General features: G+C 44.8%; 2 long non-coding RNA genes across 2 annotated transcripts; both read left to right on the top strand.

Moving 5' to 3' along the window:
- Positions 1-35,209: 35,209 nt before the first annotated feature.
- On the top strand, positions 35,210-35,841 carry LOC119124959. Its single transcript, XR_005098379.1, has 2 exons — positions 35,210-35,620; positions 35,690-35,841. It is a non-coding gene; the product is annotated as an uncharacterized LOC119124959 (long non-coding RNA).
- An 8,020-nt stretch (positions 35,842-43,861) lies between these two features.
- LOC119124986 lies at positions 43,862-57,711 on the top strand. Its single transcript, XR_005098388.1, has 3 exons — positions 43,862-44,052; positions 44,904-44,908; positions 57,701-57,711. It is a non-coding gene; the product is annotated as an uncharacterized LOC119124986 (long non-coding RNA).
- The last annotated feature ends 14,378 nt before the right edge of the window (positions 57,712-72,089 follow it).

The raw sequence follows: 72,089 nt of genomic DNA, 5'->3' as shown, positions 1-72,089 counted from the left end.
TCCTCCGCCTCCCGTTCCAATCCAGACACAAACAAGCATGGCCACGGCGGCGGCCCAGTCCGAACGTAAGAGAAGTCTGGTTTGGAGGTATTATATTTTAGTTAATAACAACGAGGCAAGATGTGAAATATGTCACAAAACGATTAAATATTGTGGCAACACCACAAACTTAACAAAACATTTAAGTAAAATTCACCCCACGGTTCATGAAGAGCTGCAGTTGAAACGTGCCGCAGACACTAAGGCAGCGACGGAAAACCCTGCAGCCACACCGAGGCTAAGGTACCAAAGTACCTTAGAAGCAGCGTTTCAGAAAGGCAAGACATATCCAGGTATCAGGTGCTAACCAAAAATCGTAAGCATTTGTGGTTGATGTGCTATTTGAAGCAATAATTACTGCGCTTTAGTCAGTCATTTATAAATAAAGTTTTCCCCTTTTCAATTTGTGGTCGAACGCCATACGTTTTATTTGTAACTCCACTTCCTCTAAACAACACTAAAGTATTACAATATTAAATGTAAGTATCCAGTGGCTTTACAAATTGATAGTTTTGCTGCTCATGACGATTAAGCCCTGCATCTCTGTTGGTACCATGTCTCTTTTTACAATATACTAAAAGACAAAACTTTTTCCCAACAACAGAGAGAGAGAGAAAAAAGTAAAGAATAGCTCCTTTTAATTAAAGTTATACTATTAATATGCATCTTCCATTAATGTTTTTCTAAAAAGGTTAATAATTCATGTACATGACGTAATACTTTTTTCTACAAAATTCAATAGATGACTCTCCAAGAGCAAGAAACATCACAGACCTGATTGCCAAGATGATTTGCCTGGACCTCCAGCCCATATCAATAGTGGGCTAAATCAAGCGAGGCTGGGGAACGTGCAGAGCTTCCCCGGGAAGGCGGTAGTCGCATGATTGGCCGGGTTTTAGGGACGAGGGTTAGTGTTCCTTATGAAGTACGTTGACCCAAGTTTTAAAATGCCTAGCCGCAAAAAGATTAAAGAAGAAACTATAACGCACATGTACACAGCCTGCTGCAATGAGGTGAAGAGAACTTTAGAAAATGCTGAGAGTGTGGTTTTAACAACAGATATGTGGACATCAAGAAGCACTCAGTCCTACTTGACAGTGACCTGTCACTTTGTGCACGACTGGCAGATGGTAGAATATGTCCTAGAAGCTAATTGCTTTACTGAACAGCACACTGCCGCTAACATTAGTTTAGCGCTGAAAAGAATTACAGATCATTGGGGCATTACTCAGAAAGTGGCAGCAGTCATCACAGACAATGGTGCCAATGTTGTGGCTGCAGTTCACCAGGCTGGTTGGACCCACTACCCGTGCTTTGCCCACACGTTGAACTTGGTGGTGAAAGATGCCATTAAAGCTGTCCCGGAAATTGTTAATCTCTTGCACAAATGTAGCGCTATTGTTACATTTTTCCACCACAGCTCCAAAGCCACAGAGAAGCTTTCAAACTTGCAGAAGCAACTGGACATGCCTGAGCATAAACTCATACAGTCTGTTGAAACGAGATGGAATTCTGCATTTTACATGTTGGACAGGTTTTTTGAACAGAGGGAAGCAGTCACCACTACTCTTTGCATTCTTGGAAGGAATGACCTGTGCCTGAGCAGTGAAGAAATGAACTTGATCCAACCTACCATTGAAGCGTTGAGACCGTATGAACAGGCAACGCAAGAGATCTCTTCCTCAAAGCACGTGTCCATGTCAAAGGTGATTCCTCTTGTTTCAGTCCTTCTAAAAGCTACGGCTGCTACAGAGAATCAAGAGAACATACTTTCCGGGCAGCTGATACGCCAGTGCCAACGCAGATTTCATGCTATTGAAACGTTTTACTCTATGGCTGCATGCACATTCCTGGACATTCGCTTTCGAAACATTGCTTTTCGCAGCAAAGACAATGTAGAAAATGTTAAAAGGCAAATGCTTGCAGAAATGAAGAAAAATCAAAATTTGCCTAAAACAGCATCACCTCTTTCTCAAGCAGCTTCACCTGTACCTCAAGCAGCTTCACCTGTACCTCAAGCAGCGTCACTGGTACTTCTAGCGGTGTCACCTGTACTTCAAGCAGTATCATCTGTACCTCAAGCAGCGTCACCTGTGCCTCCAACCCCTGCATCAAGCCCTACCATATCAACAGCAAGAGGGTTATGGTCTGATTTTGACACACATGCACAGCTGTGACAACAGCACCGCACTGCAGCCACTGATACACTCATTGAGATGCGCCGTTACTTGGAAGAGAGACTAATCCCCAGAGACCATGACCCATTACAATGGTGGAAAGATCACGAACAAGCGTACCCATACCTCAGCCATCTTGCATCAAAATATCTGGGCATTGTAGCGTCCTCAGTTCCCTCAGAAAGGGTGTTCTCGAAAACAGGAGAGCTCATAAACCAAAGAAGAAGCCGCCTAAAAGGAAAGAATGTTAACATGCTCCTCTTCCTCAACAAAAATCTTAGTCTCTAAAATGATTAACTTTGACCAGCTGTATGTTCTTGTCATTTCTGTTCTTGTTAAAACTCTTCAAACAGGTTACTTAAACAAAAGTGTTAACTGAATGAGTATTTTGAGTGTTAAAATGTTCTACAGTGAATTTCAACTGTCTCAACTTGAAATAGGACCTATTCGATTATGTATTGCAGTGTTACTTTTGTCAACTTAAGGCGAGACGCTGCTTGCGAATAGGGAAAAAAATAGATATAAATTTGGAACTTTTGCTGTAGATCAGTGTCATAAATGTAAGAAAAATCTATTACAAGTTTTGTTTAATACTTTCATGTAAAAATTAGGCCTTTTATGTGTAAAAATTGCCAAAATTGTTTATATTTCGGGAATCTAATTTGAGAATTGGATTGAGATGTGTAAATTTAGGGTTTTATTTTATTCACATATTGGTAACAAAGGTTTGTTCAGGGGGGATTTTGGATATACACTTATTTGGCTAAACTGACATGAATTAGACTAAATTAAAAACAATAATTTGACTAAATCTCATCTAAACTAACATAAAATAGTCAAACTAAGACGAAAGCTGAATCAAAATATTTTGTCAAAAGTAACACTGATGTATTCTTAATTTTATTTATTTTACTTATTTTATTTTGATGTGAAATATATATTTTCCTATTTTATTACGAATACTTGATGTGTTATTATATATATATATATATTTCTACTTATTTTTTTGTTTTGTTGTAAAAGATTTGTTAGGTACCTATGTGTTTATTTTAAAAAATCTGTTAACAAATGACATTTACTAAAATTAATACCAAAATGCCAACTGGTGTTCATTTAATTTATCACTAGAGGGCGGTGACATGCTACAGTTTTTAAAATCATATTTTAATCATAAAAAACTCGTCATTTTCGCAGTTCTGCCATGACGTAGACGCATCTGATTGGCTGGAGCCACTTTATGTGCTGTCAGTCACAGAGGAACAGCGGGAGCGGCAATGGCCAAGCTAGCGATAAAGTTTTTGTTTTTGGTGAGAAACAGTGGCACATAGGCGTAAGCAGGACACTTATTTGTAAGCAGACAGGTTTGCCATCTCCTTCATGGAAACTTTTTTAGCCTGGAGCTTGTTTGGAGTAACCGCTGACTTCAGTTCTGGAGGTGCTCCAGGTGAAGGGGACTTATGCGGCACTCTGCCCAGCAATGTGAGACCGGAGCCGGCCGGACACACAGAAGAACACGGCGTCTTTAGCCACGCGGCTTTTGGAAGTGAACACTTTGGTTTAGAAGACAGCGCTCGAACACAGGGGCAGAATCAAAGTTCAGTGGTGTTGATTGCGATGATACGTCTCTGAAGATATCACCTAAGTAAGTAACACTTGGGAGATGGGGGCTGCTACTACCTTTTAATCTTGTGTGTCCGTATCATTTGCAGTGAAACACCTGCTGTAGGATACAAATGTGCAGGTCAATAGTCACATGTAAGGCACAAAATATTGATGCAGCATGCCACTGCATTTAAATTGTTTTTTTTGGCGGGAAATTACACTTCCGGTATCGATATCGGATCGATATCGGGTATTTTTGGGCAGGAAATACTTGGTATCGGATCGAATCCAAAATCATTGGTATCGCCCATCCCTACAACCCGCGGCTCGCGAGCCGCATGCGGCTCTTTGGCTGGTTTCATGCGGCTCTTTTACGTTCATATCAACATTTGTGTTTATTTTTTGTGCGTATTTGCTTCGCTTGAGTTCAATATGGTATTGTGGTCAAACGCGCATGCGCGTAAGATGAAATCCCGCAAAGGAGGAGGGACAAACCCATTTGAGGAGTGTCAATTTCTCTCTCAAAATGGCAAGGAAAAAATGCACAGCTAAACGAATATATGACGATGAACACAGGACGTTTTTAACAGAGTTAAAGTTGTTTTTTGTTGAACGCAATGGCAAGCCATTCTGCCTGATATGTCGGACGTCATTAGCGCATTTAAAAGCTTCAAATGTTCAGCGCCACTTCAGCTCACTTCAAGCCAATATCGATAAGAACTTTCCAAAAGGGACTGAATTTCGCAAGCACAAGTTTGGACACTTTGAAAAGTCAGGCAGAAAAATAGGTACAGTTTTTCAAAAAAATTACGAAGCACTCAGAGACTGTCACGCTTGCATTGTTTCAACTGGCTTGGAACATTGCACGGGCTAAAAAGCCATACAATGAAGTGGAGTTCGTCAAAAAATGCCTCAGTGACGTTATTGAAATCTTGTCTCCTGAAAACGACAAACTAAAACGAATGGTCTGTCCCGCCACACATAGTAAGTGAAAAAACGTATGTTTTTGTTTGTGGAATTTGTTGAACTGAGAGTTTGTCTGTGTGAGACAATGCACACAATGTTCATTGTTGAAAATATGGTCTTTGGTCTGTGGTTTTAGTACTGTAGGAGTCAATTTGTCATTATCATGGTGCGTGACATGATGTCACACAATAAATTTGGCTGAGCAGAGGTGTGTGTGGGTGTGTGTGAGTGTGTGTGTGTGTGTGGGGGGGGATGTTTACGTGTGCTCATGTGTATGATGTGGCTCTTTGCGATGACACAGTAAAAAATGTGGCTCTTAGTCTCTGACTTGTTGGCCACCCCTGGTGTAGAATAACGTATGTGTGAAGGCCATCGCCTTCACACAATAATAATAATAGTGAATGGTGTAGATTGTATATGTGAAGGCCATTGCCTTCACACAATGAGGCAAAATCACATCAAACGGCAAACATTCTGACCAAATACATCATCTTGAAAAATCAGTGAAGGAATTCATCTAAATAAAGTAATAAAGAAATCATTAATATTGTTGGTCTCCCTTTTTTGCTAGTGCATCATGGTCTAGAGCAAAATTTGTTGTGGTAATTCTTAGGGTAGAGCCGAGGTGTCGGTCCATTAACCTAGATCTGTGACGGACTTTGTTGACGTTCATGGGGCTGAACGTCTGCTCACACACGTAGGTCGAGCCAAATTGTCCACTCTTTTTTTTTTAAACACTCGGCACTCAGTTCTTTTCCTCGGGCCACTCATTTTAATGGAAGGATTCCAGGGGAAGGTTTGTGGGTGGCATTACCGTAAAACTGTATCTGAAAGCTCAGCGCGCGAATTACGAGAATGCTGACATCACAGCCCACACTCGAAATTCGGTCAGTACTACTTAATACGTACACGCACTTGTGAGTGTGCACCGAGCTTTCTGACACGGCTTCCGGGAGTAAATGCGCGGGCGAGCGCTTCCCCGTCTATTGGGGAAACATAGTGATTGCAGCGAAAATGACCAAAAAAAAAGTGTAATAATACAATTTATTCAGGTTTGGCGGGCCGGATTAAACGGCCCCGTGGGCCAGATGTGGCCCGCGGGCCGTAGTTTGCCCTAATATAATATTGGCACCTCTGCAATTCTGTCAGAAAATGCTCAATTTCTTCCAAAAAATGATTGTAATTACAAATGATTTGGTATAATAATCTTCATTTATTTTGCTTGCAATGAAAAAACACAAAAGAGAATGGAAAAAGAGTCAAATGAATTGCCGTTTTACACAAAACTCCAAAAATGGGCCGGACAAAACTATTGACACCCTTAGCCTGATTCTTGGTAGCTCAACTTTTAGACAAAATAACTGCGAACAACCGTGTTGTTGAGTTTCTTACAATTCTCTGCTGGAATTATTGACTATCGTAATTTTCGGACTATAAATCGCGTTTTTTTTCATAGTTTGGGTGGGGGGGCGACTTATAATAAGCAGCGACTTGTTTTTTTTCAAATATTTTCCCCCCCAAAAAAAAGTGAAACCGCGATAAACGAACCGCGATGTAGCAAGGGATTACTGTAATTCCGACCTCCTTGTCCCCTACTGCCCCAACCGTCCCCTCCGATCCTCCAATACTTCACGTCTGACAGTCCCAAAATCTAAACTCAAATCCTTCGGTGACAGAGCCTTCTCCTGCACATCACCGACTCTGGAACTCTCTCCCTCAGTCTGTCTGTGACTCACCCACACTCCCCATATTTAAGTCCTGTCTAAAAACTTACCTCTTCTCCCAAGCTCATGACCTCCCCTACCCATAACTGGTTTCCTCTTCTTAATTTTATCCGATTGTTTCTTCCCCGTCCCCCTCCCCTCATGTACGTATGTCTTTGCCTTGTTCCCTGTAAGCGTCTTTGGGTTTTTGAAAAGCGCTATACAAATTTAATGAATTATTATTATTATTATTATATTAATTTGAATTTCAAGTGACGTCAGCAGCGCGGCGTGGCGCGGCGGTTGTTTACATAAAGGACAAAGATTGATCACGGGATGACGAAGTTGACGAAGGGCCCCACGTACTACCGGAATCATTAGCGGCTTTGTTTCTAAGTGACACGGCGGACGAAGAGTTGGAAGGATTTAAGGATTTGGAGTGACACAGAAGATTTGAAAAACTATTATGGCTTTTACCCACGCCCGGTCCTACTCTAAGGAGCTCTCTTTCACCACCGTGGATTGAAGTCGGGGGCCGGCGCTCGGCCGGGTGGCTGTCCAGGGACGGTGGATGGGGCTCGGACATGGCTTTTACGCACGCCCGGTCCTACTCTAGGGAGCTCTCTTTCACCTCCGTGCATGGAAGTCGAGGGCCGGCGCTCGGCCAGGTGGCTGTCCGGGGACTGTGGATGGGGCTCGGTCATGGCTTTTACGCACGCCCGGTCCTATTCTATGGATCTCTCTTCCACTTCCGTGGCTGGAAGTCCACGCCGCCACACGCCTGGAAGTTTGTTTTGTTAAATAAAGAGCCGTTTACCAAACTCACGTCTTTCCTTGTACTTTGTTGAGGCTACAATATAGTTACCGTTTTTTTCCATGTATAATGCGCAAAATTTAACTAATTTATTGTCCTAAAATCCGGGGTGCGCATTATACATGGGTACAATTTTTTTTAAATTTTTTTTTTTTTTAATTTCTTTTTTTTTTTTTTTTTTTAAGAAAATCATGGTACAACAATTTTTGAAGAAAATCTTGTCACGGATGGAGTGTGGAAAGGAAGAGGGCGACCAAGTGCAGCTTGTACCAGGGTTCATTGGAGGAACTCAAAACACAGACTTGGTAAACTAACATAACTCTCTAACAAAACCAACAACAGGACTGACCGACAAAGACGTGGAACAAAAAGACAGGGTGACATTACCAAAGACAGGAACAGAAACCTGTGTTATTGTCAAATGTTTGTTTTTTAATCTCCATCGCGGACTGGACGTCATACGGAGGCAGTATCACTGCGCATGCGCACTATGGATCCGATGCGAATAGTCCTCTTCTCTTCTTGACTGACAATGAATGTGATAGTTTAATACATACAATCAGCAAATAACAAAATTTGTATTACAGGTAATATTTTATTTCACAACACTTTGCCTTGTTCCTTTCGTCTCTGCTGTTCACTTCAAACACGCTCCATACGAACGCAATGCTCTCGTATCAGACGCTTGCTCGATCACCTGCTCGTTTGCTGTCACAATGCACCCTACACAAATCCGAAACATTTGTTGCGGCTCCGAGTCACGACGAGGGGCAAGTTTTGGTTTCCAAGGGTGTTTTTATTCCTCTTCAACTTCTCTCCCATACAGAGCCGCCTTTTTCACATGTCCGCACGTCACTTTCCTCTCTTTTCATTTTAACCTAACTGATCGCGGTAGTGCCTTTATGGGCAGTCGGAGAAATCAACGCAAACAAAAAAAATACATCCAGCCTAGTTAAGACCATACCAAAGACTATAAAAATGGGACCCATTGCCTCCCTGCTTGGCACTCAGCATTAAGGGTTGGAATTGGGGGGTTAGATCACCAAATGATTCCCGAGCGCGGCGCCGCTGCTGCTCACTGCTCCCCTCTCCCCCAGGGGATGGATCAAAATCACACGGGGATGGGTCAAATGCAGAGGACAAATTTCACCACACCCAGATGCGTGTGTGACGATCATTGGGACTTAAAAAATAAATAAATAATAAAAATTTGGGTGCGTATTATACATGGGTACAGGCTTTTTTCCAGCATTGACATGCCATTTTTAGGGTGCGTATTATACATGGGGGCGCATTATACATGGAAAAAAACGGTATATATACTAGATCTGTGGAATAACGACGAGGCTGACGTCAGGGCTCACGCGCGGCGTTGTTGACAAAGGACGAGAAATTTGATCGATGGATTTAATGATTTAGAGTGCACAGATGGTTTGATAATATTATTGCTTATACAATAGTTATTTGATTTCTAATTTATATATCGTTGGCCTGTGGAATTTTTGAAGTGCAAGCGCCGTCAGATGCGCGCACCCATTGTTGACAAAGGACGATCAATGGATTTATTGATTTGGAGTGACACAGATGGTTTGATAACATTATTGCTTATATAATAGTTATTGATATATAATTTATATATCGTTAAATGGGCCTGTGGAATATTTTGAAGTGCAAGCGCCGTCAGCGGCGCGCACGCATTGTTGACAAAGGACGATCGATGGATTTAATGAATTGGAGTGACACAGATGGTTTTATTACGTGTTATTTATGTAATAGTTTTTTGAATAACTCAGAATTTTACGTCAGGGCCGTTCTCAGCTCTTCGTTTGTGTTTATGTCACGTTAGCATACCTATCGTTTAGCCTGTTGTTGCTCGTTCATGACTGTTCTTGGTGTTGGATTTTGTCGAATAAATTGCCCCCCAAAATGCGACTTATACTCCGGAGCGACTTATATATGTTTTTTTTTCACTTTTTTGGGCATTTTATGGCTGATGCGACTTGTACTCCGGAGCGACTTATAGTCTGAAAATTACGGTATTCTTCTTTGGCAAACTGCTCCAGGTCCCTGAGATTTGAAGGGTGTCTTCGCCAAACTGCAATTTTGAGCTCTCTCCACAGGTGTTCTATGGGATTCAGGTCTGGACTCATTGCTGGCCACTTTAGAAGTCTCCAGTGCTTTCTCTCAAACCATGTTCTAGAGCTTTTTGAAGTGTGTTTTGGGTCATTGTCTTGCTGAAAGACCCATAACCTCTTAGGGAGACCCAGTTTCTCACACTGGGCCCTACATTACGCTGCAAAATTTGTTGGTAGTCTTCAGACTTCATAATGCCATGCACACATTCAAGCAGTCCATTGCCAGAGGAAGCAAAGCAACCCCAAAACATCAGGGAATCTTCGACATGTTTGACTGCAGGGACCGTGTTCTTTTCTTTGAAGGCCTCTTTTTTTCCCCCTGTAAACTCTGTGTTGATGCCTTTTCCCAAAAGCTCTATTTTTGTCTCATCTGACCAGAGAACTTTCTCCTAAAACGTTTTTGCCTTTCTCAGGTAAGTTTTGGCAAACTCCAGCCTGGCTTTTTTATGTCTCTGGGTCAGAAGTGGGGTCTTCCTGGGTTTCCTACCTTCAAGTCTGTTTCCATTCAGTAGCCGGCGGACAGAATGGGTTGAAACTGTTGTACCCTCGGACTACCGGACAGCTTGAACTTGTTTGGATGTCAGTCGAGGTTCTTTATCAACCATCCGCACAGTCTTTCGTTGAAATCGCTCGTCAATTTTTCTTTTCTGTCCACATCTAGGGAGGTTAGCCACAGTGCCATGGGCTTCAACATTCTTGATGACACTGCTCATGGTATACGCAGAAACATCCAGGTCTTTGGAAATGGACTTGTAGCCTTGAGATTGTCCCTGCTTACTCACAATTTTGCTTTCAAGTCCTCAGACAGTTCCTTGGTCTTCTTTCTTTTCTCCATGCTCAATATGGTACACACAAGGACACAGGACAGAGGATGAGTCAACTTTAATCCATTTTAACTGGCTGCAAGTCTGATTTAGTCATTGCCACCGCCTCTTATATGCCACAGGTAAGTAACAGGTACTGTTAAGCACACAAATTAGAGAAGCATCACATGATTTTTCAAAGGGTGCCAATACTTTTGTTTACCTCCTTTTTTATGTTTGTTCTGGAATTATATCCAATTGGGCTTTTTTGACTTCCTTTTGTAATTTTACATTAAAGACAAGTTAGGAGGGTGCGGGTTCGATTCCACCTCCGACCCTCCCTGTGTGGAGTTTGCATGTTCTCGTGCCTGCGTGGGTTTTCTCCCAGTACTCCAGTTTCCTCCCACATCCCAAAAAACATGCTTGGTCGGCCGATTGAGCACTCCAAATTGCCCCGAGGTGCGAGTGCGAATGGTTGTTCGTCTCTGTGTGCCCTGCGATTGGATGGCAACCGGCTCAGGGTGTCAGGCCTACTGCCTGATGACCGCTGGGATAGGCTCCAGCACGCCCGCGACCCCCGTGGGGACAAAACGGTACAGAAAATGGATGGACAAACAAAATGAACATTTTAATATCAAAGCATTTGTAATTGCAATTATTTTCTGAGGGAAATTGACTCTTATTTGACAGAATTGCTGGGGTGCCAATACTTTTGGCCTGCACTCTCTCTCTCTCTCTCTCTCTCTCTATATATATATATATATATATATATATATATTAATATATATATATATATATATATATATTATTGTATTATTAATTATTTATGCCATAATTGTCAAGCAAAGATTGAATTGTTCTTGACAATGCAGCTAGATTATCATAGACTGAGAAAAAACGTATGACAAACAAAGCAGAAAGTAAATATTTGGAAGATTATTCGTTCCATTCATTAACTGCACACGTACATTTTGGCGACAAACTCACCATGCTATTTTTTAGCCTCCGATGCATATGAAAGTTTTAATATTGTATTGTGAAACAATACACACGCATACTAGTATGGTGGTACGGTTGGCGGCAGCCAAGTAAACTTCACTGCATACCCGCAAATGTTTTAGTTGTGAAATCTCCTGTGATATAACATTGTATTATTGACTGACTTTTGCACCTGCAATTAAAATTCTATATCATGTCAAAACTAGTGTCAGAATGTCGCACATGGTGCAACAATTCAGTGGGGTTTGGCTGCTTCAATTTGTGTTTAGCAGGCCCATGGTGGAAGATCATTGTCTTTTAGTGACTACTGCTTATTTGGTTATTGCCTCGTAACAGTCATATTCACACACAACTTTGGGACGACAAGGTATAACTAATCGTAGTTTGATAGAGAAGAGAAAAATTACGTGGATGCCTTTTCTCTGCAAATTTTCACTGACAACCTTAGATAGCCCCCAAGATCTGTCAAGACCGAATATGTAACCAGACGTGAAATCATAATCACTGGGGACGTCGCTGCTTCCCTGTCCCTGTCATTCTATCTGTCACATTCTCACACACATTTTTTCTCTGTCATTCCCTTTTATGCACACAGATTCTGTCACTCTGTCCCCAGGTCATGGCAGGGACACTTTCCCCCCCCTTTTGCTGTAATCTCAGTGGAGCTGAGCTTGAGAGGTGTCCATTCCTTTGAAAACACGAAAGGCTTTTTTTTCTCAATTTTTCATTAACTTGCATTGTCACTGCTTCTTTGTCACACTTGGGCTTCATTCACACTACAGGTCTTTTTTTTTTTTTTCTGCCCATATGCAACCTGTATCTTGATTTCTTTAAGACAGTCTGCATGGCTCAATTGTTTTGTTTTTTTCAAATTCAACCTGGGCCACATTCACGTGGTCCTAGATCAGATATGTAATATCTAATATGTTTGCAAAGTGATCGCAGTCTGAATGGCCAGATTGCCCATATCCGATCTACAGGTCATCATGTGCCCCGTGCAGGCAAGGAAATAAATATCTTGGCACCGCATTTACTTCCGCAAACACTACGTTGCGAGTGATGTCTCTTTCTGCTGCGCATGCGGGTCACTTTGAAGACGGATATGTTCAAGATTCAAGAGTTTTTATTCGCCATGTTTGAGCGTGCCAAACAAGGAATTTGACTTCGGTAAATCACACCCTCTGTTCAACATTTAGGTGACTAACAACACTCAGGACATGTGAAAAATGGCAAATATTCTCAAACATCCCCTGATCTTAAACTCCCAAGAGGGCAAGGAAAAACTCAAAACTCCAGCTGGGGGAAATGAGAAACCTTGAGAAGAGATCACAGATGGGAAGGTCCCTTATCCAGGATGACCAGGCTGCAATGGATGCAGAGGACACAGTACAAACAGTGTAGACAAATTCAAAAAAGGTGTGGAGATCAGGATGTTATTGCACAGTAATGACTCTGAGACTCTAAGAGTGATGTGAGTTCATCAGAGCAACAGCCTGGGGGAAGAAGCTGTCTCTGTGTCTGCTGGTTTTGGCGTACCGAGCTCTATAACGCCGTCCGGAGGGGAGTAGTTCAAACAGACTGCAACCTGGGTGAGAAGGGTCTGTAAAGAAAGTTAAAGTTAAAGTCCCAATGATCGTCACACACACATCTGGGTGTGGTGAAATTTGTCCTCTGCATTTAACCCATCCCCGTGTGATTTTAATCCATCCCCTGGGGGAGAGGGGAGCAGTGAGCAGCAGCGGTGCCGCGCTCGGGAATCAGTTGGTGATCTAACCCCCCAATTCCAACCCTTAATGATGAGTGCCAAGCAGGGAGGCAATGGGTCCCATTTTTATAGTCTTTGGTATGACCCGGCCGGGGTTTGAACCCACAACCTTCCAGTCTCAGGGCGGACACTCTACCACTAGGTCACTGAGCTGTAGAGATGTTCCTTGCACGTTTCCTGGTCCTGGACAGGTACAAGTCTTGGATAGATGGGAGGTTGATTCCAATTATCTCTTCTGCAGTCCTGATTGTCCGTTGCAGTCTGTGCTTGTCTTGTTTGGAGGCCGATCCAAACCAGATAGTGATGGAGGTGCAGAGGACAGACTGGATGATGGCAGTGTAGAAGGTCTTCAGAAGCTCTCGCGGCAGGTTGAACTTCTTGAGCTGTCTCAGGAAGTACAGCCTCTGCTGGGCCTTCTTCCGGACAGAGTCTTCACACACCAGACTGACTGAAGTCGTATTTCATATAGAATGTGAACACACACACGCACGCTCTCACGCACGCGCGAGGAGGAGCTGTCGAGGAGACCGGGCTCGGGGCTGCAGCATTCAAGGAGACCGGGCTCGAGACTGCAGCAAGTAGGTGACTGGACTCAGGGCTGCAGCAGTCAAGTAGACCGAACTCGGGGCTGCAGTAGTCGAGGGGACCAGACTCGGAGTTTAGATAAAGGGATGTTGAGAATAATTCTCAACTGTGGCCATGTGAAGCCCTTTGAGACATGTTTGTGAATAAGGGCTATATAAGTACCTTAACTTGACTCAGTGAGTCAGACGACAATTTCAGTCGACAGCTCATCTTCAATCCCACAAATGCAGTTTTCAAGGACAACATTCACGTCGGTATGTTTGTCGCTGTACACTGATCTTGTTGCAATATACTACACAAAGTCATGTCATTATTGCTTTTAGGTAGTGTTGGGACGTGGAGTGTTGAGTAATCCAGGAAGTGTTTAGTGGAGCACATATCGAGGCATGTCCCATTTTGGAGCGGTGACGTCACAGATGACAGACGAGGCCTCGTTGGCTCAACGGCTGATGCGATTGGCTGATACAAAAGTGTCAATGCGTTCCCTGTCCCTCCTGCGTGATTTGAGTTTCTGTGATTAAGAGAGATTCTTTGCAATCGTTTTCATGGAGCCAATTAATTTTTTCTTGAATAAGCAACAATAGAAATACCGTATCAGTTGTACAAGCACATATACCACCCTCTTCACTGTTCACAAGCACAATCCTATTCAAGTCATCTTTATCCATAAGCATATCCACTACCACTCTTAGAGTCTCAGAGTCATCGCTGTGCAATAACATCCTGCTCTCCACACCTTTTTTGAATTGTCTACACTATTTGTACTATGTGTCCTCTCTGCATCCATTTCAGCCTGGTCATCCTGGAAGAGGGATCTGTGGTCTCTTCTCAAGGTTTCTCATTTCCCCAAGTTGGAGTTTTGAGTTTTTCCTTGCCCTCCTGGGAGTTTAAGATCAGGGGATGTTTGAGAATAATTGTCATTTTTCACACGTCCTGAGTGTTGTTAGTCACCTAAATGTTGAACAGAGGCTGTGATGTACCGAAGTCAAATTCCTTGTTTGGCATGCTCAAACATGTCGAATGAAAATTCTTGAATCTTGAATCTTGAACAGTCTTTCTTGCAGCGCACACAGCAGCACTTAAAAACAAAAAACAAAAATCTGTCAGTCTTCTTTGTGACTGTCTTATCAGAAATTACATATTGAAACACAATATTCCACTTCTATGTTACATATGAATGCACATGCAGATAGAAATTTTATACATTTGAATCAGGCGACATGAACCAAGATATAAAAGTTATTCTCATTCATGGAATGAATTACTCCAGGAGCACTTTTTGACCAGAAAGAGTGTTTTGTGTGCACATGAAGCCTCAAGAAATTAACCTATTTGCAAACCGCCTGGCTGGAGGGCCTGGAAGCCTAATGAAGCCTCATGTGCCCATGCAGTTGCTCAAGTCAAAGCTGGGGAAGCCAAAACAAGGCGAGGCAAGGCGAGACACACAGCACATATGACAGAGGACAAATGACAATGATCCAACAATAACTAAGCAGAAAGGAGGGAACTAAATACAAACAAACTGACGAGACAACAAGAACCGGTGGAAACAATCACCTGACGACACTGACATTGAAGATGAGAAACACAAAGAAAACATGACAATGAACAAAAGTCCAAATTAAAACCAAATAAACTAAGACCATGACAGTGATTCGTCCAGGAAGATCATCCAGGCTCTTCCACTTAACCTTCAGAGCAGTCCTGGCTGGTCACATGGAGTTAAACCCTGGCCCACAAAAGCATCTCTCACAACTTTCCAGAGATTCCCAAAGCCACAGGGCATATGAGCCAAAACAACATGCTCCTCCCAGCTAACCTGGACAACATTGAAACAATACCTGCCCGCCGCTAAAAGCGGTGTGCTACACTGTGGTACCATCACCGCACCATCTGGTTTACCAGCAGCAGTGAATTGAGGGCTAACAATCCAGATGGCCGGATGCTATCGACATTTCGCCATGCTCAGGCACCATTAGTACTGAAAAGGTATTTCCAAAGTTGAGGGCTAACAACCCAGCAGCTGCTACACCCTTCTATCAGGAGAGCTGTAGTCCCTTCAGAGGGGCCACGTTGAGGCCTAACAACTCAACAACTAGTCCAACCACAACTAGCTGGGCCCGAGTTACTGCCAGTTGAGCTTCAAACACAGGCTCAACCACAGCTAACAGAGATGGCTGCGCACATCGGTCGAGACCGGCGTAACTCTACGACGGCTTCCTGCTTATCCGGCCGGTGCTGACTGGGTCCCTCGCCTTGGCCTCGCAGCCGCGACACCTGTGGGGAGTCCGCTCCCTCGCGCTCGACGGAACCAACGACCTTCGCCGTGCTAGCCCCGTGGTGACCATCTGCACGTGCCCCGACTGGGTGCCCAGGACGCTGCTCACACGTTTCCCTGCTTTGTGATGTTTTCACCGATTCACGACCACGGTCCATTGGGCGCCGTTGAACTGGACTGCCCTTACACCTGTCTATGAACCCCGTGGAGGCTATTTTGTGTGTTTTGGGGTGTTCTCTGATATTGAGGGATGCTGGTTGGCCGCTGTTACTTTTTTTCCTTTGTCTTTTTGCTTTGCTTTGATGGCTTTTATCTTTCGCACTTTCTGGCTTTCTTTGTGGCGCCTTTGTGTGGCAGCCTTATGAGAGCCTATTGAGTTGTGCTTATGCCATCTGTGTGTCTTTTGTATACCCGCTCTGTGGTATGGATACTGCTGGGGCCTGAATTTCCCCACCCCCGGGATCAATAAATGTTCAATCAATCAATCGATAAATCAATAAATCAATCAGCAACCAAAGCCAAGTTGCAGATCTTTTCCAGCAGCAGAATACACTGAGGTTCCAGGGCGAAATAGCAGTTCCAAGGAGACTAGCGGTTACAGGATCCAAGTCTGTTGTCTGACAAACATTTCAAATGTGCTTTTGTTATATAACTGTTGGAGAGGTCCAGTCGAAAGCTGCCTCACTCAGAAAACAACATGGAAAACTACACCAATCTAAAGCGATTTGAATTGGTGACAAGAAAGCTGCATCCAGACAGAAATGGAAACTGCAGTTTCAGTTTCTGCATTCATTTCTGGTCCACAGATCTTCTCACAGCATTAATATTGGTTCACCTGCAACCCGTTTTTATTCCGTTTTCATTTATTTATTTATTTATTTATTTTTAAATTTATTTAATTTTTATTTTTTTTAATTTTTTTTATTTTTATTTTTTTTATTTATTCTAGTGGTCCACAGTGTGCACAGGGAGCTTGTGTGTTTGCACAGACACTTGAAAAGTTAGAGGGAACATTGGTCATTGAACCCTGGAGCTGGCTGATGCATTACCTCAGTGTTTTTCGTGCTTTTCGTGAGGCTAAAGTTGTTGCAGGCGTCAGAGAACAGTTCAACACTGTTGCATGTCAGCTTCAGTGGCAGCGTTGAGGGCGCAGTCATCGGCAAACAGGAATTCATTGAGGACATCAGTCGAAACCTTGGTATTTGCTTCAAGCCTCCTGAGGTTGAATATTGAACCATCCATCCGGTACTTGATGCGGATGCCCACGTCAGCATCTCTGAAGACATCTGTCAGCATGGCTGAAAACATGAGGCTGAACAAGGTGGGGGCAAGGACACAGTCTAGTTTCACTCCATTGGAGACAGGGAATGGAGCAGTCGTCTCACCGTTATCCTGGATTCTTGCCAACATGCTGTCGTGTGGTTGACGTACGATGGCGATGAACTTTCTGGGGCATCCGTACTTCGCCATGATTCCCCATAGACCCTCTCTACTAACAATGTCGAAGGCTTTGGTAAAATCGACCGCGGTGGAGTCTATAGGTCGACATTCTTTTCCTGACATCTCTCTTGTAGTTGTCTAGTAGCAAATACCATGTCTATAGTCCTGCGTTCTTTCCGCAAGCCACACTGGCTCTTGGGTAGGAGGCCTTGCTCGAGGTGCGTGATGAGGCGGTTGAGCAGAGCTCTGGCCAGGATCTTGCCTGTGATGGACAGCAAGTAGATTCCGTGATGATTGTCAGGGATCCTTGACCTGGGAGGGTTAGAGTTGTCTTCCTGGTTAGAGCAACGTTGGCGTCTGGTCTCTTGACTGCCGCTTCTATCCTGGACCGTGTCCGCTACTTGTTTCGCTTTGTTAGAGTGGTGCTCACTCTAACTTATTTTTGCAAGAACCACACGGGAGACAGTATGCCCTGTCGAGTTACATGGTGGATAGGATGGTAAAAGAGTGTATTGGATTTGGCCCAGACAAATTGGCTAAGATGAAATTTCAAATCTTAACATGGAGGACCTGAAGAAGGGGGCCTGAGTAGGAGTTACTTAAAAGTTAGTTCTTCAAAATTAACTATTGTTAAATTGGTAAAGGGGAAATTGTTGGTTGAACCAGTAAACCTCCATTCCCGTTCCAAATTTCACCAGAAGATGGTGCCAAAGTCAGATTGACCTAACATAGTAAATTAATAGTTTAAAAAGTCATCGATTAGATGAAGACTTGTTCTGAAGCACAGCAACACACAATTTTGGATTATGTTATATCATTTTGTTTTGCGAGAATATACCGTTTTTTTCCGTGTATAATACGCCCCCATGTATAATACGCACCCTAACAATGGCATGTTGATGCTGGAAAAAAGCCTGTACCCATGTATAATACGCACCCAATTTTCTTTTTTTTTTTTTTTTTTTTTTTTTTTAAATTCTTTTTTTTTTTTTTTTTTAAAGTCCCAATGATCGTCACACACGCAGGGAGGCAATGGGTCCCATTTTTATAGTCTTTGGTATGGTCTTAACTAGGCTGGATGTATTTTTTTTGTTGGCGTTGATTTCTCCGACTGCCCCTAAAGGCACCACCGCGATCAGATGAAAAGAGAGGAAAGTGACGTGCGGACATGTGAAAAAGGGCTCTGTATGGGAGAGACGTTGAAGAGGAATAAAAACACCCTTGGAAACCAAAACTTGCCCCTCGTCGTGACTCGGAGCCGCAACAAATGTTTCGGATTTGTGTAGGGTACATTGTGACAGCAAACGAGCAGGTGATCGAGCAAGCGTCTGATACGAGAGCATTGCGTTCGTATGGAGCGTGTTTGAAGTGAACAGCAGAGACGAAAGGAACAAGGCAAAGTGTTGTGAAATAAAATATTACCTGTAATACGCATTTTGTTATTTGCTGATTGTATTAAACTATCACATTCATTGTCAGTCAAGAAGAGAAGAGGACTATTATCCCTTCTTTGACGAAATGACCAGAGCACAGTACAAACACACTATTGTTCTTTCGGTATTTATTCAACCCACATTCTTTCACAACATGACAAGAAGAGAACAATACATAAATCAATACTCGTACCAGTACCATGATTTTCTTAAAAAAAAAAAAAAAAAAAAAAAATTAAATTAAAAAAAGAAAATTAAAAAAAAATTGTACCCATGTATAATGCGCACCCCAGATTTTAGGACAATAAATTAGTTAAATTTTGCGTATTATACACGGAAAAAAACGGTACTTTGAAACTGCTTGAATATTTTAATTTGCTAACTAGGGAAGCCCATGCTCATCGTTAGGTAATGAGAATGAGACATGTTAATCACAGTTAGAGTAAGCTGCAATATCCTTTATTTTATTTTATTTTGTTTTGCAATATTGTATAGTTAGTAGCAACTTGAGCAGCATCATAGCACTGATGTTTCATTTACACATGAATGTATTAAGAGTTGAGTAAGGACAAGGGGCTGACAGTGATACCGTGGGTGGAAGACTGCAATCCCACGCTTGAGCTTGACCTAGAGGTCACCAGCTTGTCAAAATACGTTTTGAAAATGCTTGAGTGTTTTAACTTGCTAACTAAGAGAATCCACGATCATAGTTATGATTATGTGTTAAATTGACTATTGTGAAAGTATGTGTTATTATTGTCACAATGTTTGATCAGTATCAAACATGTATATGTAATATTGATGTACCATTTACATATGAATGTATGAATGTGAGCGAAGACAAGGAGGCGGGAAAGGGTTAATGGTGATACTAAGTGGTGGAAGACTGAGGTTCCACATATGAGCGTGACCTCGGTCACGTGCATCCAGTTGAAACCTAAACAAAATGCTGTTTGACGGAACACAAGTCAGAGAAAAAACATTTGCAAATGTCACGTTGATGGACAGTTGACAAGATTTGGGAGTGGGAAACAGGATGGAGCATCCCTGAGAAAATTGTGACTTCCGTGAGAACATGGTCACCTCATCTGGTTTAATCCGGTTGAGACCGGCTGAGATGCAGGTGCAGTCTATTCTGGAAGCATTTGGGTCACCTGAGGCCAATGTATGACATCATGGAAAAAAACTGGTACGTGACCAAGCAGGCATAGTACCCACGGACTGGACTGGTATAAAAGGTTCGTTCGGACAAAGAGCATCGCTCTCTATCGCCCGGTGGGCTCTGCCCGTCAGTATGCCCCTGCGGCTACTGCCGTGGGTCGAGAACGCCGATTAGACAAAGATAGATTTCATTCTTTCTGAGATTAACCCTAGGTTCTTTAAGATGAATTTATACTATCTTCAAATTGGATTTAGTCAAATTTTAAGCTCAAAGACAGGCTAGGAGATGCAGACCTCGGTGCAGGAGAGAGGAACCATTTTTAGGGCGTCGTCATCTCCATTCTTTAAGCCAGCCTGTTCTTTTAAACAGAATTCGGATTTTGGAACAAGGAGAACTGATCACTCGACTTTTCCACCAAACAGCATTTTAGACCTCTTACCCTTTTTTACTATATTTTTGAGTCTTCAATCGAGAGAACTTCGAGACTGAACAATTTTTGCTCTATTGAGAATGGTGAGTGGAAATTATTGTAAGTTGTTCGAACAATTGAAACTTGTAATTCGCTTTCTTGCTTATTCATTAAATTTCTACTTTATAATCATTTAATTTCGATTAATGATTATTTTGATCTTTTATGCTTTAAATCTCTTGTTTCTCTATCATAGTCATACTTTAAACCCTTTAGTTCTTTTTTAAATGAAGACATCTTTAATCCTTGACATCAGGGAGTGTCAGAATCTGGTTCGAAACCGTTAACTTAAACTCAGCTAGTGTGAGTGTACGCTAGTGAAAACGAGTTCCCGCGGTCTTAAAGACAGCTAAACTATTCCGAGCGGATAACAAAAGCAACAATCTTAATAGGAAAGGCGAGCCGCTGAAACGGCCGCGATCGAGGAGATCCTGGGTCTCGACAAAGTAGTTACTCAACCCTCGGGTTTCTTTGATTTCAGCGGGACTGGCGTCCGGAAATGACGGAATTAATCTAACAATAGATTAGTTACCTGAACAGCGGTTAGACTCGGAACGAATCTTCTTTCCGTACCGGCTTAAATCAATTCTCGTCTCCCCTACAGACTGCGTTACTGCAGAGGGGCTAAAGTACAGAATTTTACCCTTTAAACGGAGAGCCGGTCACTTACATCAGATAAGTGCACGATTGACAGCCCTTTTTAAGCACTTGCAAGTGGAGAGTCATTCGTCGCTGCGCGTACAGCGAGGATCGAATGAGGTCTGACTTTGGATTCTTGCAAGAGAGTATTTATTGAGAGAAAGCAGGGTGGGCGTGACATTGGACATGTTTGGTGGTCACCTCAGCAACTGGTTAATCAGTGCGGAGGGTCCCAGCTCATTGCTTTACAACAGGGGTCACCAACTCCGGTCCTCAAGGGCGCCAATCCAGCCTGTTTTAGATGTATCCCCCCTGCAACACACCTGATTCAAATAATCAGGATCGCTATCAGCCTTAATAGAGCTTGCTGATGAGCTGATCATTTGAATCAGGTGTGTTGTTGCAGGGCTGCACCTAAAACAGGCTGGATTGGCGCCCTTGAGGACCGGAGTTGGTGACCCCTGCTTTACAAGGTCGTGGAAACAGAAACTAGTGGAGCATTTTAGATGACTAACTAAGTAAGAATGTTTCCACACCATTTGGAAAGTTTCAACAACTGAATGGTTGAACTTTTCAGAGTCTAGGAAAGGTAAAAGGTTTAAACAAAGTTAATAATTCTAGTCTACATTCCAACATAATCATACGATCAAAATAATCTGTAAACCCTAACACGCGTTGTCCCATTTTCAGTGCGCCCGTCTTTTGTTTTGTTCTAGTCGTGTTGTCTTGTTTTCTGTTTTCCGTGTCTCTCCCGTCCACCGCACAACTCCGCTCGCACTCATCTGTTCCCTCTCCCTCGGACTACGTCCTACGTTAGCCAGCTAGCTAACAGTCAGCTGGCCAAACCACCACCGGACCCTCCTGCCTCTCAATTCTGAGCCTGGGGCCGCTTGCTCTGGACTCAGGTGAGTGCACTAGTGTGTGATGGTAGTTGTGCCGGCCTTAACTGGCCCGCTGCGTCCCTCCACACCAACAGCAACAGCTTTGACCCAGCTCTCTGGCCATGCGGCCGGCATTCTCGGGCGGAGCCTCTACTCCCTGCGAGCTCGCCAGCTGTGGCTCAGCTGTGTGCCACCACTTCCCCGTCTGTGATTGTTACGGTTGACAAATTATTTTGATTGTATGATTATGTTGGAATGTAGACTATAATGATTAACCAGTTGCTGAGGACACACCCAAACTTGTTCTGTTCCCACAACATCGTAAAACAAAGTGCTAAGACCCCCTGCACTGATTGACCAGCTGCCGAGGAGAACACCAAACTTGTTCACTCTCACCCCCACCCTGTTTTCTCTCAATAAATACTCACTTGCAAGAGGTGAAAGGCAGACTGTTTTCAAGCATCTCTTTACCACACAGGGTGCTGATGGCTTTCTCCGCTTGCAGGCGTAAAATGGCCAAACTGTCTCACGCGTGGTTCTTGCAAAGAAGTTAGAGTGAGGAACACTCTAACAGTGATAATGGTTGACCATCAGCACTGAAGACAGGAGCCAGTGGTTCTGAGGTAGAAGGGCCATAGACTTTCTTCAAGCTGTCGTAAAAGCGCTTCATGTCGTTCCTATCTGCAAAGCCCCGGAACTCGTCTGATTTGCTGCTCAGCCAGGAATCCTGCATCTGGGGCAATTTCACTTGAGTGGTGCTCCGTACTCACCTCAGAGTCAGCAGCGGCGTTGTTTATAAGTGACACAAAGGACGAAGATTTCGATGGATTTAATGATTTGGAGTGACACGGATGGTTTGATAAACTTTTTATTTATGTTATAGTTATTTGAATAACTCATAATATGTTACGTCAGGCACGTTCTCAGTTCCTCATTTGTGTTTATGTAACATTAGCATACTGTATCGTTTAGCCTGTTGTTGTCTATTTATGTCTGTTCTTGGTGTTGTATTTAGTCAAATAAAGTTCCCCCAAAAATGCGACTTGTACTCCGATGCGACTTATTTATGTTTTTTTTTCTTCTTTATTATGCATTTTTTGGCTGGTGCGACGTGTACTCCAGAGCGACTTATAGTCCGGAAAATACGGTAAATGAATATCCTATCAATCTTGATAGAAGACACAATGTTTATGACAAGGCACACCCAACAAAGCCACCATACCCAATAATCCACTGGCTGCTCATTCAAAACAAGTTGACGTTCCTATCTGGGGTTACACCTCTTTCTAGAGCCCCCCCTTTCTAACACCACACCCCTGTCAGACTCCATTGCAACTCACAGTGCATCAGGCAGTGCAAGAACTACAAGTGCACTTCATTTTCCATTAACCAATCCTATGTAGTGAAATTAATAAATAAATAAAACATGATAACACCAAAAAAAATCTGCAAAACACTGAGGGACAAAAGGTGAACCGCAATATATCGAAGGGAAACTGTACTGCATAATTAGTTTTAGATAGATGTTCACTTTTATTTTTAACGCTTTGAAATGATCAGTAAATTGCAAATTGCCATTCCCTTGTCAGAATAATGTGGGGATGTGTACAGACCCTTTTGCGTCAGTTATTTAACTGTGATTATTTTCCCCTTGGTACACAACAGCCCTAATATTCAAAATTTGTGTTCCATTCACTCTTTTTTGTGTGTAAGAACCTTTGCACTCAGATGTTTTCAAATAAAACACAAGTAAGGCTTTCTACTCTTTCTGTCAACTCATACTTCAGTTTCCAGATGGAGTCACTTAGAAACATCACTTTGAGTGCCCTCACTTGGTTGTGAGGAAATGTTGAGTTCAAAAGTTCAGAGCGAGAGAGAGAGAGAGAGAGGCTGCTGACACCATCCTGCTCCACAAAAAGGCTGAGGGGATTATTTCTCCCTCGTGCCGTGAGACAAGATCAAGTGGATGATCACGGATTTGATCATGGGTTATTGTTTGACATGTTTAACATGATTAATGTTTATTTTTTGTTTATTTAATTTTATGTTACTGGTGCATGCCAATTTCATAATAATCTGTTATCCTCTCTTCTATGTGCACACTCTTGGGTATGAATACTGCTGGACACTGAACTTCCACCTGGGATCAATAAAATATCTGTCCGTTTGTCCGTCTGTCCGCCCGGTGCACAAAGCAGGCTGGCAAGCCAGTTGATGAGCGAGCGTCGTTCATCGTCGAGGCAGACAAGAACAAGGCAAGTTCGTTGTCTGGGACAGACGAGGTCAGATCTAACAGAGAAAGCAAAAAAGGCAGGAAGCAAGCAAGCAGGCATACTGCTACACAGCAGATCAGGCAAACAGGAGTCAGGAAACAGAGCAGGAACAGGTGGCAGGTGTACATGTGTCAAAGCAGATGAACCAGCCAGGAGTGATGGGAGTGCAGGGTTTCAATAGGAGAGCCAGGAGCAGGTGTGGTATTGAACAGGTGTCAGGCAATGAGTGCTGATTATTTGCAGGCGGAAGAAAGGGGCTGACCGGGGAGCAGAAATAACAGTGAGAGGAGATTGTGGAAAAATGGAGCTGACCATGATGCTGATCATATGGACAGGCTGTTTGTTGAGGACCTCTAATGCTGGACTTTAAGGTGACTGACCACTACAGGGCTTCTGTCAGAAAGCACGTTGGACATCAGGGAAGATTTTCTTGCTTTAATTTGAAATGATGCGCTCCAGTACAATGCCGTGCAGTTATGCAGTGGAGTTGAACATGTATTTAGGCAAGAAAACAAGCCATCTATTTAGCAAGTGAGCAGCCGGCAGCAAGCACAAGAATAAGCATAAGCAGTTTCTGAAATATAAAGAAATAAGGACACATTCAAAACCATGTAAATATAACTCAGACACCGTAAATAAACACTTCTCGGTAATAAATTGCCTCTATTGACCGCAGATGATGTTATATTCACAATGCTGTCTTAAACTGTCGGTGAATAACACACACGTTAACTGTGCAGACTAACGAGCAAGCGAAACGATGCTAATTCGCGAAACGGACCTCTAAAGAATGAAAACAAACATTTGGAGAAACAGAACATTGTCCTAAAGCAGGGGTCTCCAAACTACGGCCCGCGGGCCAACTGCGGCCCGCGGTCCAGTTTTTATTGGCCCGCAGCAAATTCTGAAAACATAATTGAATATGGCCCGCACAAGAAGCTTGAGCTCAACTCTGTTGCACTTCTCAGTTTCCACACTAGATGGAGCCCGCCACACAAAGCGTTTGACGTCCCATTAGCACCCCCCCCCCCCGGAAGAGAAGCGAACGCGCAGCGTTTGACGTCCCCTTAGCACCCCCCCCCGGAAGAGAAGCGAACGCGCAGCGTTTGACGTCCCACTAGCAACCCCCCCCCCCGGAAGAGAAGCGAACACGCAGCGTTTGACGTCCCATTAGCACCCCCCACGCCCCCCCCCCGAGAAGGGAAGCGAATGCGCAGCGTTTGACGTCCCATTAGCAGCACCACCCCCCCCCCCCCGGAAGAGAAGCGAAAAAAAATATTGGCCCCCGGGCCCCTTCACGTTAATAAATCTGGCCCTCCTTGCAAAAAGTTTGGAGACCCCTGTCCTAAAGGGTAGATACATATGATCCTTATTTCCTTTTGTTAGGAGACTTTTCCACTGAAACTGTCCGGGGTGGTGTACCTGCTTTTTTCCACAGGGAGCAACCGTGAGCAGAGTGGCAGAGTGGCAGAGGTCCCAGGTGCGGCTCATCAGGGTCGTTAGAGGAGGGCTCTTAAGGAGCACGCTGTCAACCGCTCGTCGCCTGAGTGTCCTACCTGTTGTGATTACCTCCACAGTTGTGCCTCTAAGCTCCTCAAAACCCTCTTGCTCATCGACGCCACGTTCTCCTGATCCTCCGGTCTGCAGTAAGATCCCCGCCACAGCCACGTCGAATCCTCTGACCAAGACTTGTGTGTTTTGCTCGCAGATTCCCTCCACGGCTCACCGCCAAGATCCAACCCGTCTGGCTGAACTCCACACGCTCCGCCGTTGCCGCTCCCGCTCCTTGCTCCTGGCTCAGATCCTCCCGCTCAGCCTCCACCGCATCTCCTCTAATAAACACTCATCACATATTCTGAACTTCTGAGTTGGTTTCCTGCATGTGGGTCAAATCAATCGCCAAAACGATGACAGAACACTCAGGCCAATCAGACCCAGCAGAGCCACTCAGACGAACCCTTGCCGAACAGCTGGAGCAAATCCAGTCCCACGAGTCCACTCTCCAAGCCCTGCCGGAGCAGCAGCAGCGAACCAACATCCACCTAGAACAGGGGTGGGCAAACCTTTTGACTCGCGGGCCGAACTGGGTTCTAAATTTGGACCGGAGGGCCGAACCAGGAGCAGATGGACGTAGTGTTTGTGTGAAGTAATATAAGCGACCTGTAAAGGTCATTGCATAAAAGATTTTGGCCTTTAGTAGGTAGTAAAGCATGGATATTCAAAACAAGTTTTTTTTAAAACAAATGCATTTATTAACAGCATTAAAAAAAAAAGAAAATAATTCACTAAAAAACTGCTATCAGTGATTCTCATAAAATACGACACTGTTATTATGAATAACAGTCTCCATCACTTCAGTGCCTGCAGGTCAGATTAATGAAAGATGTTTATCTTATGAGATCACATCAAACGGTAAACATTCTGACCAAATATATCATCTTGAAGAATCGGTGAAAGCATACATCCAAATAAAGTAATCAAAACGGCAACACGGTGAGGGGTATCTGAACATCAGAGCAGAGTTTTAACTCACAAACACCTGGTAACAGAGGTGAGGAAACGGGAAACATTTCCTTAAAGTAAGCCTTAAGAACTTTACAGGTTAAGATTAGTCGCAAACAGGTGGTGCCTCAATGTCCTTGAGCATCCTGCATTGTTTGAAAATGAGAATGGTCGCTAGTGTTCAATCCCTGCTATGTGTACAAATCATATTCAAAATGCATTTTTTTACAACAAACTTGAGAGCCTCCCCTTCATTTTCAGTGGGAACAGTGTTGTTGGTCTCCCTTTTTTGCTAGTGCGTCATAGTCTGGAGTAAAATTTGTTGTGGCAATTCTTAGGAGAGATCCGAGGTGTTGGTCCGTTTACCTCGATCTGTGACGGGTTGATGTTGATGTGGCTGAACGTCACGTCGCGTACGTCGAGCCAAATTGGCCACTCTTTTTTAAACACTCGGCACTGTGTCCACCTTGCTTTTCCTTGGGCGACTCATTTTAATAGAAGGATTCCAGGGGAAGGTTTGTGGGTGGCTTTAGCGTAAAACTGTATCTGAAAGCTCAGCGCGCGAATTACAAGAATGCTGTCGTCACAGCCCACGCTCTAAATTCGGGACTGATACAAATAGAGCGTGAGTGCGCCATGTCCGTACTACTGAGTACGTACACGCACTTGTGAGTGTGCATCGAGCTTTCTGACACGGCTTCCGGTAGTAAATGCGCAGGCGAGCGGTTCCCCATCTACTGGGGAAACGCCGTCATTGCATGCAAAATGACCAAAAAAAAGGTTTACTAATATAATTTATTCAGGGTTGGCGGGCCGGATTAAACGGTCCCGTGGGCCGGATGTGGCCCGCGGGCTGTAGTTTGCCCACCCCTGACCTAGAACAAGGGACCAGATTACTTCAAGACACCCAGGTCAGAGAAACCCCCTTGCGGCCAGCTGGCACCACGAGCACCTCAGTCCTGCCGCAGAGTCTGCACTTCGGCGAGGTTCGTTCCCCTCATCCGGAGAAGTTCTACGGAGAGGGTGGTAGCTGCGCAGGTTTCCTCCTGCAATGTGTACTAGTTTTTAATCGGTCTCCCCAGTCTTTTTCCCACGACGGAGCTAAGATCTCGTTTATTTTGAGACTCCTCACGGGCAAGGCGCTATAGTGGGCAGAAGCCCGATTTTATGACTGCAGGCATTTTGGCTATTCTTACGAAGAGTTTTTAAAGGAATTTAAGCAGACCTTTTCGACCGAGACCGATCAGACCGGTGCGTCTCGCCGGTTGTGGGGGCTTAGGCAAGGGAACCACTCCGTGTCAGATTTCTCTATTGAGTTCCGTACGTTAGCAGCTGCGTCCGGGTGGGAACCTGTAGCCTTGAAGACGGCTTTCTTTCAAGCTTTGGATGAGTCCTTGAAGGACGAATTGGCAGTCCTGGAAGAGCCAGACGCTTTGGACGACCTAATTTCCCTGGCCATTCGTTTGGACAATCGGATTAGGGAGAAGCGGAGAAGCTCCCGATGGGAGCGAACAGAAGGTAGATCACAGCCCTTTTTACCCAGGCCCAGTCCGCCTGGGCAGTCACCTTACCCGTCCTCTCCAGAGCCCGAGGCCATGCAGATTGGCCGGGCTCGACTATCTCCGGAGGAACTGCAGCAGCGCCGAGAGTCCCGACAGTGTCTGTACTGCGGCTCCCCGGATCATTTTGTCGCCAGCTGTCCAATTCGGCCAAAAGAGAGGGTCCGACGGTCATGAGGGGAGGACCGCCGGACCATCCTCCAAGGATTAAGTCTCCTCGCTTCTCCCTACCCGCCATGATTTCTGTCCACAACCATTGCTACAAGTTAACCGCGCTGGTCGACTCTGGGTGTGAGAGAAACCTGATCGACCAGGAATTCGTCTCCCGAGCCGAGATCGAGACGGAACCTCTCTCAGTTCATCTCTCTGTCTCTGCCCTGGATGGGAGGGAACTCTCCAGAATAACCCAACGCACCAAACCCGTGGAGCTGCTCATTTCTGGCAACCATCGAGAACTGATGTCTTTCCAATCAGACAGTCGACCCTTGTTCTTGGGTTCCCCTGGCTCCAGAGACACAACCCCCAGATCAACTGGTCAGAGTGCCGTATCGAGTCCTGGTCCACGATGTGCTTGTCCTCTTGTCTTCAGTCTGCAGTGCCATCTCGCACGCCCCTAGTAGCACCCGAGGAGTCAGGTCCGATTGATCTTTCACAAGTACCCAGAGAATACCACGACCTAAGACAGGTTTTCAAAAAGAGCAAGGCGTCAGCCTTACCGCCACATCGCCCCTATGATTGCGCCATAGAGCTTCTTCCCGGAGCCCCACTACCATCCAGTAGACTCTACAATATCTCACGCACCGAGAGACAAGCTATGGAGACGTACATCAATGAGTCACTGGCCGCTGGCATCATTCGCCCTTCCTCCTCACCCCTGGGGACAGGTTTCTTCTTTGTGGGCAAAAAAGATAAGACTATCCGCCCTTATAATAATAATAATAATCATTCATTAAATTTATATAGCGCTTTTCAAACACCCAAAGACGCTTACAGGTAACAAGGCAAAGACATACATGAGGGGAGGGGGACGGGGAGGAAACAATCAGGTAAACTTAAGTAGAGGAAACCAGTTATGGGTAGGGGAGGTCATGCGCTTGGGAGAAGAGGTAAGTTTTTAGACGGGACTTAAATATGGGGAGTGTGGGTGAGTCACAGACAGACTGGGGGAGAGAGTTCCAGAGTCGGGGTGATGTGCAGGAAAAGGCTCTGTCACCGAAGGATTTGAGTTTGGATTTTGGGACTGTCAGACGTGAAGTATTGGAGGATCGGAGGGGACGGTTGGGGCAGTAGGGGACAAGGAGGTCGGATAGGTAAGTGGGAGCCAGGTGGTGAAGGGCTTTGAAGGTGAGGAGGAGTATCTTGAAGATGGTACGCTCCTTCATGGGGAGCCAGTGAAGAGAGTGGAGAACAGGAGTGATGTGTTCACGGGACCGGGTGTGTGTAAGGAGGCGGGCAGCAGAGTTTTGGACTAGTTGAAGTCGATGGAGTGAGTGAGCAGTGATTCCAGTGAGAAGGGAGTTGCAGTAATCAAGCCGGGATGAGATGAAGGCGTGGATGAGAGATTCAGCGGCAGGGAGAGAGAGGCAGTGCCGGATTTTAGCGATGCGTTGGAGGTGGAAGTAGGAGGTCTTGACAACTGAGCTAACATGAGGTTGAAAGGACAGTGTGGGGTCAAAAATAACGCCAAGATTGCGTGCCAGAGGGGAGGGAGTGATGTTTGAGGAGTCGATGGTGAGTGTGATGGATCCAGTTTTGTTAAGGGAGGATTTAGTGCCTATGAGGAGGAGCTCTGTTTTGTCACTGTTGAGTTTGAGAAAGTTGTGAGTCAGCCATGCTTTTATTGTAGAGATGCAGGTTTCAAAATGAGTAAGGGAAGGGTTACGGGTTGGTGTCGTACGTATGTAGATCTGGGTGTCATCAGCGTAGCAGTGGAAGTCCAGATTGAGTTTGCGGATGACAGTACCAAGGGGGAAGAGGTAACAGATGAATAGGAGGGGGCCAAGAACTGAGCCTTGTGTAACTGGGGAGAGGATGGATGTGTGACCGGAGAGAGAGATGAACTGGTTTCTGTTGGTGAGGTAGGAGGTGAGCCAGTCGAGTGCAGTGCCCTCAACACCTAGTTGGCGCAGCCTTTGGAGGAGGATGGAATGGTTCACAGTGTCAAAGGCTGCGCTAAGGTCAAGTAGTAGTAGGATGTTGAGGGCACCAGAGTCTGCAGAAATGAGGAGATCATTGGTGACTTTGACTAGAGCTGTTTCAGTGCTGTGAAGTGGGCGGAATCCGGACTGGAAGGGTTCATAGAGGTTGTTGGACTGGAGATGGGTGTGGAGTTGGGCGGAGACAATGCGTTCTAGGGTTTTGGAAATGAATGAAAGGTTGGAGATGGGACGGTAGTTGGAGAGGTTGAGTGGGTCCAAGGTGGGCTTTTTGAGGATGGGGTGATGGCTGCAAGTTTATAGACAGTGGGAAAGTGGCCAAGGGATAAAGACTGATTAAAAAGGGTGGTGAGGTGGGGGAGGAGGACAGGGAGGCAGGCCTTAGTTAAGGTCGTTGGAAGAGGGTCGAGAGAGCAGGTGGTTGTCTTGGATGAGGTAATGATGTCTAGGATAGTGGAGGAGTCGACAAGGGAGAAGGCAGTGAGAGAGGGGAAGGGAGGGAGGTCAGGGAAGGGGGGCAGGAGGGCAGGGGAGGTGGGGGAGGAGGAGTTATTGATGGTGTCGGTCAGAGAACTGTTGATTTGGGTGATTTTGTTGTTAAAGTTGACAAGGAAGGAGTTACAGAGGGCGGGTGAGGAGGGTGGCTTGGTGACCGGTGGCTGGAGCAATTTGTTGACAGTGGAGAACAGTATGCGGGGGTTTCGGTTGGTGTTATTAATGAGAGATGAGAAGTAAGCAGATTTGGCAGCAAGAAGAGCATCACGATAGGAGGAGATGTGTTGTTTAAAGGTTTCAGCATGGACGGTGAGGTGGGTTCTTTTGTAGAGGCGTTCGAGTTGACGGCCAGTTTGTTTCATGGTGCGGAGTTCCGGTGTGTACCAAGGGGCAGAGTTAGTGAATGTAACAGAGGAAGTTTTCCAGGGGGCTAGGGAATCAAGGGAGTCAGAAAGGATGTTGTTGAGCGTGGTGGCAAGGTCGTCAGGGGAGGAAGAAGTGGGGTCGGAAGGAAGAGCAGAGGATAAGAGCTGGCAAAGCGTGACTGGGTTTACAGTTTTGATGTTGCGGTAGGAGATGGTGCGTTTTGTGGATTTATGAGGTGAGGGTAGAGGGGCAGAGAAGAGGATGCAGAGATGATCTGACAGTGGAAAGGTGAGAGGACGGGGGTTGGATGTGAGTGGAAAGGAGGAGCATACTATATCCAGGGTGTGGCCTTTGGTGTGGGTGGGGAAGTTGATGTGCTGGGTGAGATGAAAGCAGTCCAGAAGGGAGATGAAGTCAGACGTCAGTGAACCAGTTGGCTGGTCGATGTGGATGTTGAAGTCACCGATTAGTAGGAGGCGATAGGAGACTGAGGATACGATGGTGAGAAGTTCAGAGAGTTCAGAGAGAAAAGACGGATGAGACTTGGGGGGGCGGTAGATAAGAACAGCAGTAGTAGAGTTGGGGAGGGAAAAAGCGAGATACTCAAAGGATGAAATAGATGGGAGGTTGAGGTCCAATTCAGTGATGGATAGGGACCGCTTATGGAGGACAGCAATACCACCTCCTCGCCCAGAGAGGCGGGGTTTGGCGATGTAGCTGTAATTAGACGGAGTGGCTTGGTTGAGAGAAAAATAGTCCAGGGGCTGTTGCCATGTTTCACAGAGAAGGAGCAGATCCAAATTATTGTCCAATATTAGTTCGAAAATAACTAGTGATTTGTTGGAGAGGGAGCGACAGTTCAGCAGTGCGACGGAGATGGATGAAGGAGCGGGGGTGGGGGAGTGGAGATTGTTGAAGTTGACAGTACGGAAGGTGGGGGTGACGGGGGGGCGAGAGTTAGTCCAGAAAGAGGGGATGGGTGAGCCATCAGGGAAATGTCGTTTAAAAGATAGTCCGGAGCTACGGTGGATGTAGCGGCGACGGCGGAGGATCCCAGCCTTGCTGGCAGCTGAGGCAGCAGCAGCAGGGAGACGGTGATTATTGTTGAAATGATGAAGATCAGCAGCAGTGTAGACAAATGGACGAGAAGTTAGTGGAATGGAAGCCCGGAGTAGCAGAAGTGATAGTTCATGCAGGAGATGCGACGTCACAGCAGCAGGGAATAATCCAGAAAAAATGGAAAAAACGGCTAGTAGCTGGTTAACTAAAAGTTGGTAGGCAGTGAAATGCATGGAAGCAGCAGTGGACCGAGTCGTGATGTTGGTGGAGTGGGTGGTGGTGTTGGTCAATCCCGACTGTACCCGTGCAAACGGCACGCCCCAGTGTGTCATGGCGGCACACAGCCGAGCCACGACCGGCGAGCTCGCAGCGAGCGGGTGCTCCCCCCGAGGACGCCGGCCAAGTGGCCAGCAAGTTGGGTTGGAGCCGTTTGCCGAGCCAAGAGCAAGCAGCTACAGGCTCAGAGCCGGGAGGTAGGAGGGTCCGGTTGTGGGTTGGCTAGCTGGCTAGCGTAGCTCGTAGCCCTTGTATCGACTACCGTGGCCTCAACCTCATCACTGTCAAGAACAGGTATCCTCTTCCCCTCATTTCATCAGCATTCGAACCCGTCCAGGAGTCCACCGTCTTTACCAAGCTAGATCTCAGAAATGCATATCACCTAGTCAGGATACACCAGGATGATGAGTGGAAGACCGCTTTCAAGACCTCGCTGGGCCACTTTGAGTACCTTGTCATGCCCTTTGGACTTTGCAACGCCCCTGCAGTGTTTCAAGCCTTAGTCAACGACGTACTCCGGGACTTTCTCAACATATTCGTCTTTTTTTACCACGATGACATCCTCATCTATTCACGGAACCTCTCCGAACATCGCCGTCATGTCCGCCTGGTGCTGCAGCATCTCCTGGAGAATTGCCTGTTAAAGCTGAGAAGTGCGAGTTCCACAAACAGTCCGTCACGTTCTTAGGATTCATCCTCGAGAGAGGCCAAGTTCGGCCTCACCCCGATAAGATCAAGGCCGTCCTGGACTGGCCTGTTCCAGAGAACCGCAACCAGGTCCAACGCTTCCTCGGGTTTGCCAACTTCTACCGCCGATTCATCCGCAATTACAGTCAGACAGCCGCTCCCCTAGCAGCCTTGACCTCAACCAAGATAACATTCAGCTGGACTCAAGAAGCCAACGCCTCGTTCATCGCTCTAAAGGAGAAGTTCTCACAGGCACCAATCCTCATCCATCCGTATCCCTGCAAGCAGTTTACCCTGGAGGTCGACGCTTCTGACACAGGAGTGGGAGCCATCTTGTCGCAACGCTCGGACACTGACGGAAAGTTCACCCCTGTGCATTCTTCTCCCGACGTTTAACTCCAGCAGAGAGAAACTACGACGTAGGGGACCGAGAGCTTCTGGCCATCAAGCTTGCGCTGGAGGAGTGGCGCCATTGGTTAGAGGGCACCGAACAACCCGTATTAGTTTGGACAGACCATAGAAATCTGTCGTATCTGCAGTCCATCAAACGCCTGAATTCTCGACAGTCTCGTTGGTCCTTGTTTTTCTCTCGTTTTAATTTGTCCATCTCTTATCGCCCAGGCTCCCAGAACACCAAACCAGACGCCTTGTCCCGACAATTCGCTCCCGGCGTGTCAGTGGAGAAACCAGCTCCCATCCTTCCCCCCAGTTTCACCGTAAGCTCCCTCTCCTGGGACATCGAAGGACTCGTGGCTCAGGCTCAGCTTCAGGAACCCGATCCAGGCACAGGCCCGCACGGGGAGACCTATGTTCCTTCCACAGTCCGCTCCCGCCTCATTCATTGGTTTCACTCTGCTAAATTCACAGCCCATCCCGGTACCAGTCGCACCATTGCGCTGATCACAAGACGCTTCTGGTGGCCATCCATCCATAAGGACGTCAGGGAATACGTTCTCGCCTGTCCCGTCTGTGCTCGCAATAAGTCCTCCCATAGACCCCCCACCGGACTTCTACAGCCTCTCGCCATACCCAAACGTCCCTGGTCACATATTGCGTTGGATTTTGTGACGGGCCTGCCCGCATCACAGGGAATGACCACCATCCTCACCATCGTTGACCGCTTCTCCAAGTCTTGTTATCTTGTACCGCTCAAGAAGCTCCCCTCTGCATTCCAGACTGCTCAACTTCTCGTCAAGCACGTATTCCGTCTCCATGGCATTCCACAGGAGATCCTGTCCGATCGTGGTCCACAGTTCATTTCCCAGGTGTGGAAACAGTTCTGCCCTGGATGCGAAGGTCTCCCTGACGTCGGGCTACCATTCCCAGACCAACGGGCAAACCGAGCGCATGAACCAGGAGCTCGATGCCGTGCTCCGATGCCTAACCTCCGATAACCTGGCAGAGTGGAACAAGTATCTTCCATGGGTGGAGTATGCACACAATTCCCTGGTCTCCGGTACCACAGGTCTCTCTCCATTTGAAGACTCGTTAGGTTATCAACCGTCGCTGTTCCCAGCCGACGAGAAGGAGATTGCGGTCACATCGGTTCGTCACCGTATACGGCGCTGCAAGAACGTTTGGTCCAACGCCGTCAAGGCCCTTCGCTGCTCCATCGAGCAGAACCGCAGGTATGCCGAACGGCGACGCACGCCTGCCCCACTTTATTCCCCAGGTCAGAAGGTCTGGCTTTCCTCTCAGGATGTCCCCCTCAAGTCCGTGTCACGGAAACTGGCCCCCCGCTTCATCGGGCCGTATGAGATCCTGGCGGTGATTAGTCCCACAGCGGTCCGTCTCCGTCTTCCTCCGAGCCTCCGGGTCCATCCCACCTTCCACGTCTCACAGATTAAGCCAGTCGAGTCCAGCGCGCTCCTCCCTCCGGCCGAGCCCCCGCCTCCTGCCCGGGATCTTGGTGGAGACCCAGTCTACCCGGTCCGACGGATCGTGGACGCCCGTCGGCGGGGCCGTGGGTGGCAGTACCTCGTCGACTGGGATGGCTACGGACCCGAGGACCGGTCGTGGGTGCCCCGTTCCTACATCTGCGATCCAACCCTCATCTCGGACTACTGGTCATCGCTACCGTCTTCCTCTTCTGGGCCGATGGGGAGCGGCCGTTGAGGGGGGGGGGGTGTCAGGGTCCGGGGTGGTGTAGCTCCTTTTTTCCACAGGGAGCAACCATGAGCAGAGTGGCAGAGGTCCCAGGTGCGGCTCATCAGGCTCGTTAGAGGAGGGCTCTTAAGGAGCACGCTGTCAACCGCTCGTCGCCGGAGTGTCCTACCTGTTGTGATCACCTCCACAGTTGTGCCTCTAGCTCCTCGAAACCCTCTTGCTCATCGACGCCACCTTCTCCTGATCCTCCGGTCTGCAGTAAGATCCCCGCCACAGCCACGTCAAATCCTCTGACCAAGACTTGTGTGTTTTGCTCGCAGATTCCCTCCACGGCTCACCGCCAAGATCCACCCCGTCTGGCTGAACTCCACACGCTCCGCCGTTGCCGCTCCCGCTCCTTGCTCCTGGCTCAGATCCTCCCGCTCAGCCTCCACCGCATCTCCTCTAATAAACACTCATCACTCATTCTGAACTTCTGAGTTGGTTTCCTGCATGTGGGCCATATCAATAGCCAAAACGATGACAGAAACGAACAAGGTCTCGCGTGAACACAGCCTTCAAAATAAAAGCACAGCTGAATAACATAACGAAGAATTCTTAATACTGTTCCTTAGGTTTTGCTACTTTTCTTCACATTTCGCTGCATCTCCTTGTACTCAATTTACATCTTTGACTATCCCACTTCTTTTTTGACAACTTTTTCTCCATATGATTTCCTGGTCATCTTCGTTCCACCACCAAATCTCCTCCTCTTCTGCTGTCCAGGTGTCACACCCAGTACCTTTAGTTTAGTTTATTGTTTAGCACATATTATTATAGCAAATCACAGTGCAAGGAGGGAGACGAAGCCTATATTGTTATAATCATTTGTTCAGATGTAATTATTTTCTGTATAAATAATTTTTTTTTTGTATTGCGGAGGAAAGATGGCGGACTACGGAAAGATGGCGGCGCACGCAGTTGCAGCGGCTCAGTGCTCTCCCGATCTACGCATTGTTTGTTTTTTGTTAGTGTTTGTACCCACTGTATGTCAATCATACACCACCTACAACCGGCAGGAGCTCCTCAGGATAGGTGTTTGCTGCGAGTTGAGTGTCGCAGCGGAGTTTCACCGCTCGAAAAACATACCGGAGGATATCATCAGGCGCCCCGGCTCCCCTTGGATCACCATCCCCGCTGGGAGGAAGCGAAGGCAGCGCAGAGAGAGGAGGCAAAAACGAGGCTGCAGGGCCGGCGCGCTAACCAGGCTACGGAAGCAGCCGTTCAAACCACCGCTCCCTAGCCTGTTTCTTACCAACGCCAGGTCTCTTGCTAACAAAATGGATGAACTAAGGCTACAGATGTCTGCGAACCAGACCGTGAAGGACTGCTGCATGGTACTGATCACCGAAACCTGGCTTCATCCACTCATACCGGACTCTGCTATCGAGCTAGCAGGATACACCACACAGCGTCATGACAGGACTGAGAACTCCGGTAAGAGCAAGGGGGGGGGGGGGGCTCTGTATGTACGTCAATAACAACTGGTGTACTAATATGGTGACTGTAGACAGTCACTGCTGCCCGGACCTGGAGTACGTGACTATTAAATGCAGGCCCTTTTACCTCCCTCGTGAATTTACCGTAGTCATGACGACTGTTGTTTACATACCTCCGGAGGCTAATGCTAAGCTAGCTATCGGACTATTACATGGCAGTATTAGCAGCCAGCTGAGCAGATATCCTGACGCAGTCCACATCATGGCAGGGGACTTTAATCATGTAGATTTGAAAGCAGCACTCCCTAGTTTCCATCAGCATGTTAAATGTGCCACTAGAGGAGTAAACACTCTGGACAAGGTCTACTCCAACATCAAGCTAGGCTACAGGGCAAAAGAGCTACCTCACCTGGGCCAGTCTGACCATATGTCACTGCTATTAATCCCGGCATATACCACCATCAGGAAATCAGCTCCTATCATCACTAAAACTGTTAAAACCTGGCCTGATGACGCCTCTCAGCAGTTGCAGGACTGCTTCGACAGGACTAACTGGGACATCTTCGAACACCGGGACTTGAACGTGTTCACAGACAGTGTTCTGTGTTATATCAAGCACTGCACAGACACTGTCACAGTGGGCAAACCTATACGGATATACCCCAACCAGAAGCCCTGGATGACCCGGGAGGTCCTTCGGCTGCTGGAGGAGAGGGACACCGCCCTGTCCCTCAGGTCTGAGGACGGGGCTCTCTACAGCACAGCCAGAGCCAACCTGAGGAGAGGCATCAGAGAGGCCCAGCTTGCCTACAAGAAGATGATTGAGGATCACCTGGACAGCAACAACAGCAAGCAGGTGTGGCAGGGAGTCCAGCATCTCACCAACTACAGAACCACCATCGGAGCTGCTGAAGGGGACGCCTCACTGGCAGAGGTCCTCAATACCTTCTTCGCCCGGTTCGAGTCCGAGCCACCTGAAGGGGCCACATCACATCCCACAGACCGCAGCAGCTTCACCCTCACAGTGAAGGAGCACGAGGTGAGGCGCACGCTGCGGACCATCAACCCGAGGAAGGCTGCGGGTCCTGACGCCGTCACTGGGCGTGTCCTGAAGGACTGCGCAGATCAGCTGGCTGGAGTCTTCACAAAGATTTTCAACCAGTCCCTTACCGAGTCCACCGTCCCATCCTGTTTAAAATCCTCCACTATAGTCCCCCTGCCCAAGAAACGCCACATCACCAGCCTCAATGACTACCGGCCAGTCGCACTCACCCCGGTGGTCATGAAGTGCTTTGAAAAGCTGGTACGGGGTCACATCACAGCACTCCTGTTCAGAGGTTTTGACCCCCACCAGTTTGCCTACAGGGCAAATAGATCCACAGAGGACGCAGTAGCTACAGCCCTCCACGCTGCACTGTCCCACCTGGAGCAGCCAGGGAGCTATGTGCGGATGCTCTTCGTGGACTTTAGCTCTGCTTTTAACACCATCCTCCCCCACAGACATAATACTTGCAGGTGGATTAAGAGCTTCCTGACGGGTCGCAGCCAGAGGGTGAAAGTGGGCCGTCATACATCCACACCTCTCAGTCTTGGTACCGGCTCCCCACAGGGCTGCGTACTGAGCCCACTGCTTTACACGCTCTACACACATGCATGCACCCCCGCCCACCGCAGCAACACCATCGTGAAATTTGCGGATGACACAACCATGGTGGGGCTCATCTCAAAGGGGGATGAGTCTGCCTACAGGGACGAAGTGGTCCAGCTATCGGAGTGGTGCGGAGAGAACAATCTGCTCCTAAACACGGCTAAAACCCAAGAACTGGTCATTGATTTTAGGAGGAAAAATAAAACGGACATTCCACCACTCATCATCGACGGGGTCTGTGTGAAGAGGGTGTCCTCCTTCCGCTACCTGGGAGTCCACATCGAGGAGGACTTCACCTGGGGCGTGAACACCTCTGAGCTGCTTAAAAAGGCCCAACAGAGACTCTACTTTTTAAGGGTGCTGAGGAGGCACAGCATTACACGGAGACTGCTGGTGTCCTTCTATCGCTGCTCCATAGAAAGCACTTTAACGTACTGTATATGTGTTTGGTACTCCAGCTGCACTGCTGCTCAGAGGAAAAAGCTCCAAGGGGTCATCAACACAGCACAGAAGATCATTGGCTGCCCTCTCCCCACACTGGAAGACCTACACAGAACCCGCTGTCTCAAAAAAACACAGAACATTCTGAAGGACACTTCCCACCCTGGCCACTCCCTTTTCGAACTGTTGCCATCAGGCAGACGCTACAGATTAATTAGGTCGAGGACTAGCAGATTCGCCAACAGTTTTTACCCTACAGCGGTAGTCACATTGAATGCAGCTAAACGTAAATGATTATGTCCGTGTATGTTCTTCTGTGGGTTTTTAGCTTGTTTTTTTTAATCTTTTTATTCTATTTATTCTATATATTTTGTATTGCATGCGCGGATCGGTTGGCACTTTTTAAATTTTGTTGTACATGTGACAATGACAATAAAGATCTATTCTTCTATTCTATTTCTGTATAAAAATCAAATTTGGTGTTTAAAAAGTCTTTTTTCAAACTTGAGTCTTGAAAAAGAGGGGGTCGTCTTATAATCGGGGCCGTCTTATATTCGGGCCAATACGGTACATGCAATGCACACATTATTTTTTAACCCAAAATGAAAACTAGAAAACAAAATCAGCCTGTAAAGAGCTCAAAGAGAGCCCATTAGTCTAGCACAGGGGTCACGACACACCTGATTCAAATGATCAGCTCTATTAAGGCTGATAATGATCCTGATGATTTGAATCAGGTGTATTGCAGTGGGGACGTATGTAAAACAGGCTGGATTGGCCCCCTTGAGAACCAAACTTGGTGACCCCTGGTCTATCGAGTCCAAAAGTGATCGCTGAAAACCAGCACCTTTCCATCTTCTCAGCTCCAATGTGCTTGATAAAATGAGGTGCACCAAACAGTTTTTATACCTGATCCATGCACCTAAGTCATTAGTCTAGATTGCGCTCAGCTGGTGAGCACACAACTGTTTCAGTGCATGTATCTTCACTGGGTGTGGTGGAAAGAAAGTGACGGGGCACGGCGACAGCCACACTTCTGCCGGGTCAGTGTGACACCTCCTTTTTCTTAAAGTAGATATTAACCAGGGCTGTGGTCTCGGACTCGGACTCGGCCGGACTCGGTAATTTTTGCCGGACTCGGACTCGGTGCTGATTTTGACCGAGTCCACCGAGTCCGACAATAAAAAAAATACGTTCAATTTTATTTTCATCATGCTGCTGAGAATGCGCGTAGGAATACTGTCCATAGCCTTGCTACGGTTATTTAATGTTTTGGTTGCCCTGGTTACAGAGGCGTTGCTACACTAAAGGGAGGGGAGATTGTGTCTGTAGCAACGCTGATTAGCTAAAGAATGTAGTGTGGTGTAAATTAGCACTCAACCAGGTGTTCGTCTCCTATTGTTGGCTGACTCGTCCGCGAGTGAGATCAGATAACTTGAATTGCCGCTTTCCTGTGGAACAATGCAACTAAACCTTTGCTAGACTTTATCTACTTAGTAAATTAACACACAATAACAATAAGTAACTTGTCCTAAACACTTAAACAAACATTGAGTAAATATGGGATAACTTGTACGCAACTACTTCAAACTGTATATAACGCTTGACAAAGAAAAACAGTTCTGACCAACAACAATCTATGAACCAAATCAGAACACTTCGCCTATGCAAATATGCTCTGCTCATTGTTGGTGAAGGCATCTTACAGGAACAAAAACACACACACATAACAAAAGGACAGTAAGGACTCGGAGACAGATGGCTGACAGGGAACAAAAGACATCTCTGTCACTAAAGAGGAAGAATTTAAATAACAACCCGCGACGGTGAGATTAAAATCAAGACTCTTGCCATCAAGGACACCGACGGGGGGCATGACAGTGAGGCGGTCAAGAATGTCATCAACGCCGTCATCAAGGATTTTGACCTGCATGTCCTCTCCATCGTCGTCGATAACGCAGCGACCATGAGCAAAGCCGTGCGGCTCATCAATGAGGACGACGAAGATGCTGATGATACTGAAAACGAAATGGATGAGGACGAGGGGGGCGTCAATCTGGACGACGAGGTCCAGCTTGAGAAATTCGCTGGGATTCAGGATGCCGATTTTCGAATGATTCATCACATGCGCTGTGCTATTCACACGCTGCAACTGGCAATTCGTGACGGATTGAAGGCGGAGCATGTCATGAAACTACTGGATAAAGTCCGACGGGTGGTGAAGAGACTGCGGACCCCCAATCTGCTTGCTGTCCTCCGTCGTCGAGGAGGTCTTCTCCCTGTCGTCGATGTGCCCACCCGTTGGGGAAGCACCTACCTCATGACAAAACGGCTCCTTCATCTACGAGAGCATGTCCAGGACTTGGCGGCTGCTTCTCCGGAACTTCTCCTTAACGAGTCAGAATGGAAGAAGCTTGAGACCTTGGCCACGATCCTCAAGATGCCATACGATGTCACGGTCAAGCTCCAGTCGGCCTCAATCACCCCCGGCAGCTTTCTCAAGGAGTGGTCGGCCTTGAAGGCAGCGTTGCGCAAGCAGCCCCTTCTGGCTTCACCAATCGCCAATTCAATGGAGCAACGAGAGGACAAGCTCTTCGACAATGATTTTTTTCTGGCAGCCGTCTTCGTCGATGCGCGTTACCGCATTCTCCTCAGCGAAGAGCAGATGGAGCGCGCCAAGAATGGCCTCCGTGCCGTTGTGAGGCGAATCCGGTCTCGTACCCACCAGCACCTGGAGGGGCCGTCGATGGAGGCCGAGGTTGATGGCTCCACATCGACGGAGGAGGATGAGTTTGAAAAAGAACTTGACAGCATTGAGCGCCGCCAGCGTTTGTCGGCCGCCACCTCGCCAACCGACATAGATGAAGAAATTGGGGCAATGTTGGCACTTGGTCGAATGAAAGAGAGCCCATTTGTTACAGCTGATCGTTATCCGTCCGGCCTCAAGGCAGCGACTCGGACACTAACAGCAATGCCAATCAGCCAAGTCAGCGTAGAGCGCCTGTTTTCCGGGCTCAAGTTTATCATGTCTGATCAGCGCGGCGCGATGAAGGCTGACTTGGTTGAGGCGATTTTGTTCCTAAGAACAAACTAAAGTCCTTGAATCGAAACTTGAAAGTATCTGTTTATTGTATTTCGTTTATATGTTTAATAAAGACAAAGCCATCACAAAACTGTTGTAATTATTTAGATTTTGATCTAAATTAGCCTTGAATAAAGACTAAGCAGTCACATGAATTAACAGAAAAAATGGACAGCCGGACTCGGACTCGGGGTCAAGAGGCCGGACTCGGACTCAGTGCAAAAATCCGACCGAGTCCACAGCCCTGATATTAACCACCCCTATTTCCATCTTTTTTGCCTAATCAACTATCATCTGCCCTTTCTGCCCTTCCACATTCGTGTCCTTGATGCCATATCTATCCATCACCTCTGTTCCCTTCACCAACATGTCCATTGAAGTCCGCTCCTATCACCACTCATTCATGGGCACACTCCCCATCACCTGATCTAACTCACTCCAGAAATCAGCTTTCTCCTTCAACTCGCAACCTACATGTGGGGCATATGCACAGATCATATTCATCATCACTCCTTCAATTTCCAGCTTCACACATCACCCTGTCATATGTAACCGCAAACAGGCACCTATCATATCGATCCTTTAAATAACCCCAACACCATTTCTCTTCCTATCTACATACATCATGATACAACAACTTGAACCCACAGGCTTCTATTTTTACTTCCCTTCCACTTGGTCTCTTTCACACATAATACTGTATGTCTTTCTACCTTTCTTCTCTCCAAGTCAGCCAGCTCTCTCCTTTTACTAATCATGCTACCAACATTCAAAGTCCCAACTCTCTCTCCAACCCTTATTGTTTTCCTCTTCTCCCACTGTCTGTGGACACCTTCTCCTCCTCTTCTTCTTCAGCCAGCAATAGCCCAATTTCCACCGGCACCCTGTTGGGCAACAGCACAGGCGGCAGACATTGTTAAGCCGGGTCATGTCTAATCCGGGATGGCAATTTGTTTTTTATTTTGTATGTTTTGGTTGGCTTGTTTTATGTCGGGTGCCCTTCCTGACACAATCCTCCTCATTTATCCCCGGGCTTGTGACCGGCACTCAGAATGTACTGGCTACAAACCCCATGTGGTGCTTAATGAATAAAACTTTCACAATGTAAATATGTCACTAAGATGGTTAAAATAAAACTAATGCTGTACAATGTGTAATAAATTTAGCAATATGCTTATGTTTAACACAATTCGAAGGAATTTTTTTTCACTTTTTGAAATTTGTAAGACAAGGTACAGTGATTACTCACTATTTCGCGGTACGTCTTTCGCGGCCTCGGCAGTTTTTAAGAATTTTAAATATTGCGGATATTTTGGAACATTGCGGCTTTTTGCGTCATCACGTGTAGCGCGGTGCTTTTTCTGGCCATATTACTTTACAGCACACTATTAGCGGGTAGAGGAGACGAGACCAATGGGAACATATTGATCTGTATCTTTGCCGCTGATTGGCTCAGAACTGCAAGTGCAGTTCTACCACGCTTTATCTCAGCCTCCCGTAGTCGCCCTTTGTATGCAGTCTTCCACTTCATTCGCGTCAGCAGAATCAGCAGCATCTCTGATTTGTGCTTCGATTTGTCAAAAACGAGGCAGGACAACCGAATGCAACACAGGCTCTTTAGTTTAAAGGAGATAAGAAAGGCTGGAATTCCGGCAGAGCAGGACAAAGTAGGCTGCTGCGTTACCTGCACATCAACGAACTTTAAACTGTGATATTGCAAAACAATTTAAGAATTGCGCCAACAAACAAAATTAGAATCAGAATACAGTCAAACCTCGGTTTTTGACCACAATCCGTTCCAGAAGGCGGTTGGAGAAGCGAATCGTTCGAATTCCGAATCAATTTTTCCCATTACAAATAATGGAAAATTTTTTAATCCATTCCAAGACTAAAAAACATGCGTTTTTTTAAGCATTTTTTCATTTGCGCATTTTTGTCCGATCGCGCAACTGCAGCGCACCGCCGAACACGCAACCGTAGCGTGCCGCCAACCGTGCAACTGCACCGCACTGGTCGCATTATTGTGACAGAGCCGTCGCTGAAATTTAGAAAATATTTTTTAAGTCCTGATGTACTTTTCAAAATTTAAGTGGACCTCAGTGCGCAGGGAGCTTAATTTGGTCCGATCGCGCAACCGCAGCGCGCCCGGTGCTCACTGTCGCATTGCTTTAAGATCGAGCGTCTTTGTGTTTTAGGATGGCTCTACTGCTCCCACTTGCTTCCTTTAGAGGCATGATTAGGGGTTAATAGTACAATCCTCAAAGTAACAAAAATACAATAACGAATGTAGTCAGTCGGGTTTTCTCGGGTCCTTTCGGCTCATCTCGCGAGGTTCGACCTCCGAATTTTGTTCGACAACCGAAGCAAAGAAATCTCGATTTTTTTGGTTCGAATTCTGATTTGTTCGAGAACCGGGTCGTTCGAAAACCGAGGTTTGACTGTATTCAAATTAAAAACATGGAAACTAGTGAAATATATACACATACTGTATACATCCATATCCACATGTACGTATACATGTGTAGGTCAGCAGGGAAAAAAACTAAAATTAAACAAACATATATTAAAGAAATACCAACGATGGATATATCATGTCGTCGGATTTGCGGCCCCATGTTTTGGACACAGGGATGAAGAGAGGGGCAAAGCTGTCAACTGATTACCACGTGGTCATATTGGCTCCGATGGTGGGGGAAGATGTTGGTCCGACCTGGCAGACTTAAACGTGTTGTGAGGGTTTGCTGGGAACGTCTGGCAGAATCCCTTGTAATAAAGGGCTTCAACTCTTACCTCCGGCAGAGCTTCGCCCACATCCCAGGGGAGGCGGGGGGACATTGAGTCAGAGTGGACCACGTTCCGCGCTCCATTATTGAAGCGGATCAAAGCAATGGTCGTAAGGTGGTCGATGCCTGTCGTGGCGGAAACCCCCCACCTCGCTGGTGGACACTGGCGGTAAGGGATGCCGTCAAGCTGAAGAAGGAGCCCAATGGCGGGACTCCGGGGGCAGCAGTTCCTTGTTAAGACTGTGTACAGTGGAGAAGGGGTGCTGCTGACCTCGACGCAGGACGGGGAATACTTCGAAGACCTTCTCAATTCCACCGACACGCTTCCCATTGTGGAAACAAGGCCTGGAGACTGAGGTGGGCTCTTCCATCTCTAGGGTTGAAGTTATCGAGGTAGTTAAAAAGCTCCTCTGTGGCAAGGCAGTAGAGCTCTTAAAGGCTCTGGATGTTGTGGGGCTATCCCAGCTGACATGCCTCTACAGCATCACGTGGTTATCCGGGACAGTGCCTCTGAATTGGCAGACCTTTTTTAAGGTGTGTTCCAACTACAGAGAAATAACACTCCTCAGCTTCTCTGGTAAGGTCTATTCAAGGGTGCTGGAGAGGAGGGTCCATTAGGAGGTCGAATCTCGGATTCAGGAGGAGCGGTGTGGTTTGCATTCTGGCCGTGAAACAATGGACCAGCTCTATCAGTGTTGGGTTAGGGTTAGGCAAAATACTTCCAAAATGTAATTGGTTACAGTTACTGGTTACTTTTCCCATAAAGTAATTGATTTTGTAATGAAATTACTTCTTTATGTATGTATGTAACTAGTTACTAGGGAATGTAATTATTGCGTTACTTTTGCAAAATCATTCAATTATGTAAAAGAATTCAGATTTTTTGAGCATGTGTTAATACAGTTGCATAGAGTAGAACAGCATAGACCAGTCCTTCCTTTAACTTAAATTTGAACAACAATGTAAATTAAGCAAAAAATAAATAATAAAGTGTCACACCACTCCCCAGCAATTGTTCACATCAGCGGGACGCGCAGACTGCACACTTTTCCATTTTTTTATGGCAAAACCTCTCTCATCATCATCATCATCGTTTTAAAGTCCGTTTTCCAGGCTTTGCCGCTGGGTTGGACTGGGTTCTCGATATGGCCGTCTCTAGCCATACTGAGAATTTTTTGGAGCAAAACTTTTTACAGCCGGATGAGAGAAAAAAAGTTAGCGCATGCAGTGGCCAACAATTCACTATTTGGTAATGTAAACAATGTTGCATTTTCGTACAGTTCAACAGCTGAAAACTGAACAAAGGAAAAACAAACAAGGTATGCCAAGTTTCTCATTCAGAGTCCTCCAAGCCTGCTCCTGTTTTGTTTTTCTACAGCTCCTGATGAGCAGTGACGTCGAGGTATCGAGGTCCAAACAGAAGCTCAGGGCGGATAGAGCTTTTTCTGTTGCTGCTCCCAAGCTATGGAATAATCTTCCATTAGCCATCAGATAAGGCCCCTCATTGTGTAGTTTTAAAACTCATCTTAAGACACAGTTGTAATTGGCTTTCAACTCTACATGAGAGCCTTCTCTTGTTTTAGTGCCTGTTTACAGTTTAGTTTAGTTTTATTATACTCACTATTTTATTTATTGTTTTAATTCTTGTGGTTTAACTTACAGCACTTTGTGTCTAGCTACTGTTGGTTCGAAAGTGCTTAATAAATAAAGTTGAGTGAAATGAACAAACATGTGACATAGTATTTGGAGTGTAAAAAAAAAGGTACAATTGATTGACAATTATGTCCTCCTGAAAGTCAACCTCCCCAAAATCAAAACAGCAGTTTTGATTTAGGGGAGGTTGACTTTGTCCACAACACCCCTTCTTCCACTGGGTTTGTGGAGAGGATTTTCTCTTATGATTAGTAAGTGGACAGATGTGTGAAACAAATATTCAGCTGAACTAAAGATGAGCTCATTGTGAGCCTCAACTATGACATGTCTTGCAGTAGTCAAAGACCAACCATTTCTCACAGCAGCAAAATCTCAGAGGAAATAGAGATTTATATATATATATATATATATATATATATATATACAGTGCTTTGCGAAAGTATTCGGCCCCCTTGAACCTTTCAACATTTCGCCACATTTCAGGCTTCAAACATAAAGATATAAAATTAAAAATTTTTGTCAAGAATCAACAACAAGTGGGACACAATCGTGAAGTGGAACGAAATTTATTGGATAATTTAAACTTTTTTAACAAATAAAAAACTGAAAAGTGGGGCGTGCAATATTATTCGGCCCCTTTACTTTCAGTGCAGCAAACTCACTCCAGAAGTTCAGTGAGGATCTTTGAATGATCCAATGTTGTCCTAAATGACTGATGATGATAAATAGAATGCCCCTGTGTGTAATCAAGTCTCCGTATAAATGCACCTGCTCTTTGATAGTCTCAGGGTTCTGTTTAAAGCACAGAGAGAACCATGAAGACAAAGGAACACACCAGGCAGGTCCGAGATACTGTTGTGGAGAAGTTTAAAGCCGGATTTGGATACAAAAAGATTTCCCAAGCTTTAAACATCTCAAGGAGCACTGTGCAAGCAATTATATTGAAATGGAAGGAGTATCAGACCACTGCAAATCTACCAAGACCCGGCCGTCCCTCCAAACTTTCATCTCAAACAAGGAGAAGACTGATCAGAGATGCAGCCAAGAGGCCCATGATCACTCTGGATGAACTGCAGATAACTACAGCTGAGGTGGGAGAGTCTGTCCATAGGACAACAATCAGTCGTGCACTGCACAAATCTGGCCTTTATGGAAGAGTGGCAAGAAGAAAGCCATTTCTCAAAGATATCCATAAAAAGTCTCGTTTAAAGTTTGCCACAAGCCACCTGGGAGACACACCAAACATGTGGAAGAAGGTGCTCTGGTCAGATGAAACCAAAATCGAACTTTTTGGCCACAATGCAAAACGATATGTTTGGCGTAAAAGCAACACAGCTCATCACCCTGAACACACCATCCCCACTGTCAAACATGGTGGTGGCAGCATCATGGTTTGGGCCTGCTTTTCTTCAGCAGGGACAGGGAAGATGGCTAAAATTGATGGGAAGATGGATGGAGCCAAATACAGGACCATTCTGGAAGAAAACCTGCTGGAGTCTGCAAAAGACCTGAGACTGGGACGGAGATTTATCTTCCAACAGGACAATGATCCAAAACATAAAGCCAAATCTACAATGGAATGGTTCACAAATAGACGTATCCAGGTGTTAGAATGGCCAAGTCAAAGTCCAGACCTGAATCCAATCGAGAATCTGTGGAAAGAGCTGAAGACTGCTGTTCACAAACGCTCTCCATCCAACCTCACTGTTTTGCAAGGAAGAATGGGCAAGAATTCCAGTCTCTCGATGTGCAAAACTGATAGAGACATACCCCAAGCGACTTGCAGCTGTAATTGCAGCAAAAGGTGGCGCTACAAAGTATTAGTGCAAGGGGGCCGAATAATATTGCACGCCCCACTTTTCAGTTTTTTATTTGTTAAAAAAGTTTAAATTCCATCCATCCATCCATCCATCTTCTTCCGCTTATCCGGGGTCGGGTCGCGGGGGCAGCAGCTTCAGGAGGGACTCCCAGACTTCCCTCTCCCCAGCCACTTCATCTAGCTCATCCCGGGGGATCCCAAGGCGTTCCCAGGCCAGCCGAGAGACATAGTCTCTCCAGCGCGTCCTGGGTCGTCCCCGTGGTCTCCTACCGGTGGGACATGCCCGGAACACCTCCCCAGGGAGGCGTCCAGGAGGCATCCTGATGAGATGCCCGAGCCACCTCATCTGGCTCCTCTCAACGTGGAGGAGTAGCGACTCTACTCCGAGTCTCTCCCGGATGACCGAACTTCTCACCCTATCTCTAAGGGAGAGCCCGGACATCCTGCGGAGAAAACTCATTTCGGCCGCTTGTATCCGGGATCTCGTTCTTTCGGTCACGACCCATAGCTCGTGACCATAGGTGAGGGTAGGAGCGTAAATCGACCGGTAAATTGAGAGCTTTGCCTTTTGGCTCAGCTCTCTCTTTACCACGACGGACCGGTACAGAGTCCGCATTACTGCCGACGCTGCACCGATCCGCCTGTCGATCTCGCGCTCCATCCTCCCCTCACTCGTGAACAAGACCCCAAGATACTTAAACTCCTCCACTTGGGGCAGGATCTCATCCCCGATCCGGAGAGGGCCTTCCACCCTTTTCCGATCGAGGACCATGGACTCGGATTTGGAGGTGCTGACCCTCATCCCGACCGCTTCACACTCGGCTGCGAACCGCTCCAGTGAGAGCTGGAGATCACGGCCTGAAGAAGCCAACAGCACAACGTCGTCTGCAAAAAGCAGAGACGCGATGCTGAGGTCCCCAAACCGGACACCCTCAACGCCTCGGCTGCACCTAGAAATTCTGTCCATAAAAATTATGAACAGAATCGGTGACAAAGGGCAGCCTTGGCGGAGTCCAACCCTCACTGGGAACGAATCCGACTTACTGCCGGAAATGCGGACCAAACTCTGGCATCGGTGATACAGGGACCGAACCGCCCTTATCAGTTGGCTCGGTACCCCGTACTCCCGAAGCACCCCCGACAGAACCTCCCGAGGGACACGGTCAAACGCCTTCTCCAAGTCCACAAAACACATGTGGACTGGTTGGGCGAACTCCCATGCACCCTCGAGGATCCTGTTGAGGGTGAAGAGCTGGTCCACTGTTCCACGGCCAGGACGAAAGCCACACTGTTCCTCCTGAATCCGAGGTTCGACCTCCCGACGGACCCTCCTCTCCAGCACCCCTGAATAGACCTTACCAGGGAGGCTGAGGAGTGTAATTCCCCTGTAATTGGAACACACCCTCCGGTCCCCCTTCTTAAAGAGGGGAACCACCACCCCAGTCAGGTGTAGAGACGTGTCAGCCATGACAGCCCCACAACATCCAGAGCCCTTAAGAAATCCGGGCGGATCTCATCCACCCCCGGGGCCTTGCCACCGAGGAGTTTTTTAACTACCTCAGTGACTTCAACCCCAGAGATTGGAGAGTCCGCCTCAGAGTCCCCAGGCCCTGCTTCCACAATGGAAGGCGTGTCGGTGGAATTGAGGAGGTCTTCGAAGTATTCTCCCCACCGACACACGACGTCCCGAGTCGAGGTCAGCAGCACGCCATCTCCACTGTAAACAGTGTTGACGTTGCACTGCTTCCCCCTCCTGAGACGCCGGATGGTGGACCAGAATTTCCTCGAAGCCGTCCGGAAGACATTCTCCATGGCCTCGCCAAACTCCTCCCACGCCCGGGTTTTTGCCTCAGCAACCGCCGAAGCCGCGTTCCGCTTGGCCATCCGGTACCTGTCAGCTGCCTCCGGAGTCCCGCAGGCCAAAACGGCCCGATAGGACTCCTTCTTCAGCTTGACGGCATCCCTTACCGCCGGTGTCCACCAGCGGGTTCGGGGATTGCCGCCACGACAGGCACCAATGACCTTACGGCCACAGCTCTGGTCGGCCGCCTCAACAATGGAGGCGCGGAACAAGGTCCACTCGGACTCAATGTCCCCCGCCACCCCCGGGACGTGGGAAAAGCCCTGCCGGAGGTGGGAGTTGAAGCTCTTCCTGACAGGGGATTCCGCCAGACGTTCCCAGCAGACCCTCACAGAACGTTTGGGTCTGCCAGGTCGGACCGGCATCTTCCCCCACCATCGGAGCCAACCCACCACCAGGTGGTGATCAGTTGACAGCTCCGCCCCTCTCTTCGCCCGAGTGTCCAAAACATGCGGCCGCAAATCCGATGACACGACTACAAAGTCGATCATCGAACTGCGGCCTAGGGTGTCCTGGTGCCAAGTGCACACATGGACACCCTTATGTTTGAACATGGTGTTCATTATAGAAAATCCGTGTCGAGCACAGAAGTCCAATAATAGAACACCGCTCGGGTTCAGATCGGGGGGGCCGTTCCTCCCAATCACGCCCTTCCAGGTCTCACTGTCATTGCCCACGTGAGCATTGAAGTCACCCAGTAGAACGATGGAGTCCCCAGAAGGAGCGCCCTCCAGCACTTCCTCCAGGGACTCCAAAAAGGGTGGGTACTCTGAGCTGCCGTTTGGTGCATAGACACAAACAACAGTCAGGACCCGTCCCCCCACCTGAAGGCGGAGGGAGGCTACCCTCTCGTTCACCGGGGTGAACCCCAATGTGCAGGCGCCCAGCCGGGGGGCAATAAGTATACCCACACCTGCTCGACGCCTCTCACCGTGGGCAACTCCAGAGTGGAAGAGAGTCCAGCCCCTCTCGAGAGGGCTTGTACCGGAACCCAAACTGTGCGTGGAGGCAAGTCCGACTATATCTAGTCGGAACTTTTCTGCCTCGCACACCAGCTCGGGCTCCTTTCCAGCCAGAGAGGTGACATTCCATGTCCCAAGAGCCAGCTTCTGCAGCCGGGGATCAGACCGCCAAGGTCCCTGCCTTTGGCCGCCGCCCAGTTCGCAATGCACCCGACCCCTTTGGCCCCTCCCACAGGTGGTGAGCCCATGTGAAGGGGGACCCACGTTTCCTTTTCGGGCTGAGCCCGGCCGGGCCCCATGGGCGAAGGCCCGGCCACCAGACGCTCGCCTTCGAGCCCCGCCTCCAGGCCTGGCTCCAGAGGGGGGCCCCGGTGACCCGCGTCCGGGCGAGGGAAAACGTGATCCATTAATTTTTTTCATCATAAGGGGCTGATGAGCCGTGCTTTGCCTGGCCCCTCACCTAGGACCCGTTTGCCATGGGTGACCCTACCAGGGGCATGAAGCCCCAGACAACATGGCTCCTAGGATCATAGGGGCACGCAAACCCCTCCACCACGATAAGGTTTAAATTATCCAATAAATTTCGTTCCTTTTCACGATTGTGTCCCACTTGTTGTTGATTCTTGACAAAAAATTAAAATTTTATAGAAATGTTTCTGTTCAAGAAATATGTGTAATTTGATAATTTTGTTTGTCTGTGAAGTACCGTTTTTTTCCATGTATAATGCGCAAAATGTAACTAGTTTATTGTCCTAAAATCCTGGGTGCGCATTATACATGGGTACAATTTTTTTTAAATTTTCTTTTTTTTTTTAAATTTTTTTTTTTTTTTGAAGAAGAAAAACGACTGGCATAATTTGATTTGAAGATTTGAAGAAAATCTTGTCACGGATGGAGTGTGGAAAGGAAGAGGGCGACCAAGTGCAGCTTGAACCAGGGTTCATTGGAGGAACTCAAAACACAGACTTGGTAAACTAACATAACTCTCTAACAAAACCAACAACAGGACTGACCGACAAAGACGTGGAACAAAAAGACAGGGGGACATTACCAAAGACAGGAACAGAAACCTGTGTTATTGTCAAATATTGCTTGTTTTTTAATCTCCATCGCGGACTGGACGTCATACGGAGGCAGTATCACTGCGCATGCGCACTATGGATCCGATGCGAATAGTCCTCTTCTCTTCTTGACTGACAATGAATGTGATAGTTTAATACATACAATCAGCAAATAACAAAATACGTATTACAGGTAATATTTTATTTCACAACACTTTGCCTTGTTCCTTTCGTCTCTGCTGTTCACTTCAAACACGCTCCATACGAACGCAATGCTCTCGTATCAGACGCTTGCTCGATCACCTGCTCGTTTGCTGTCACAATGTACCCTACACAAATCCGAAACATTTGTTGCGGCTCCGAGTCACGACGAGGGGCAAGTTTTGGTTTCCAAGGGTGTTTTTATTCCTCTTCAACTTCTCTCCCATACAGAGCCGCCTTTTTCACATGTCCGCACGTCACTTTCCTCTCTTCATTTTAACCTAACTGATCGCGGTGGTGCCTTTATGGGCAGTCGGAGAAATCAACGCCAACAAAAAAAATACATCCAGTCTAGTTAAGACCATACCAAAGACTATAAAAATGGGACCCATTGCCTCCCTGCTTGGCACTCAGCATTAAGGGTTGGAATTGGGGGGTTAGATCACCAAATGATTCCCGAGCGCGGCGCCGCTGCTACTCACTGCTCCCCTCTCCCCCAGGGGATGGATCAAAATCACACGGGGATGGGTCAAATGCAGAGGACAAATTTCACCACACCCAGATGCGTGTGTGACGATCATTGGGACTTAAAAAAAAAAAAAAGTCAAAATTTGGGTGCGTATTATACATGGGTACAGGCTTTTTTCCAGCATTGACATGCCATTTTTAGGGTGCGTATTATACATGGGGGCGCATTATACATGAAAAAAAACGGTATTTGTCTTTTGTGTGTCATATACTCTAAAACAGGGGTCTCAAACTCCAGTCCTCGGGGGCCGTATTCCTACATGTTTTCCAAGTTTCCCTCGTTAAACACACCTGATTCATTTATCAGGCTCCTGCAGAACGTGAGGATGAACTGATCATTTGAATCAGGTGTGTTTAACGAGGGAAACTTGGAAAACATGTAGGAATGCGGCCCCCGAGGACTGGAGTTTGAGACCCCTGCTCTAAAATCTGTATCTTCACAAAATTCACATTAGATTTTTCATGAACTGCTCTAGAATTTAACGCATTTTATGTCAATAATAAAAATCATAATCCATATTATGTGTTGATTCAATCTAATCTGACACTTGATCGATAATGTCTGCACGAATGATGAGTGTAGGTTTGGGGTGTGAGTCCAGGTACTATTATTTACTACCGTATTTTCCGGACTATAAGTCACAGTTTTTTTTCATAGTCTGGTGCGACTTGTACTCAGGAGTGAATTATTTGTGAAATTATTAACACATATCATTTCACATGTTATTTTCACACTAAACCGCAAGAGAGCGCTCTAGGCCTGTGGAATAATTCGAACTGCAACTGACGATAAGTCTGACGTAAGTGACATAGAAGAGGAAGCGCCACGTCTTCTACTTCCGGGGTTAGCGGAGTTGTTTATAAGTGACACAGAGGATGAAGATTTCATTAGATTTAAAGATTTGGAGTGACACCGATGGGTCGATGAACTTCTTAGCATGTTATTTATGCTATAGTTATCTGAATAACTCAATATGTTACGTCAGGCACGTTCTTAGCTACTTGTTTATGTGTTTATGTAACGTTAGCATACTGTACCGTTCAACCTGTGTTTGCCTATTCTATTTTTATTTTAAATTGCCTTTGAAGATGACATGTCTGTTCTTGGTGTTGGATTTGATCAAATACATTTCCCCCAAAAGTATAATAAGTAAATAAAGTTTCCCCAAAAATGCGACTTATACTCCGGTGCAACGTATGTATGTCTTTTTCTTCTTTAGTATGCATTTTATGGCTGGTGCGACTTGTCCTCCGGAGCGACTTATAGTCCAGAAAAATATGGTAATATTAATGCTTGCGCGATATATAAAAATAAAAATATCAATATCATTTTTATTCACAATTTTAGTACAAATTAGTAATTGTAGATAGTTTTTTGTGCTTCCTTCACAGTAGACCACCCAATGTCATCCCTTTTTCTTAGCAACGCTCTAAGAAACCTCGTGTAATGCTGCAATGGGGTCAGACAGAGGTTAAAACACTCATAAATATTTTACCTGCCCAACCACGGGAGCAAAATGCACTAAACTTGTCTGCTGTGCAATCCTCAGAAGAGTGAAAGAAACTTGTTCATTACAGTGGATGAAGAATGCAGATGTGAGTAATTCTGTTGTAATTACATTTAAGAAGCCACTCTGCTTTATTTTACCTATTTGGTAACCTTCATTTGGGAAATCGTCAATAAATGAGTGAGTAAGTTTTATCCTATTATCAAGCCTTGACAAAATGCAGTATTGTGTTTTTCGAAAATTCATTAATATTTTATTCCAAAACATCCACCATAAACCTTTTTTCAGGACCCCAATAGCATTGTAACTCCACAAGACAATCGCGACTTAAGTTTATTTTGATAAAAGAAAATAAGATTTTTTTTCTCCCATATGACAATTCATGAGCAAAAGAAAAATAAATAATTAAGAAAAACAAGAACATGGACACAAGGACACACACATGCAAGTGGGAATTGTTGTCCACATTTAATTCTGCTCTCATCAGATAATTCCCACCTTGCTCGAGAAAGGATCACACTATTCTCACCTTAACAACACATTGCCAAAATATAGTATCTTAAGAAATACTGTATTTGATTGAAAAAGAAAGAAAAGAATAGTGGTGTGAGTGTGTGTGTGTGTGTGCGTGCGTGCGTGCGTGCGTCTGTCTGTCTGTCTGTCTGTCTGTCTGTCTGTCTGTCTGTCTGTCTGTCTGTCTGCCTGCCTAACTGCCAGCCCGCCCGCCTGCCTGCCTGCCTGCCCGCCCGCCTGCCTGCCTGCCTGCCTGCCTGCCTGCCTGCCTGCCTTCCTGCCTGCCTGCGTGTGCGCGTACATGTGTTAATTTGTGTGTGCGAGAGTGTAAAGCACTTGCCCTCACAAGTGCCGGGGCAGCTCCAGTGAGTCACAGAGCCATGTATACTTCTCTCATCCAACATTTACAAGCCTTCTGCTCCACCTTTCTTTTTGCCTTGGCTGCCAACATGTTAGCCATGCTTCACTGCTTGCCCTACTCGCAATCTCCTGTTTGTCTCTGCTTATCACCAGTCTTTTCTCTTTGCCTTAGCTTTCTCTTCTACAGTCTCTGCTCGTCATTATTGTTACTACCTTTCATTTTTGACACATTTTAAAAACAATTAACGATTATCATACCCACTTTACACCCATTTATTTCTTCTGATCATATATAATTTCTGATGTAATTTGATTTGATGCCGACCTTTGACCCATATCTTAGCTAAATCAATTCTGAGGGTGAACAGATTTTCCCAGCACATGAAAATTATTGGAGAAAAAAGGAAGGTGGAGTTGGCGTTACAGTAGCTGGTTTACTTGCATTTACTTTGCATTCTTCCTGTCACGTTGCTGCGTCACTTGACTTCCAGCCATGCACCCAATCAAGCCAATCACCAGTATCTGCCACGGCTCGTGTTAGAGTGGTGCTCACTCTAACTTATTTGCAAGAACCACACAGGAGACAGTATGCCCTTTTGACACTTGCATGTGGAGTAAACGTTCGTCACTGTGCATACAGTGATGTTCGAACGAAGTCTAACTTTGGATTCTTGCAAGAGAGTATTTATTGAGAGAAAACAGGGTGGGGGTGAGAGTGGACAGGTTTGGTGAACCCCCGGCCTCTGGTCAAATCAGAGCAGGGGGTGTTTTACGACGTTGGGGGAAACAGAACAACTTTGATTGCTTCCTCTGCAGCTGGTCAACCAGTGCAGAGGATGCAACCACTTTATTTTACTGCGTTGTGAGAGCAGGAGAAGTTTGATTAATCATTACTACATTCCAACATAATCATACGATCAAAATAGTCTATCAACCCTAACGTTTCCCTCCTGTTTATCATATGATTGTCACCCCGATTAACAAACATAAGCAAGTAAATGTAATGAAGATAGAAAAACAAAAAATAAAAACGCAGAAACAGTACATCATTGTATTCATCACTAGCGAGGCATTTTCGACGGTCAAATCATCAAGTTTCTGTAAAATATGTTCAGCTAATCAGCATTATCACAATCTTCTTTCCGCAGTGCATTAAAATCATCACATTCAACATGCCTGAGATGTTGTATTTGCACTTCAGCTACGGTAGAAGACACAGATCTTGATACAGCTGACTTCAAACATGAGATAACACAGGTCGTAAATGAGCACAACAATACCAGCACAACAATCACAGGAGTCACACGTTTCAACAGCAGCTGCCACCAGGCGTCAGAGAATAGCCATGAAAAGAAATCCCATTGATGTGGGACCTTGTCCTTCGACATGGCCTGCTGTAAATTCTTCAGTGAGTTCATAGCGTTGTTGATGTGAGTGTCATTATCTCCTGGAATGTACGTATGTGCAACAGGAAGTTCCAATAACATGCACACGCCACCTTGCGCTGCAGTCATCAAGTCCAGAACCATCCTGTTTTGCAAGTCCATTAGTCTAATAGCCTGGATCTCACTGTTTTGTCCATCAGCGAGAGATTCACAAAAGATTGAGGTTCAGTGTCTCTATGAAGAGTGATTGTTGTCTAACTCCGATCCAAGGAAATAGTGCATGAACGACTGGCCACTTGTGGCAACTTTCGTCCTTCAACAGTCACATTGAGATTAATCCAAAAGAGTTCGATCACAGGTTTCTTTCTGTGAGTCCAGGGCAGTAGGGGTAGCATGACTGACTGTGACAGCACGGTGTTGGCATCCAACTCCTCCCATAGAGGCCATACATTTCACTTCACACGTGAACTTGCGTGGAGGAAGGGGAAGTTTGGAACACACATCGTACCCCTCCTGTGTAGGATCTCACAGTTAACTTCACACACCGGTACCAAGTGTTGGTTTCGTATGGGTTTTCTGGGGTCCCATGACCAGTCCTCATGGTTTTCCTCATGTGACCATCTTCTCCTTTGGTTGACTTTGTCAATGGGTCTATTCAGATGAGGCAATAGACCATAGCATGCTACAACCACAACGCAGCAGAGGATCCACCTGGCATGTGGAGTCTCTTTTGCTACTAGGTTGGCAGAGACACCGGTACATCCCATCGCCTGTCAGAGTGGGGATCGCTGAATTCTTCACTGACATTGAGACGCACCACCCTAAACGATGGAGCCCCATTGTAGTCAGAACTTCCCCACCACTCCGAAAATGGGGTCTAGCACTCTCTGTAACGTGCAGTGGCTGAGGTGAATCCAGCTGGGCCTTCCAGCAAACTTCACTGCGGTGGGGGTAGTCAGCAAGACTTGGAATGGTCCCTCACACCGTGGCTGGCCCGGTTTTTCCTTTTTACGACCTTGATGTCGACCCAGTCTCCTGGCTTGATGAGGTTGTTGATCTGTGGGGAAGAAAGATCAGGCGGCAGTAAATTTGCATTTGACACATCCTTCAGTTTGTTTTCAAAAGGTGTTAACCCATCTGAAATGGAAGTGATTCTCATATAGAGCTTCTTTTAGGTTTCCGTGTGGATTATGCTTCACACAAACAGGACATGCTTTAAAAAAATTTTTTTTTTAGTAAGAATCCAAACCAAGCGTAACTCATCCTTGTTGCCTTAAAAAGCAATTTTGGTAAAACAGGTTCGTTATTGATGCGGCAGATATCTTTATCCACTATTGCACCATTTGTCGTCCACTTTTGTTTTTCCAATAATGGAGCATGTTCTGCATGTCTGTAGTGTGTGTAGATCGGGCACATTTGGTGCGCGTCTGTCCTCCATCATTCACTGCTCGTAAATCTTGTATCATTCACCAATCAATTTCATTGGCCTTTTGAACTGGAAAAACAGGAGTGTTTGCAAGGAGCGTCTGAGCACTTCCTAATGATTCCTCCTGACCAAAGACCATTTGTGACAGGGTCTATCCCATTTATTGCCTCCTGTTTTAAAGGAAATTCTCTGATCTTGGTTGTATTTGGACGGGGTGAATGGACGTTAAGTCCTGTAGCAGATGTTTCCTTTGCCCACAGTTTGTCAGGAAGCTCAGCTCATTCCTCCTCTTCCTTGTCAGTCAAACAAATGTTAACTAGTCAGGGAAGCGCATAAGCGCGTGCTTTTCCAACAGCTTCATCACACACTGTTTGTTTCCACATGTCACAGCTGGTACTGTACCTATCACCGTTGTCCTCATAATCAGTGACAGATTCGGAAAGTTTATTTCGGCAACCCACATCTTCTTTAAAATTGTGTCAGTAATTTGACCTGCATCGTGTATATATAAAATTTGAGGTGTCTTTCGAATCTAGTCACTTTTCAATAATTTTCCGATTGTTTTCAGAAAAAGTTTGAAAAGTTTGAGAAAATTCTTTTAACTTAATGGTATGACTCCATAGGCATTAGAGAATCTTTATGTAGTAAAATGTTGTGTTACTTCTATCTTCCATTCTTTGTACCACACTCTCCCTCCTGTTGAGGTTTGCGTGCCTCGCATTCCTTGACCACTATCACTTAGACAACTCTATAGAAGGGTGTGTCCTTTACCACATTTGATTCCATCATCATTTAATCTGACGTTCTTTCCGAAACACTTCTCAATTTCCCAGTTCACACATCTTCTGCATGTGTTACTGGTTCTCCAATTTTTTTCTCTGGTTAATTATCAATCCAAAAGCAACTCTATACTCATTTGTTTTTTCTTAGCATTTAACTTGCTCAGAATCGCTCTTTCTTCAAAATTGTTCCACTAATTTTCCATAGTAGTCTCCAACAACTTTAAGCATTCAACCTGTATTTTCCTTTCATCCAGGCTATCATTCATCCTTGCTCATTTGCATCTGACACACAGTCTCCAAAAAGGAGCCTTCTCATTACATATTGGTCTCACTCTCTTCAAGCTCTTCACACAACATTCATATATCATTCTCAACTCACAATACTTATCCTAATTTTTCCTAAGGTTCCTGATAGAACAATCCACCTTTTCCAAAAAAAACTCAACACAAAAAAAACAGCTGGCAAATTAATCAGAATTTTTTCTTCGATTTTAAATTTAACCAACTCAATCTCTCAGATTTAACTCACATATAGAAGTTTGTATAATCTTATAACACAACCGTTCAATTATTTCAGTTAAAGTTAGCATTGCAATGTCTTAAATTCTCAATTTTGCTTCATCCGATTCCACAAAAGCATGTTTTCTCTTTCTCTCAAATTTCTCATCAGGGCGAGACACTAATGTGTACTAGTGTGGACCAGTTTCTGCCCACAAACAAATTTCTTTCTTTCCCTCTCTTTTTTTATTTTTCAAAATTATTTCTGTTTTGCGATGCAAATGGAATAGACCACAGTCTAGCAAATTTCTTTGCACTAAATGTTTAGCCAATTTCATCATTTTAACACATAGGCACGCACATGCACAGCTCTCGCGCGGGAGGGGTGGGGGCCCGCATCAATGATTCGTCACAGGATGGCCATTTCCTGCAATCGATCATGAAGCCGGTTCCAGCCCACACACGCGAGCACCGCACATTCCAATTCTCTATTTTCTTTTAGAAGCAATTTGTATTTATTTATTTATTTTTTAGAAGCAAGTTGCATTTCTTTACCACTTGATTTGCAAATTTTAACTTAAGTGTGCACACAATTTGATCCCTGGTCATTTGTCATTGGGCATACAATCAGCATTGTCATACTTCTTTTATGTACAGGAGTTCTAATAATCTGACAATGACATGTTTTGCTGTTATATGGGGGAGCCTTCAGGTCTTAAAAATCTGGATACAAGTTTTACATAGGAGCGGAAAGTTCCTCTTGCTGCTCTGCAGCCTTGAGCTGCGGCTGGAACAGTGCACCTGCGCAGTGGCCTCATTGTCTTTCGGTCTGACAAACACTTGCGACCTCATCACTTTTCATCTTTCTATGTTTTGTCTCTTGAATTTGTTCTCTTCTTTCTTGTGAAGCTTTCAACCACACTCTAGCACATTTCCATTCTTTCTCTTTTCTTTCCTTTCTCAGTCCCGTTTTCTTCTTAGCCACACTCTCCTCCAAAACTTCTACCATTTCTTTCACATTTCAACTTTCCTTCTACTCCATACTTTTTCTTCCACTTCGGCATACATCGCATACAATTAAGAAATCTACCCGCCATGGACTTCTCATCTCCTTCAAGAGCCCCCTTATTCGGGGATTTACAGTTTCTATTTCCCATCTTAATTTAGTATGTCACGTTCTTACGATTATTATTTTTTTAAATATTTTTTCTTTGAGGAATCTCAATGCAGGTTCAAATTGACCTTTCAACAAATCACTAGCCTGTGTTATTGCCGTGGGTTTTTGCTAGTACTGCTCTTTAGTCAATTTATCCTACCAGTCACACTCTCAACCACACAAGTCTTTTCCCTGCCAATGCGAAGTACTCTTTAGAAGAGATACCTCATCCAGAGGGGGACTCTACACCACCCCCTCCTTCCCCGGACTTCAGGACACTAGTCCTGTTACCCGTGTACTTGTTATTTATTATTTCTCCTGCCAACGCGAAGTCCTCTTAAAAAAAAGAGCTGCTTCATCCAGAGGGAGACTCTACAACACGCCCTACTTCCCTGGGAACTAAAGACAACAGTCCTGTTACCCAGCCCTGCCAACGCAAAGTACCGTATTGGCCCGAATATAAGACGACCCTGATTATAAGACGACCCCCTCTTTTTCAAGACTCAAGTTTGAAAAAAGACTTTTTGAACACCAAATTTAATTTTTATACAGAAAATAATTACAGTAAATCTGCAACAAATGATTATAATATATTCGAGGAAAAAAAGCATGTTATTTTGCCACATTCAAATCATGCAAAAACTGTCTATCACATCTTAATATCTGAACATTTAAATATGTAAACTAAAGTGCAATCACATTTCTAAATTAATGGCTTCTGGTTTTTGAAATGTAAATAAATCAATCTACTGTGATAAAACAAAAAAAATGCAATAACTGCATTAACCATCAAAGAAAACTAACATTAATGCACAAGAACTTTCAAGGGTTTTGTAATCATCATTCTCCTTCTAACAACTATATAGATATTGAATTAAAAAACACACGTTTGGAGCTAGAATATTCATTTATCACATTAAAAATGTATAGCATGTATTCCTGATTAGTTTAATGTTATCCTCATTGAAAAATAGCGATTTTTAAAATAAGGCCATTTCTAAGTGACCCCAATCTTTTGAACGGTAGTGTATCTTCACAAGTCTATCCCAGCTGACTTCACGCAGTAGGCAGGACACACCCTTAACTGGTTGCTAGCCGATTGCGGGGCACACATAGACAAACGCCTTTCACATTCACACCTATGGGCAATTTTGTGGATGAAACCAGAGTCCCTGGAGGAAACCCACACAAGCACAGGGCGAACTTGAACCTAACAATTCTAGTTTTGGAATATGCTAGGAAACCACAGTACTGGTATAAAACACAAACACGGGCAGAACATGGAACCTTCAGAGGGCCTGAATCTGGATTCGGGCAAGCAACCTCAGAACTGGGCGAAGAGCTGACCATTTGTGGTACCATAACATTTTGCATACAGTATAATGTAACTATGATCTCGATGAGTAACTTGCAATCTTAATGCAGTTTGTTTATTTCACATATCGTAAATACTTTTTAAAAATCTTTTCATTTTCAAATGGATTAAAAGTTATTAAAAAGTTATTTGTAAAGGTTACCTACTATCTGATGTTACAGCATGATCCAATGGTTACTTGAGGCGAAACACAATATAGCAACTGGTTTGGCATGTGTTAGCATCACAGGGAAGACTCGATTAGTGAAATGGAGGAGCTATCTTTGTAATGGTTGGTATCCTAAGCCAAGCCATTTGACAGCCACAGTGTTTAAAAAATGGCATCAAGGGTGGGCATCTAAAATGTCCCCTGCAGTGGGCTTCACACGGAACAATTACAAGAAATGTACGGTGAGAGCACTTTACTTTCCATACTTGGTTTTATAACTTTGGCGATGAAGTTTGATCGAGCCAACTAATTTGTCTGGCAAATTAGCTTTAGCATGTCTCGCAGCGTGATTCAACACTTACAACAATTGGAGGCAAATTGTTTTTTGCATTTGGGCGTCTGGCGCCATGATGAATGGCTCTTCTCAAAATGGGTAAGCGCCATTTAGCTATCAAATTAAATGCTTTTTAATCAGTTGGTGTTTTTAATGGTGGCTATGTGCGAGATCAGTTGTGCTCAATGTCGACCATGGAAACAAATATGGTAGCCTTGTAATTGAAATTGCTGTGATACCTCAGTTAAATAGTGGCATTATGATGGTATTATTTTGGTTTGCTCACTAAGTTTTATAATGCATCTTTTTTCCCAGAGGGGCTTTGGGATAGGTATTTCGTTGTTTAAATTGTCATAGATTTGATAGAGAAAGTTCTTAGTATCAAGTTGATGTGCATGTTTGCTAATAGTAAAAACTAATATATAAATATAAAACACTAAAAATATATTTTTCTAAGAAAATTCAAACCCCCCTCCCCCCCAAAATATATCAAATGTGTAGCGCTGATATTAATATGGCCGTTGAGTACTGGGTAACAATGTATAATTGACCAGTAAAGACAATCACCAAAATCCGCAATGTTGGATGCCAGCCACCAAATGCAAATACATGGATCACAGCTACAGTAAAACAATAAAGCACACAAGTTCAACCTACTGTCATGGTTAGCCATTCAGATGAATCACCTAATGTGTTTAGAGAAAATATTTTCATTTACATTTTTTTTACATACCCAAGCATTATACACTGCTGTTAAGTGAAACTTAACTTTAATCTCCCCCACCATCATTGCTTCAACATTGACGATTGTTGGATATAAATTATTATAGGGACATACTTCTATATTATATACATAGGGGAGAGTGGGGTAAGTAGTGCCAATTTTTATTTAAAGTGCCCTTAAAGCAAGGGGATAACAGTAATGCCTCCAACTAAGATATCTATATATAGTTTAGGATGTTGTGCATCCCTGGGAACAATTACTTTGGATCTTAAACAAACTGAGAAATACAGCTTTAGAAAAAAAAGTGGTTTTGTGGCACAACTTGCCCTAATTTGGGTAATTTCTTGAGCACATCACCTCTAGGAATGACTCCTTCATCATTCTCTCTAAATGTGAAAATGGGCTTTCCATCAAGAGACCTCTTTGAACTTTGCTTCAGAAACTTTGCACTGATCTCGTCACCATCAACATTCTCCACCAATCCAACATAGTTATAAGATTTGGATTTTTTACCCGTAAACCTCACAATGACAAAGTCACCAGCAGACAGATTCTTGTCACCATCATCATCACTTTGGACATCTGAACTGTCATATTCAGTGACATCACTAAGTGGAAGCGGAACGTCACTTTCTTCTGAGCTACTGGGGAGCACTTTCTTTTTGGATTTGTTTTGCTTTGACCCTTTCAGGCTCCCCTTCTTATTTCCACTCCTTTTCTTCTTTTCAGCCTGTTTCTTTTGTGGCACAACTTACCCCAGGCCCTTTGGCACAAATTACCCCAGACCCACCATTTTGGAAAAAAAATACATACCCCTGCTGTTTTGAGCAAGCATCATGCTAACTCTATGGACTCATGCTGTAGCTTACTAAAGCACTAAAACATGTGTGAACTGTTTTCAAAGTTGTTTATAATTGTTCAAACACAGCAATCAAAAAACCTTAATCATAGAATTTTTACTTTTGAGGGCAAACATTTTTTTTTAACTTAAATGTGCTTACCTCTCAAGCCATGTGTCTCCCTTCTCTGCAGGATGAGTGAAATGGATGCCCCTTCAAAAATAGGTGGTCACATGACCAACTTCTTCTTTGGTTTTCTGGAAAACAGGGGTGGCACTACTTGCCCCTTGGCACAAATTACCCCACTCTCCCCTACATTAAATTATATTGTTAGAGTATGTCCTCATTTTGTTGTGTTTGATCAAAGGGGTTTCAGTTTTGTATTCAAATGATTTTCAAATAAATTTCCTGGCCTTTTGTGGTTGTAAAAGATATTTAGAACTTCATATAACTTGAGATAACCAAATAAATACATAAATACACAAACATCTTTGATTTACTTTCACAAAGCCTTAATGCAAGAAATAGGACTATTTTCGTACCGAAGTCTGGATGTAAGCTCCATGTGTGAGCAATTGCACACTGCACTCACTCTCTCAGCATACAGTGAATTGATGGGGGAAAAAAAACTGAGCTATATTTGCTTTTTGTATTTTCATATTTTCCTCATAAAACAATTGGAAATTTTATTTGGGACATGTGGATGATGGAGCAAGAAACAGAAATGCAACAACAAAAAGACTGAAATGCAAAGCGATCACCCATGCCGTGTAATCATTGTCAGATGAACATTGCTCTCAACTGACGCAAAACATCTTAATTGTAACTTGTCTCTTGTCCTATGTGGCATCTTTACAGTTATTAATGTACCCTACCAACATAAAATTGCCTTGCACACCTGTGCTAGGTGAAGTCTCTGACAAATTGAAAACTAATAAATATTGATGATAGATGCTGTAGTTGCAATTTGTTTGACAACATGCCAGTAGGAAATGCGGTGTTATCCAGTTTTTGCATCACTTCACCAATCCACTCATAAACAATTTGGGGAAAGAGCCTCAATGCTGAGGGAGAATATTATGCCTTCGCACTATCGAAGTGCAACCACCTCCCTATACTTCAGTTCAAATTTTACAAAAGGAGAGTTATGAAAATTTTGCCTTTATCCTGTTTTTAAAATTCTATTACAATGATCTGACAGCTTAAGCTAGTCTATTAATATTTACCATTAAAGATTTTGAGTGTTAATCTTTAGATTTTTTTCTTTTTTCCTCAGCTTGGAAAAGTCCTTCAAATTTATTTTTGGTGATTATTATCTAACAATTGAAGAATCTTAACAATTTTTCTGTAATTAGTAATATTATTCAGCTTTTAATATGTTACCTTTTCAGCCATTTCATCTTCACATACAGTGCCTTGCGAAAGTATTCGGCCCCCTTGAACCTTTCAACATTTCGCCACATTTCAGGCTTCAAACATAAAGATATAAAATTAAATTTTTTTGTCAAGAATCAACAAGTGGGACACAATCGTGAAGTGGAATGAAATTTATTGGATAATTTAAACTTTTTTAACAAATAAAAAACTGAAAAGTGGGGCGTGCAATATTATTCGGCCCCTTTACTTTCAGTGCAGAAAACTCACTCCAGAGGTTCAGTGAGGATCTTTGAATGATCCAATGTTGTCCTAAATGACTGATGATGATAAATAGAATGCCACTCTGTGTAATCAAGTCTCCGTATAAATGCACCTGCTCTTTGATAGTCTCAGGGTTCTGTTTGAAGCGCAGAGAGAACCATGAAGACAAAGGAACACACCAGGCAGGTCCGAGATACTGTTGTGGAGAAGTTTAAAGCCGGATTTGGATACAAAAAGATTTCCCAAGCTTTAAACATCTCAAGGAGCACTGTGCAAGCAATTATATTGAAATGGAAGGAGTATCAGACCACTGCAAATCTACCAAGACCTGGCCGTCCCTCCAAACTTTCATCTCAAACAAGGAGAAGACTGATCAGAGATGCAGCCAAGAGGCCCATGATCACTCTGGATGAACTGCAGATAACTACAGCTGAGGTGGGAGAGTCTGTCCATAGGACAACAATCAGTCGTGCACTGCACAAATCTGGCCTTTATGGAAGAGTGGCAAGAAGAAAGCCATTTCTCAAAGATATCCATAAAAAGTCTCGTTTAAAGTTTGCCACAAGCCACCTGGGAGACACACCAAACATGTGGAAGAAGGTGCTCTGGTCAGATGAAACCAAAATCGAACTTTTTGGCCACAATGCAAAACGATATGTTTGGCGTAAAAGCAACACAGCTCATCACCCTGAACACACCATCCCCACTGTCAAACATGGTGGTGGCAGCATCATGGTTTGGGCCTGCTTTTCTTCAGCAGGGACAGGGAAGATGGCTAAAATTTATGGGAAGATGGATGGAGCCAAATACAGGACCATTCTGGAAGAAAACCTGTTGGAGTCTGCAAAAGACCTGAGACTGGGACGGAGATTTATCTTCCAACAGGACAATGATCCAAAACATAAAGCCAAATCTACAATGGAATGGTTCACAAATAGACGTATCCAGGTGTTAGAATGGCCAAGTCAAAGTCCAGAGCTGAATCCAATCGAGAATCTGTGGAAAGAGCTGAAGACTGCTGTTCACAAACGCTCTCCATCCAACCTCACTGAGCTCGAGCTGTTTTGCAAGGAAGAATGGGCAAGAATTCCAGTCTCTCGATGTGCAAAACTGATAGAGACATACCCCAAGCGACTTGCAGCTGTAATTGCAGCAAAAGGTGGCGCTAAAAAGTATTAGCGCAAGGGGGCCGAATAATATTGCAGGCCCCACTTTTCAGTTTTTTATTTGTTAAAAAAGTTTAAATTATCCAATAAATTTTGTTCCACTTCACGATTGTGTCCCACTTGTTGTTGATTCTTGACAAAAAATTAAACTTTTATATCTTTATGTTTGAAGCCTGAAATGTGGCGAAATGTTGAAAGGTTCAAGGGGGCCGAATACTTTCGCAAGGCACTGTACTGTGATGAAAAGGGCCACTCACTCGGCACTTGATCATAGTTTTGATATTAGAAAATAGCAAATATCCATCCATTTTCTGAACTGTTTCTTCTGACGAGGGTTGCGGGCGTGCTAGAGCCTATCCCAGCTGACTTCGGGCAATAGGCGGGTGACAACCTTAACTGGTTGCTATCCAATCACGGGGCACACATAGAACAACCATCCGCACTCAAAGCCCCACCTATGGACAAATTAATGTGCTCAATCATCCTACCATGCATGTTTTGAGGATGTGGGACGAAACCAGAGTACCGAGAGGGAACTCACGCAGGCATGAAGAGCGCATGCAAACTCCCCACAGGAAGGCCGGAGCTGGAATTGAACTCGTAACCTCTGCGCCGTCAGGTGGACGTGCTAACCACAGCTCCACCATGGCGCCCATAGCAATTATTGAAGGCAAAATGTATTAAGACTGTTACAAATTTCCAATTTAGAATATCAATTTAGGCTGTATCACAATAAAGAGTGGCATAAAATCCTTAATCCGCAACCAATTCTTCAAAACTAGAGCTAATTCTATTCACGTCTCTATTCAATGATATGATGTATTTTGATTTGTATAAATAGTTTAACTTTTTTTGTCTACATCACTTGTTGCAATCTCAGGTTATGGACAGGTGAGATACTGGTTTGGCTGTTGTGTGCATGTTTGATGGTGCTCATCGTGGTCCAAGTTATGCTTAAGCAAAACAAAACAAAATGGCATTATTGTACTTTTCGGAAAAAAAAAAACTTTGTTTCTTTAATTTATTTGCATTTTATTAAACCTACAAATGTGTCAGATCATTTTGCCAGACCCTGCAAATTAATTATCAACTTTGATTCCATCATCAATAGCGTTGGCTTTATGACAGTCATTTAGCAAACTTGGTAACACTTTATTTGTATTTTGTTCATAACACTGTCATAAGACTGTCATAGAAGCTAAACATGACATCCGGCATCAACATGAATGAATCCTTATGACAGATGTCACTGTGTCGTGTCGTTTGAAAAACTATGTCACTTTGATGCAAAGTTGACATTGTTTCAAATGTCTTTGTCATGACAACTTCACATGTCACTTTTGATGCTAAGTTGACATGGTTTAAGATGTCCTTGTCATGACAACTTGACATAAACAAGGCAACATAACCTACCATAAATGTAAATAGCTGACATATCTAAACATGACATTAATCCGTCAAATTGATTAGATTATGTAAAAACATGTAATGACATTGTTGGAATAATTTAAGTGAAGCCTTGGCCTGCCAGACCTGGAGGCCTTGTCTTTACTAGTTTATGACTTTCCTTTTATCTAGGTTCTTCCTCTTTAACGGCAGGGATGTCTTTTGATCCCTGTCAGCCATATGTATCCTTCCTGTCCTTATGTTATCTGTGTGTTTTTGTTACTGTAAGAGGCCTTCACTAACAATGAGCAGAGCTTATTTGCATCGGTGAAATGTTCTTATTTGGTCCAAAGAAACTTCATTCCTTTTATCTAACTGTAGGTTTGGTTCATAGATTGTTGTTGGTCAGAACTGTTTTTCTTTGTTAAGTGTTATATACAGTTTGGAGTAGTTAGCGTACAAGTTATCCTATATTTACTCAATGTTTGTTTAAGGAACTGCATACCAGTTACCTTACATTTACTTAATGTGTGTTGAAGGGTTTAGGACAAGTTACGTATTATTATTGTGTGTTAAATTACCAAGTAGATAAAGTTAGCAAAGGTTTACAGACACAATTTCCCCTCCCTTTAGTGTAGCAACGCCTCTGTAACCAGGGCAACCAAAACATTAAATAGAGGAGCACGTGAAGTGAGAACTCAGAATTGATGGAGATTGCAACTGAGTTTTCTCTCTCTATCGTTCTCCTCGCGAGTAAACCTGTTCCGGTTCTTTTCTCCTCTTCCTTCCAGCGTGTGGTTTAATGTCTGATGGTATTTAGACCTGACAGACATCTTAATGGAAGGTTAAAATATTTCTACTTTATTTTAACAAGATAAACAGTCATAAGACTGTTATAAAGTGATTTAAAGGTGTACATTTAATGACATCTTAAAAAAGGTTCAAATCTATCTTTTGACGAGAAGGAAAAATATGAGTTTCAAACTCATTTCATGTGCCCCAGTCCTTCAGCACCCTAGTCAATGCTTTCTCTCTACACCAGGGGTCACCAACTCCGGTCCTCAAGGGTGCCAATCCAGCCTGTTTTAGGTGCAGCCCTGCAACAACACACCTGATTCAAATGATCAGCTCATCAGCAAGTTCTATTAAGGCTGATAGCGATCCTGATTATTTGAATCAGGTGTGTTGCAGGGGGGATACATCTAAAACAGGCTGGATTGGCGCCCTTGAGGACCGGAGTTGGTGACCCCTGCTCTACACCCACACACCCCTGTCTTCACTCATGTTCGCAGTTATGCACTCTACTGCCACTCCCAGCAGTACCGTAATTTCTACACTTTAAGGCGCACTTAAAAACTTAAAAGTTACCGTTTTTTTCCATGTATAATGCGCCCCCATGTATAATACGCACCCTAAAAATGGCATGTTGATGCTGGTAAAAAGCCTGTACCCATGTATAATACGCACCCAATTTTTTTTTTTTTTTTTTTTTTTTAAAATCCCAATTATCGTCACACACGCATCTGGGTGTGGTGAAATTTGTCCTCTGCATTTGACCCATCCCCGTGTGATTTTGATCCATCTCCTGGGGGAGAGGGGAGCAGTGAGCAGCAGCGGCGCCGCGCTCGGGAATCATTTGGTGATCTAACCCCCCAATTCCAACCCTTAATGCTGAGTGCCAAGCAGGGAGGCAATGGGTCCCATTTTTATAGTCTTTGGTATGACCCGGCCGGGTTACTTAAGTCCGTAAACGTAAAAGTATTTAAGAAAAAAGATCATCTTTGGGAACAACCGGATGTTATTCTGCCGGTCAGTATCACTGCGCATGCAGTAGCAAACTCGATAGCGAAGAAATATGTGAGACTCTCAACGGGATCACCAATATTTGAGTGATGTTCCAGTTATTTATCACAATTATTTATTATTATAATAATAATATATATAATATATATAATAATTATTTATTTATTATTCACAATTGTCATGGTGATCTTTCTGGTGATTTCTTAACTAGGCTGGATGTATTTTTTTTGTTTGCGTTGATTTCTCCGACTGCCCCTAAAGGCACCACCGCGATCAGTTAGGTGAAAATGAAAAGAGAGGAAAGTGACGTGCGGACATGTGAAAAAGGCGGCTCTGTATGGGAGAGAAGTTGAAGAGGAATAAAAACACCCTTGGAAACCAAAACTTGCCCCTCGTCGTGACTCGGAGCCGCAACAAATGTTTCGGATTTGTGTAGGGTACATTGTGACAGCAAACGAGCAGGTGATCGAGCAAGCGTCTGATACGAGAGCATTGTGTTCGTATGGAGCGTGTTTGAAGTGAACAGCAGAGAAGAAAGGAACAAGGCAAAATGTTGTGAAATAAAATATTACCTGTAATACGCATTTAGGTAGAGAACTGAACTCTCGCTCTTTATATAGCTGACGTGTCAAAAAAATAAATAAAAAATAAAAATTAAAATTAAAAAAAAATTGTACCCATGTATAATGCGCACCCCAGATTTTAGGACAATAAATTAGTTAAATTTTGCGCATTATACATGGAAAAAAACGGTACTCAAAAAACCACAGTGTGCCTTATAATGCAGAGCGTCTTATATAGTCGTACGCAAAAGTTTGGGCACCACTGATCATTTTCATGATTTTCCTTTATAAATTATTGGTGTTTTGGATCAGCAATTTCAGTTAAATCTATCATATAGCAGAAAAACACAGTGATATTTAAGAAGTGAAATTAAGTTTATAGGATTTACAGAAAGTGTGCAATCATTACTTGAACAAAAGTAGGCAGGTGCATAAGTTTGGGCACCCCAACAGAAAAATCCTCTTTTTGCAGAAATTACTGCCTCGAAACGCTTCCTTAGCTTCTAATGAGAATCTGGATTCTGGTTGAAGGTATTTTGACCATTCTTCTCCAGTTCAGGGTATTTAAGGTGGCCAGTTGTAAGTTGTTCTCCTCTTTGCATCTTCTTTGAAGAGTGGTAACATGGGAGCCTCAAAAAAACTGAGAAATGACCTGAAAACAAAGATTGTTCATGGTTTAGGGCACAGGTGTCAAACTCAAGGCCCGGGGGCCAGATACGGCCCGCCACATCATTTGATGTGGCCAGCGAAGACAAATTGTGCATCAAATTCGTGTCATTACTAGAATTGCAAATTGTCTTCACTTTTAATAATATCTTGTTTTTTTAATATTTGACCAGTTTTTACTCATCTGATTTGAAAACGAGTTATTTGTCAGTTTGTTTTGTAGCTTTTACTGAACAGGACTGTCTCAGAAAATTAGAATATTGTGATAAAGTTGTTTATTTTCTGTAATGCAATTAAAGAAACAAAAATGTCACACTCTGGATTCATTACAAATCAACTGAAATATTGCAAACCTTTTATTATTTTAATATTGCTGATTATGGCATACAACTTACCGTCATTTTCCATGTATAATACGTCCCCATGCATAATACGCACCCTAAAAATGGCATGTCGATGCTGGAAAAAAGCCTGTACCCATGTATAATACGCACCCAAATTTTGACTCTTACTTAAGTCCGTAAACGTAAAATTATTTCAGAAAAAAGATCATCTTTGGGAACAACTGCTTTCTTTCCTCTTCCAGGTGCTCTTGCTGAAGCCTTCGCTGTATCAAATTGATTTTTTTTCTTCCTCCAGAGTCTTATGTTTGATTCATTGACATCAAATTGGCGCGCAGCTTGCCTAATTCTTCTGCCACTTCAATGACTTTCTTTTGAAATGCTATACTATAACTTGCTCTCTTAACCATTTTGATGAAACTGCTAATTAAACTGAACTCTCGCTCTTTAAATAGCTGACGTGTCTTGCGCATCCGTTCTGCGCATCGGATCCATAGTGCGCATGCGCAGTGATACTGCCTCCGTATGATATCCGGTCTGCGATGGAGATTAAAAAACAAACAATATTTGACAATAACACACCATCGTCAAT

Source organism: Syngnathus acus, chromosome 1 (genome assembly GCF_901709675.1).
Source record: "Syngnathus acus chromosome 1, fSynAcu1.2, whole genome shotgun sequence".
Lineage (NCBI taxonomy): Eukaryota > Metazoa > Chordata > Actinopteri > Syngnathiformes > Syngnathidae > Syngnathus > Syngnathus acus.
Note: the sequence above shows the minus strand (reverse complement) of the source record. Positions and strands in the feature narration are given on the sequence as shown.